The following is a 60,206-nucleotide window of genomic DNA, read 5'->3' as shown; positions in this document are numbered from 1 at the left end:
CCCCCCGATCTCCACCAATCAAAATCAAACACAGCTCTTGTTCTGACAACGAGAGCAGGACAACACCAAAATTTTCAAGGGTGGCAAGGGTGGACAATGTGGTATCCCTGATGAATAGACCCTCAAAGAGACTTAATCTTCACCGGCGTATTCCTCTGTCTGTGACTGGGCTCTATCTTGACAAATTTGTGTGTCGAAATGACTCATAGGAACAAAAACTTTTGGAATCGGTCCAGTAGGTGGCCTTTTTGTGTAACCAGATACAGAAGTCTCGCTCAAGGAGAAGTCAAGCTCTGAAATCTCGCGGATGGTGAGATGTTACCTGATCAGGACGGTGGGAACGTGAGTTACATTTGGAGAGAAGAGAAAGCGTAGGTTAGTATATTTGCTTTATCCTCCTCTGCCTGTTGCCCCTCTCTCTCTCTCTCTCTCTCTCTCTCTCTCCTCATTCTCTCTTCAGTTTCCATGAGCTCTTTGTCCGTGTACTCTGAGTCAAATAAATAGGGACAGCCATCGACTTCAAATGCCTCATCTTCATCGTCAAAATCTGGTAAATATTCAGTCATGGCTTTTGAAATATATTCTTGCTGGCAGTCCTCTACGGAAATCCTCTCTCCACCTGGAGTAACAATCTGAGCCTGTCAGTGGCAAAAACAAGCTCTTTTAGTGGACGTACTTTGATTGGGCGCAATTGCCCCAGGGGATTATGTTGCAGCCATTGCGGCTGTATTGCGGCTAATCCAAAAGTTTTTGTTCCTATGAGTCATTTCGACACCCAAATTTGTAAAAAAAAATAGGGCCCAGGTTTAAAAATATCAAACTTTTCCTTTAACATAAATGAATAGTGTCCATGTAAGTATTGCACCAAACCTGTTGTATTACATCTACAGTTTTGAGGAATAACTTTCATATTTCCTTTATATGGCAGGTATGAGGGCTTTTAGTTCCAAAGTGTGTCTCAATCCTAAACTGGAAGATGCATATTGTTACTATCAAGTGAAATATATCTCAAATTTGGACACAAATACATAACTATGCCACAGGGTAATTCCTCTGACCTGGATAGCTGCCCAAATTCCTTATTTCCCCCACAAACAAACAAGTCTGAGCAGCATAACCTAGAATAGTTTTGGAGACGTAAGGCCAAGCTGCCAGTCACAAATACTCTGAGCAGATGGGGTCTTTGAGTGTCCCCATAACACGTCCTCATATCTCACCTTCCACACGCTCTGAAATGCTGCCTCCTTTGACAGGAAGTCGCCCTCTAGTGGCCTCAGTTGGCTCTAACTGTAAAGCACCAGCTGTGTGTTATCCATTTAAACTTCAGGTTGTTTCCTTCTCGTAAGCAGAGGAAAGTGAATACTTGACAAACTTTGCTCACTGAGGAAGGATGAAATGAGAGCTGATTGGCCTCTAGGCAGAGAGAGTGACGCTGACAGGGAAACTCTGAGTACATCACCTGTGGCTTATTGCTGACAGAGCGGCGTCAATGCAGCCAGTGTCAATCACTGGTCTGTACAGCCGCTGACAGAAGACCTTCTTGAGGTTTATGGCTGTCTGTTGTTGCTGGCTGGCTTTATGAACAGTAGTGGAGCCCAGAGGTGAGCAAACCAATCAGAAACACTCGAGCAATCCTGTGATGGTACAAGGAAGCCAAGTCGCAATGTCTAATAACCTCTCGTTGGTAATAAGTTCCTCATTTAGTTCAGTCACAGGTCGACCATTTTCCTCTGCTCAGGGTTGGAAGCTCAAATACTGGTTTAAAGTTGTACTACCATACTACAGGCTGTAATTCTCTGATAATCCATATTATATCATGGCCAAGTAGTATCTTTGAAAGCAACTGGATAATAAAAATCCAGAGGGGCATCGAGACATATCTCAAGATAAAACACACAATTGATAACTAGGGTTGTCACCTTCCATGCAGAAAAATAAAGTAGCGGGCGCCCCGCTCCTCGTGGCCAGATATGAAATCTAACATAATCAATCAGAAAATCATAGAGGAGATTAAAACATTGTCATTACCGTGTTAGTTAAGAACTTACACCTCTGTTCTATTTCATTGCTCAACACTATTAAAGGGTAACATAAGCTGTCTTAACTTAACATAACTTAGCAAGGAAGTAAATGTCTAGCTAAGGTTATGTTAGCTAGAAATGTATGCCTTTCCTACTTTTGTTGTGGAACAATACCAAAAGGTAACTTAAGCCTACAGCCACTTCCTAGCTAACAATAATGTATGCCAGTAAGTGGCTCAATACTAACGTTAGTTGTTATCTGATAGTGGGTAATGGCTTATTTAATATTTTGTTTGGGCTTGAAATATGGCCAGATATTATTTCATCGTCTTTTTAATTTCTCATCAACCAAGAAGCAGTGTAATGATACTGATTTGTCAGATCCCCCAACTGTCCGGATGAGCTACATCACTTCATTTAAATTACTTCATTCATTTACTGCATTTAAAGTGGTATTACTCAATTTTCATTAATTTATTACCTGTCAAAATGAGCGACCCTCTCTTTCAATATGAGCTACGTTACCTGTCAAAATGACCTACCTTACATTTGATTACATTTGAAGTAATATCACTCAATTTTCATCTATTTTCTACTTGTCAAAATCAGCTACCCTCCTTGTCCATATGATCTACCCTTTCTGTCAGTATAGCTACCTCCATTTAAATACATTTAAAGTGATATTACTCAATTTATTTTCATCTATTTTCTTCCTGTAAAAATGCGCTGGCCTCCTTGTCAATATGAGCTGATGAGCTGGTGGGTCCTGTGGCTAGACCAGTTGAGAACCAACTGCCCGGCAAATTAAAGTCCAATATTCACTCTTTTAGCTCTGTCTGCATCTCCGTTCAACTCAGCTCAACTGAAAAGTTATGTGAATGAAGAAAGAAGCCAAAAGTACACTAACTTCATGAAAGAGCACGTAGCTCAAACTTTGATGCTGTTTAGGGGAAAAAAAAACATTTGTAATTTGAGTACAATAGTAAAAAAACAAATAACCTTCCAGTCAAGTGCATCAGTCAATATAATTAATATAATTAGTTCATGGACATCCTTTCGACAGTTAAGGCACAGATTTGTTCATAATGAAACCAGGTATTTATCATGGACGTACAATCACTTTTATCAATACTTCTAGTCCTCATAATAAATGTCCAATTATACGTCCTTATACTTTGTCATTTAGAGATCAGTTCAGGTCATGATCCACATGCAGACGATTTCCTTTACATATTTTTCTTATCACTGTTTACCTGACTGCTTGTCGGTCTTCAACTTTCCCTTTGCGCAATTTTTCCTCCATTGTTAAGTGACTGACAATGTTGGTTAAATTACTTGATTGAAGAAGGTTTCTGCTGTTTTCTGATGAGGAAAATATTTTGTCTCTCCATTAAATGTTATGATGAGTGTTGCTGGATGGATCAGACTGTGTTTTATTCCTGCGTTGTGTAATGTGATCCTGAGATCCTTGAACTGCGCTCTTTTCCTGGACATCTCGGCTGTTAAATCTGGAAAGATTTTCACTTTCATCCCCCTGAAATTCAGCACCCTCTCTTTCTTTGCAATTTGTAAGATAGTGTCTCTGGCCAAATATCTCTGCATTCTAACGATCATTGGTCTTGAACCATGTTTAGTCACAGGCCCCACTCTGTGTGCAATTTCCACTTCAGGTTTGCATGGAAGGACTTTATCTTTAAAAACATCATCGAAGAAAGACTCCATGAATGCCGTCGGATGTCCCTTTTCCACGTCTTTTTAGAGGCCGAATACTCTTATGTTAAATCTACGGCTGAAATTTTCCAACCTCTCTGTTTTTTCTTTTAGCTCTTTGTTTTCTTTTTGGAGAACCTTACAGATGCCCTAACACGTGTAACATGATGTTGAAATACACGGTAATGCAAGAACAAACATGAAGACATGAGGAAAAGAGAAAGAATTACAAAAGAAAGGATTCTACTGTGGCTCACATACAGTGTTGTAATTATGTTGGTATATATATATTTTTAATATTGTTAGTTTTGGCACCAATTAACTATAATGTAAGAAATGACTTTGAATACTTGGAAATATACCAGACATACTGTGTCAAAGGTTTGCTTCCATCTAGCGGTTGTAGCTGGTATGAGGAATCTAAATATCAGTCGAGGATACAGAAATATATAAGTCCAAAAGGGGTCAAATATGTGGTGAGCCTGAACTTTGCACTTTTTATTTTGGTTGATTCTGTTTCCTGTGTGGGCTGTGTGCTGTCTCCTTCACCTGCTTCCAGAGGCTGCTCCCTTCCCCCCACGGCACTGAGGTTGATTGCGCTCACCTGCTACTGCTCTGCAATCAAGCTGGTTACAAGACTGCTGCAGACACAAGCCTCAGCGCCAGAGTATTGTCACTCCACACTGTGGTACAACGGTCTCTCGAGTTCATGCTCCTTGCTTATCTCCCAGTCATATAAGAACCTGACTTTGACCTGTGCCAGTTTGGCATATGGCAGTGAATGAGGAAGTGATGATGAATCATGATCTCATTGGTTAAAGCATGTGTTATGTGTTCTATAACAGCCAGTGTATTGTCCTCTAAATACAGAGAGACAGGGCATAATCTGGTATTCTCTCATCATATATTGTATACAATATACTGATCTTAAAATCCATCAAATGCTTTGTGTGTTTATTCATGAGTTCTGACTGTTGTCTGCAGATTTCCACCACAGCTCCAGCTTTGGGACTTCAGTGGAGTATTGTGCTGTGAGGACACACGAGAGAAAAAGAGGGAGAGACAGAGGAAAGAAGATGGGTTTTCTTACCTCAGAGACAAGATTGAAGAAGAAAGATGCTGAGCAGAAAAAGATCTGTTTTAATGTCAGCTGACCTGGACAGAGAAGAAAGTAAGAGGTGCAGAGAAGACAAGAGGACTTGCCTGAAGAGAGCCAAAAGATTAACAGAGATGGAGAGAGAGAGAGAGAGAGAGAGAGAGGGAGAGAGGGAGAGAGAGAGAGAGAGAGAGAGTGGGAGTGGAGAGACCGAGATGTATAAAGAAGACGAAACAAAATAACAAATACAGAGAGGGTTGATAAAGAGCAGATAGCCGGTGAGTGTTCAGCAAAGACAGAAAAAGAGGGAGACAGAAACTGAGGGGGTCTAGTGTGAGGTCAGTCTGAGGTGAGATGAGGGGACAGCTCTTGAAGTCACTCTTCCCTCTGTTGCTCACTGTACTGTGTTTGGGGAGCCTGCTGACGACTCTCACCTGGTACATGTTTGACAGCAAGTAAGTGTGGAACTACATACGCACACACATTTACTGTCTCTACATTACAGTTGGGCAAGTTTTAGTGTTATAGCAGATTTATGGATGACAAAAGTTGCAGGAGATGCAGAGTTGATTTAGCACTCCGTTTTCCTTTTTTCTGCTCCAGGTATGAGTGAATATATCTCATAGGGCACCACAATACTAAGCTTGGTTATTGGTAATTTATGGAATTTATGGATTTATGGAAGACAAAAGTTGCAGGAGATCTAGATTTGGGGGTTTTGTCCACTTCTTTCTCGTTGCTAGATGGCCTTGGAAGATGCGTTAGTTTTCCTTTTTTTCTGCTCCAGGTATGTGTAATTATATCTCATAGGGCACCACAATACTAAGCTTTGTTAAAGACTGAAGATACGAGCATAAAAAATAGAAATTTAATTTGGAGAACAACACTTTTTCATTTAAAAAGAAGTTTTTTCAAGTTGTTTTTTAAAAGATTTATGCTCACTTTTATGAGTTAATGTGCCATGATATCGGCATGAGTCATAGTATCACAATGTCTTTTGCAGTCAGTAATAAGGGGGATCTTCACACAGTCATTGAAACTTGTATAAGAAACAGTCTGATACAGCATACACACTGGCAATCAAATAAATGTAATTAGATAGCAAAGGTCTCTGCTGGTGAGTTTGTACACTGGTTGTTTATTCACAGTTTATGAAGCTGAAACTAAGTGCTGTTCTGCCCCCCGTCAGTGACTTCACTGACAGGTGTAATTAAAGAACTGTATGGATGTTTGTGCAATATGGTGGTAGTGCAAATGTTTAACAGTATAGAATTAAGAACAGTGCAATGTAAACATACAGTATGTATTCCAGTGTGCGTTAATGTAGCGCATAAATCTGAATAAAAGACTTAATATGAATGTGATGTTAATTGAGGATGAGAGTCAATGTCATGTCGTGGGGTGGGCCACAATCTTACCTGCATGCCTCAGGGTCCTGGAAGTGTACAGGTCCTAGAGAGATGGCAGATTGCAGCCAATCACCCTCTCCGCAGAGCGGATGATATGCTGCAGCCTGCCCTTTACCTTGGCAGTGACAGCAGCGTACCAGATGGTGATGGAGCAGAACTTCAGGAACATTTGCAGTGAAACAAACAATACAAAACATTTTAAACAGGGCCTATTATAACTTTTACATTCAGGGTCCTAGGACTTGGGGGTTATCTTTGTGTTGACTATCTTTGTGCATCTTTGTGAGGAGGGTTGGTCCACAAAGTTACTATTTATAGTGAATGTCTAAATACAGGGTCACTAATTTTGTGCTGCTGCCCTGATTAGATTATCTGTCCCTTGTCTGGCTTCTGCATTTAACACATCTGTCCTGTTTTTTGTTTGTTACACAGCGATGTGGACCCTCACATACCGGCGCCGCAGAGGAAAAGACCCCCAAAGAAATATGACATCTGCAAAGGCTGCAAGTGAGTGCAAACACTGTCACTGCTTCTCCTTAAGTGACCTTTAGGTTCATGACTTTGTTAGATCAAGGCCTGTCAGCGCTTTACAGAGATTACTCACCTGGCTGTGTGTTTGGATGTGTGTATACTGTATGTGTGTAAAAAAAACAATAGCTAAATTAGCTTGTGCAAATAAAAGGATTGGAACTATTGCTGAACCACCGAACCTCTAACTGGTGTGCACATTTAAACACGGATCCAAGAGCCGGTAAATGGTTAACATTTATTGAGCACTGGCAGAAGGATGGAGGTACAGGTGAATGGTGGACGGACTGACAGATGGATGACTTTCTGTACAATAAATGAAAATAAACCAGCGCATTGCAGTGCATATTCAAATTAATATAACATGAATTGACTTACATTATTATGCATCTATTATAATAAACAAGGAATCTATAGGTGTCTTCAGCATTTACACAAGTTTAAAACAAAAAACAGGAGTGGCAGCTTTATTTGTATAAACGATAAGCTCCTCCTACATTCTCCACCCACTCCTGTCTGGAGGGAGCTATAGCCTTGATATTCTTCACAGCCGCCTCTTCAAATGTGTGAATCTGAAGCTTCTTTAGGTGTCTTTAGGTGACAGGATCTGTAGGTTCAAGGGTTACTAACTCTTCTACTAACTCTTCCATCCTTGCTTGGCATCACTTACACTTTTCCCACAGGCCATAAACCCCTCAGCAGTTGGGGTGTCCTGTGTTCCAGTTAGGGATGTAGGCCCTTGGAGTGCCCAACCAAGCTTAGTTGTCCCCTCTTTGAACCGAATGGGAGACTTGTTCAACAGGTGTGATGAGGTGAGGACTATCAGTGCCGATTAGGATCTGAGGCTGTATATTAGAAATGGCATCCAGAGGCACGTTGGGAAATAGCGACAGTGTTGCTGGAGCCTCTTGATAGTATAGGCCTGCGTTACCAGTGAGAGTTTATTGGATGTAAATGCCCCTTCTATTGGATATGTTCTTTTTGGTTTGATGCTGCAGCAATCTTTAGGGTGACTGACTGACGTTACATGGTCTTTGTCTCTTGCCTTATTGTTTGAAGTGTAAGTTTGTTGCCCGCCCCGTCAAGACCAAGACACTCGTCTGCTGAAGGCAGTAACATGTGCTCTAAGCCATCATCAAGGATTGCATAGGTCTCAAGTGTATAATGCTCACTACTCCGCTTGACTTTGACAACCCTAAGTAAGACTTTGGGAGACTTACTTTGAGGATTCATGTATAATACTGAATTTGCTTAACAGACGTTGCAGATATGATGTGCAAGCACGTTCTGCCGCCCCTTCTGGTCCTAGAGACTGTAACATACCCACCATGTATCTCATTCTAACTGCAAACTTATGGAAATTACCTGCATTACCAGGGGGAACTTTGGGAAAGATGGTTTGTATTTCTGCCAGGGCAAGGTGATGTAGCTGACCATATTGTGTCTCTAAAGCTGCTAGAGCCATTGTATAGGGCCACACCCAGCCCTTATATAACCTATAAGCACCTCTACCCTTCTCCACCAACTCCTGTCTTGAGGAAGCGATAGCCTTGAGATTCTTAACATGCTTTGTGTTACAGGGCGGCCATTGAGAAAGTAATGCAGCGTTACTCTAAAACCTGGGAGAAGCAGGAGGACAATTACTTAAAATTGAGGTAAAAAAATGTTTATTTATTTATAAATCTAGCCGTGATGCATGAAATCCCTGTCTCGACTAAGCGATCGTGCCAACTACATTGACCCTGACTGGCACGGTCAGGTGACCTGGCCCACCTACACTCCTTATAAAGCCGCTTTCCCACTGGTCAAAAAATCCGCTAACACCCGGCTTTTTTGCTTAATGTGAAAGGTTACAATCGGCTCAAATGACTCTGCACTAGACCCGGGTAATTATCGCCTCAGCTCCGATCGGCATTGATGGGAACACAAAACCCGGGTCAACACGCTAATCTCCTACCCTTCTCCGGCGCGATGCTATGCTCTGTCCGTAACTTCTGCGACTCCTCGTCATCTCAGCTACAAATTCTGTCTGTCTCCGTCCAAGAAGCCCTCGAACATCGTTCCAAATTTGTCGGAGCCGAGTTTGATAAATAGACTGAATGAGTAATAGATACAATAAAGACCTGACCACCGTAACATCTTCACTGTTTACTAACCCTGTTTGGGTCAGGAAAAACACACCTCCCTTTTTACCAGTCTTGTATTGCTTCAGCAAGCACAGACCTGGAAAAGGAGCCTGACATGTCCAAGAGGTAGGACCGTTTCAACAAAAAGGGCGCAGACCACAACGCTGCCATGCATATGTCCTCGACACACACTGCTTTAAAAAGGGTCATTGACACTGCTATGTGATGTGAGCATGAACCACTGTGGAGGGGTCTCTTTCACCTGCACATAGACTTGGGAGAAGCACTCACAAAGCCATCCTGCCAGCCGTTTCTTGGAGAGGGTTTTTCTAGCTACACCATCCCAGAAACAGACGAAAAGCTGTGCATCTGATGGGGTCTGAGCTTCCAATATATGAACTGGGCAGAGCCATTGCAATTTCGCCTCCTTGGTCCTTGCATGGGGAGGAGGGTAAAAAGCATCCAGCTGTAGGACCCTTGACTTGAAGGAGCTCCTTAAGTTCTTGGGAAGGAAGGAGGGGTTTGGTCTGAAGGTGGCACCGCTACAGTCACCCCAAAATTAGCAAGAAGCTTAGGTGCACCGAGACAGCTGTTCTCTCTCTTTGCGGCCTCCAGGGGCTATGCAACCCCCCCTCCCACCATCATCTCCATGCACAATGCAACACCCCCTCAACCACCACTACCACCACCATCCCCATGGACAATACAACCCCCTCCCCCATACCATCTCCAAAGACTAGGTGAGCAGAGAGCTGAAGAGACTAGGTCACAGAAAAGCTGCTGGCCCAGACGAGGTGTGTCCAAGGATGCTCAAGGCCTGTTCTGCTGAACTGGGGGAGCCCCTTCAGTGTATGTTCGACCTAAGCTTGCTCTTGGGGAATGTCCCAGTGTCGCATCCCTGTCCCCACAAAGAAACACCCTACTGAGCCAGTTGCATTTACATCACACATGATGGAGATCATGGAACTTCACCCGAAGGAACCATGACTACTCTTGCTCTCTTGGGTATTTTATGCTGTTCTTATATGAAATAAGCTTTTAATTTATAAGCTATACAAACTGCCAATCTAGTTAGCTCTTCTTCTTTTGTCAGTCCTAATGGACACTCCTGACCCTCTTGCTTTAACAAAGTCCCTACGTTTCCAAAGGTCTCAGCTGAGCAGCAAGTGCAATGGTTTTGACAAGGCCATCATTACCCAGGCTAACACTCCAGTGGGACATAAGATTGTGTACGATGGGGAGAAGAGGACCCTTGAGGTGACCCCAGAGATTTTCAGCACATTTGCAAAGGTATGTAGTCCGTCACTCATGAATATTACCTCAACATCTGCTGAGATTTTTTCACTGTTTTGCCATAACATAATGTGTCTGTTCTTACTACCATACTTATTTTTATTTATCAACTGCTGCACCAAGGGAGATGCAATCTTGCTGCATGATTTCCTCATTAACTCCATCTCCTCCATCTCGTCCAACACAACTGTCACGTCAGTTTTTCCTACTGTGCGTAGTTGTAGGAAGGGTTTCTCATTAACAACCCGAATCCAGTGCAAGCAGCCTGTTGCCTTGCTGCAATCCAACTTGGTCCTAGAGGAGATGGTCTAAAACTCAGCAATGGGATTGACCAATCTCTTTTTGCAGCCAAGAGAAACTTCACAAGTCAGTGTTTACATCAGTCAATCCTAAATCGTCCAAAACTGAGTGTAGTGGACCAGATTGACCGCATACTTTCCTCAGCAAAGGATAGTCAGGCAGGGAGGAGACCTGCGTGGTTAGGCTTTGGTTTGCTCAGCATCAGGTTGGACTGGATTTTGACAGCTGCACATTTTGCTACATGCTGGGCTGGCAGTCACTGGCGACCTCAAGATTGCTGAAAATCTCCACTGACACACAGGAATATACATTAGCAAGTTTAGCGTTTCATTTCAGTGTTACCAGCCTGTCAGAAGGATTTACAACTTTCAGAGGCAGCCAGCCGTCATCTCTCAGCAATGCCACTATTGTCCGTACTATGACTGATCTTGGCCATGTTCTCTAACTTGTAGGCTCCAGCATTAGTGTGCTTCCAGCTGACACCACGCTCTCTTGCTGCAGCTTGACCCAGACCAAGTGCTCAGTCATAGGCTCCAGGGTGACAGGCTTTCTTTATTGTCAGTGAAGTCCTCTGTCTCCTCGACCACCTCAGCCATCAAACTCAACAGCTGTTCTTGGGGACCATTTTCAGTGCAAGGTGTGAGGGAGCCAAAGTCCAGCAGACCCCTCTCCATCTTCAGGCGATGGGTCAGATACCTCAGTAGGTTGCTGCCAATGATGAGGTCGTCGCTCTGTCATAACCACACACCTCCACGTCCAGCTGGGCTGCAGGGTTTGTGCCCCTTGTTTTTCGTGGCTACGGTTCTGGGACACTCAACGTGTGATCAGATGCATAGTAGACAAAGCACAGGTGATTTGCCCTGCAGTGGTAATTAATAGTGTGTCCAACATCCCAACATTTTTTCACTGTTTTGCCATAACATAATGTGTCTATTCTTACTACCATACTTATTAATTTTATTTATAACCATGCTCTTTGAAAGGCGCTATGCCAAATAAAATTTTACTATCGAGAAGCCAACAGTTCAGTTGTTCAATGCTAACAGGTGTTGTTGACCATGTTCAACATCTTATTTTAGTGCTTTAGCACGGTATTATTTGCTAATTAGCATAAAACACAGAAAATATTATGAGCTGATGCTGATGTTAGGTGAAAAGTTTAGTGTGTAGTATTTAAATTGTAAAGTTTTTACAATTCATCCTGAACCAAGTCTCATAGCAATCTATCTTCTCAGTAGTTGAGACATTTTGCTCAAAAACATGACTGTCAACTTCCTAGCAGATTTTAACAAGTTGGAATCCTGGTTCAGACGAAGGGGGCCTTTCTGTGTAGAATTTGCATGTTCTCCCCGTGCACGCATGGGTACTCCGGCTTCCTCCCACAGTCCAAAGACGTGCTTGTTGGGTTAACTGGTGACTATAAATTGCCCTGATTGTGATTGTGAGGGTGAAAGGTTGTTCTTCTCTATGTGGCAACCCTGTGATTGACTGGCGATCAGTCCAGGGTGTACCTTGCCAGCTGTGATGGGCTCGAACTACCCAAGACCTTGAACATAATAAACTGTATCAATGATGAGGAGATGGACCTGGGAATGGTGAATAAAGGGACCAAATTTCACAGCACTTGTTTTTTAAAGTAATTTCACTAATTACTTGACAAGTATTCGGTACTAATAACGCCCAACTCTTTCCACAACTTTCTCTTGAAAATTTTGGAAAGTGGAAGTGAGATATTTTATCGAATGTTCACTGTCAAGAAGTGATCATCACGCCACAGTTCAGATCTGAGTATCAAAATTAGTATCAAATTATGAGTTATCCAACTCCTGAAATTTACCAGGGGACATCCAGATTTGAACTTGGGACTTCTTGATCTGCAGTGAAATGCTCTGCCACTGATATGGTTACAACATGGATGCAACACCCGTGTCATGGGATATCTCCTCTAACTAACCAAACAACAGTATAAAAAATATATGCAATTATGGTGCTCCCGGACCTAAAAGTACATTTGGTAAATCATTGAACCGCGGAGCTTCTTCCCTTTTAGTGTATTGACAAAGGTTATCTGTAGTTCACAGGTGCAAAATAGCAGCCAGAAACAGCTGCTACATATTTCTAATAATCAGGCACAGTGATCACTGTGCAAACCATATAACCATAAAGTCGTGCAAAGTTAACATCCTCTCTTTTAAAGGTACACACTACAGGGCTTTGATGTCAAGTGATGCGGAAACATTTGCAAATGAGATCCAGCACTAGATTTCACACAGGGAGGACATTATCATCAGAATAAGTGATTGTTTAGTAATACTTTTTCCATTGGTGGTGATTCCAGGAGCATCCTTTCTCACATAAAACATGGGACACGTGTGCTGTTGTTGGGAATGGAGGGATCCTGACTGACAGCGGCTGTGGAGAGATGATTGATTCAGCTCAGTTTGTCATCAGGTGAGAGAGGTGGTGAACTGAGAGACTGATAAACATGTTAACCAACAGAATTCGATTAATCTCTGGTTTTTACTCATTCAGGTGCAACCTACCCCCTTTGGAAAATGGATACGAGAGGCATGTGGGCGTTAAGACTGACCTTGTAACTGCGAACCCAACAATCCTCATAAAAAAGTGAGTGACAGGATCAATCTGACAGCACTGTCACTTTAAATGTTATTTTGTTGCTGTTGTTGCTTCACATCTGCTGTTTATTTTCAGGTATGGGTCTCTGACGGGGCGTCGCCATCAGTTTGTGGAGAATCTGCGTATTTACGGCAACTCCCTGCTGCTCCTTCCAGCCTTCTCCTTTGGCTTCTGCACTCCTGTTTGCCTGCGGGCCGCTTACACCATGGAGGACTTTGGAAAGCCCATGCAGCCAGTGTTCTTCAACCCTGAGTACCTTAAGAGTCTGGCCGGCTTCTGGCGCGATGAAGGCCTGCGTGCAGTGCGTCTCAGCACCGGTATCATCATGGCTAGCCTGGCACTGGAGCTCTGCAGCAACGTGCATCTATACGGATTCTGGCCCTTCAGTAGTCACCCACACGGACTCTACACCCTTACAAACCACTACTACGATGACATAAAAGCTAAAAAACAATTCCATGCCATGCCGGCTGAGTTCGACCTATTGTTGCGGCTGCACAGTCAGGGAGTGCTAAAGCTTCACCTGGGAGATTGTCGCCCTAGAAAAAAGTAGACCCTGGGACAGCTTACAGAACAGTAGAAAAGTGCCTTTTTTAAAGCCAGTCTCTCATGAAGTCTTTTAATTTTTTTTTATATAAAAAAACTTCATGATTTAATAATATAATAATATATTTTATTTAATGAATGGACCCATATTTTTGGCTGATGACACAGATTACATGTGTCCAAGCAAAACAGATACCAAGACATCTACACTAAAACTAAAATGCAGTAAACCTTCGTCACTATAAGGGCCTGTGTACACTAATGGTGTTTTTTGTACTGGCGACGCCTATTTTGTATATAAAACCAAATCTGCCCACCGTATTCAGCGCTCAGATTCATCAGCGCAAAAATGCCCTCGGCATCATCTGTTTTTTGTCACTGCGTTTACAGCACTCTCATTTCAAAATACACTCCCTTTAGATTGTGTGCCCTGCCCTCATTGTGTTCACTTGTGTTGATTAGTCTCACCTGTCCCTGATTACCCTGTGCATATTTAGTCTCTGTGTTCCTACCCTTCTGTGCCAGTTCATTGAGTCTATGTCCTTCCTCCTGTGAATACGTTCCTCGTGTTTCTAGGTTTCTTTTCTTTTTGTTTGTATTTCACTTGCTCTGCCTTTTTGGATTTTGCCTTTTGTTTTATTTAAGAAATTCATTAAGTCTGCACCTGGGTCCTTTCCCTTTTCTGTTTAACCTCAAATCGTGACAACAGGCAACATTAAAGCAAATCTTGTGGCTGAGCTGGTGTACTGGATTTCATTAGATTTTCCAGGTGTACCTAATGAAGTGGCCGGTGAGCGTAGTTTGACTTTTGAAACACAGCCGTGCTTGTCAATGTCACTTCTCCATCACCGACCAATCAATATCAAGAAGGGGTGGGACTTCAGATATTAACTTTGTCAACAACAATGGCAGAGGAGAAGCTTATCATTTTGTTTTCTTGAGGGTACAATTTCCAGGTCTAGAGCTGCTGCTAACGCCAGGACACGATTCCTTTTCATTGTTTTTATGTTTTCTTTTTAAAATTTCCTGTAATTAAAGCAAATATTAAGCATACAGAGCAATTTAAAACAGACTTAATGGTCACTACCAAGCAGGGAAGCAGAAGTGTCGTCAGACAACTTCGTAACCTAGTAACGCTGGGAAACGGTCTGAAATTGAGGTTGTGGGCGCTGCTAGTGCAAAATTAGCTGTTAGTGGACACAGGCCCTAAAACTAGGTGTATTTACTACCATACGTGTTCCAGCTGGAGTCTGAAAGGACTCATTTTGATTTGAATGGGAAATCCTTTGTGAGGCTTAGGTCTACAATGTAGTGCCTTATATAAATCAGTTACTAACTGACCACAGGAGCTTTTAAAACAAACTGAAAGTATTTTGAAGTTACTCAAATACCTCCTTTACATGAAGACTGTCTTGCTAAAACAGCAGCACGCTGAATGTTGTGGTTGAAAAGCTCATCAAACACTTATCACTTGTTGAGGAGAAATGTTTGGTACTCACATTTTTCAAACATTGTTAAAAAAATCTGGTGCTGGTTGTGAAAGATGATTTCTGCACTCTGACACTGATGTCCCTGGAGCATCACCTACAAACCATCATGGCCGCCCTCTGTGGGCAAAGACGCCACAGAAAGAAACAGGAATAGCAACACTATTAAATAAAGTTAGCTACGGTTATAGTTATGTTATAATGTGCCACCCATCCTCAAGTAACTGGACAGGAAATGGTACCAATTTAATTGACTCTGATCTAAGATGATATGATTGTGAATTGTGCACAAAGAGTGAAAATGATAACTTTTGGGTAACCTTCCTTTGTGTCTGCATCAAGTCTCGGGTGTAATATTTGCAACTGGGAGTATTGCCTTTCATGCTGACATTTGTAAAGTCTTGAAGGGCCGCTTTGCTGATTTTCAACCTCAGTCCTATCATGCTATTATGGTATTAAAAAAATGCAATTTCGCTCTGTGCCTTTGGAGGACGCTATCAGCTTCTCCAATGGACCCTGGAAAACCTCCGCCAGATGTTATTGCTTTTATCGATGACAGAGAACACCAGCTTTGACTGACAGTGGCTTTTTCCAGGGGTGAATTTCTCCTTTAACAGTGATTTTTATTGTCAGAAATTGTGAGCCAACTTTAGAAACATTTTTGTGATTTTACTTCTGTTTTGTAAACAACACAAAGAGGCGAGAGGGAAAATTAAATTGATGTGTGGGAAAAAATATTGATCAGATATGCTTTGTCAGGAATGATTTAGTGTCTTTGAGCCTTAGAGTACCCAAAACCTGCCAAGTTTTGTCCTTAGAATGCAGAATTTCTACTTACAAAAGCCACATTTGGCTAGTTTTGGACACAGTTTGGAGGAGTGCCTTGGGATTGGGACCCAGCTGGTCCCGCAGGACCCAACGCGAATCAAAAACAAACAGCGGGACTTTTGCGGGATGAAAATTGTAGAAATTAGTCCCCTTATGTTTGACAATGAATACAGTCTTGAAATAACCTTGTTTAAGAATAAGTCCTCTTTGCCTACATGACTATACAGGATTCAATGAAAGTCCTCTTATTCTCTGCCTCCTTGCGTTTTAATGCACCTGACTGTCGGTGCCACAGGTAGTTATGTCTGAGGATTATAATAAATTTACCAACGGGAGCGGGCAGTTATGGTCAGAAATCCAACGGGAGCAGGAGCGGGAGCAGGAGCGGGAGCAGGATTGTCCTTCGCAGGGCTCTGGCAGTTTGTACTTGGTGTTAGTTTTTTGAATGGAACAATGTTTGATTCACTGATTTATTAGCAAAGACTTTTTCCAGCCCCTTTATGAGCATTCTTCTATTGATTTGCTACATCTCACAAAACATTGTCGACCTGATGTAAGCCGTGTGCTGGTGTAGTGTATCACATGAATCCAAAGTAATTTTTCTATTCATCATTTGCACTTTTTCCAATACAGTTGGGATACACACAGATCAGCCATAACAATATGACCATGCACCTGCCTAACATTGTGTAGGTCCTTTTGCCAAAACAGCCCTGACCCATCGAGGCATTGACTCCACTAGACCTCTGAAATTGTGCTGAGGTATCTGGCACCAAGACGTTAGCAGCAGATCATGTAAATCCTGTAAGTTGCGAGGTGGTGCCTCCATGGAACAGACTGGTTTATCCAGCACATTCCACAGATGCCCGATTAGATTGAGATCTGAGGAATTTGGAGGACAAGTCAACACCTTGAACTCGTTGTCGTGTTTGTCAAATAATTTCTAAACCATTATTGCAGTGTTGTGGGGCGTTTCCATGAAGGGGTGTACTTGGTCTGCAACAATGTTTATATGTGTTACGTGTCAAAGTAACATCCACATGAATGGCAGGACCAAAGGTTTCCCAGCAGCATGGTTCAAAGCATCACACTTCCTCTACCGGCTTGCCTTCTTCCTATGGTGCACACCTTTCTATCAGAACCATTATTAACTTTTTCAGCAATTTGAGCTACAGTAGCTCTTCTGTTGAAGCGGACCACGCGGTCCAGCCACTGTTCCCCTCGTGCATCAATGAGCCTTGGCCACCCATAACCATGGCTGGTTTTCCTTCCTTGGACCACTTTTGCTAGGTCCTGACCACTGCAGACGGGAACACCCTAAAAGAGCTGCAATTTTGGAGATGCTCTGATCCAGCCATCTAACCATCACAATCTGTTCACTGACAAACTCGCTCATATCCTTGCTTCCCCACTTTTCCTGCTATCAACACATCAACTTTGAGGACAAAACTGTTCGCTTGCTACCTAACATATCACAGCCACTGACAGGTGCCATTGTAATGAGATAATCAATGTTATTCAGTCGACCCGTCTGTGCTCATGTTGTTATGGCTGATCAATGTAAATATCATTTACATTACTTCATCTCTCTTGCGTGTCCTACTGTAGGGCATCAGAGTGCCTGTTATTCACCTGATAGGACTGTAGAGACCCCCCGATCTTCACCAATCAAAATCAAACACAGCTCTTATTCTGACAACGAGAGCAGGACAATACCCACATTTTCAAGGGTGGCAAGGGTGGACAATGTGGTATCCCTGATGAATAGACCCTCAAAGAGACTTAATCTTCACCGGCTTATTCCTCTGTCTGTGACTGATCTCTGTGCTGTATATTAAAGGAGAATTTCTGTATTTTTAAACCTGGGCCCTATCTTGACAAATTTATGTCGAAATGACTCATAGGAACAAAAACTTTTGGAATCGGTCCAGTAGGTGGTCTCCACCCTCGCCACGATACGGCCGCAATGGCTGCAATATAATCCCCTGGGGCAATTGCGCCCGATCAAAGTACGTCCACTAAAAGAGCTTGTTTTTGCCACTGACAGGCTCAGATTGTTACTCCAGGTGTCTGACAACATCACAGAAATGATCCCTACAAAGATTGTCCTTGTTTTAAAGAGTAAGATCCTTTTTATGCAACCAGATACAGAAGTCTCGCTCAAGGAGAAGTCTCGCTCTGAAATCTCGCGGGTGGTGAGATGTTACCTGATCAGGACGGTGGGAACGAGTTAGAGTTGGAGAGAAGACAAAGCGTAGGTTAGTATATTTGTTTTATCCTCCTCTGCCTGTTGCCCCTCTCTCTCTCTCTCTCTCTCTCTCTCTCTCTCTCTCTCCCTCTGAGGGCTTTTAGTTCCAAAGTGTGTCTCAATCCTAAACTGGAAGATGCATATTGTTACTGTTAAGTGAAATATATCTCAAATATTGACACAAATACATAACTATGCCACAGGGTAATTCCTCTGACCTGGATAGCTGCCCGAATTCTTTATTTCCCCCACAAACAAACAAGTCTGAGCAGCATAACCTAGAATAGTTTTGGAGACATAAGGCCAAGCTGCCAGTCACAAATACTCTGAGCAGATGGGGTCTTTGAGTGTCCCCATAGCACGTCCTCATATCTCCCCTTCCACACGCTCTGAAATGCTGCCTCCTTTGACAGGAAGTTGCCCTCTAGTGGCCTCAGTTGGCTCTTACTGTAAAGCAGCACCAGCTGTGTGTTATCCATTTAAACTTCATGTTGTTTCCTCCTCTTAAGCAGAGGAAAGTGAATACTTGACAAACTTTGCTCACTGAGGAAGGATTTAATGAGAGCTGATTGGCCTCTAGGCAGAGAGAGTGACGCTGACAGGGAAACTCTGAGTAAATCACCTGTGGCTTATTGCTGGCAGAGCGGCGTCAGTGCAGCCAGTGTCAATCACTGGTCTGTACAGCAGCTGACAGAAGACCTTCTTGAGGTTTATGGCTGTCTGTTGTTGCTGGCTGGCTTGATGAACAGTAGTGGAGCCCAGAGGTGAGCAAACCAATCAGAAACACTCGAGCAATCCTGTGATGGTACAAAGACAAAGGAAGCCAAGTCGCAATGCCTAATAACCTCTCGTTGGTAATAAGTTCCTCAGTTAGTTCAGTCACAGGTCGGCCATTTTCCTCTGCTCAGGGTTGGAAGCTCAAATACTGGTATAAAGTTGTACTACCATACTACAGGCTGTAAGTCTCTGATAATCCATATTATATCACGGCCAAGTAAGTATCTTTAAAAGCAACTGGATAATAAAAATCCAGAGGGGCATCGAGACATATCTCAAGGTAAAACACACAATTGATAACTAGGGTTGTCACCTTCCATGCAGAAAAATAAAGTAGCGGGCGCCCCGCTCCTCGTGGCCAGATATGAAATCTGTAACGTGCTGGCGGAGGACCCAAATGCAACACACAGACAACCAGGTACAGTTCACAGTGTCCTTTACTGATAGCTTCAGGCACCACTATTGTGATAAAACAATACACACCTCAAACTGGCAGAGAAACAGGAGGACTGAACAAAGTCTCGTAGTCTAACTGTGTTGTGTAACAATACCAAAAGGTAACTTAAGCCTACAGCCACTTCCTAGCTAACAGTAAAATATGCCAGTAAGTGGCTCAATACTAACGTTAGTTGTTATCTGATAGTGGGTAATTGCTTATTTAATATTTTGTATGACCTTGAAATATGGCCAGATATTATTTCATCGTCTTTTTAATTTCTCATCTACCAAGAAGCAGTGTAATGATACTGATTTGTCAGATCCCCCAACTGTCTTTACTTCATTTAAATTACTTCATTCATTTACTGCATTTAAAGTGATATCACTCAATTTTCATCTATTTTCTACTAGTCAAAATCAGCTACCCTCCTTGTCCATATGATCTACCCTTTCTGTCAATATAGCTACCTCACTTTAAATACATTTAAAGTGATATTACTCAATTTATTTTCATCTATTTTCTTCCTGTAAAAATGCGCTGGCCTCCTTGTCAATATGAGCTGATGAGCTGGTGGGTCCTGTGGCTAGACCAGTTGAGAACCAACTGCCCGGCAAATTAAAGTCCAATATTCACTCTTTTAGCTCTGTCTGCATCTCCGTTCAACTCAGCTCAACTGAAAAGTTATGTGAATGAAGAAAGAGGCAAAAGTACACTAACTTCATGAAAGAGCAAGTAGCTACAACTTTGATGCTGTTTAGGGGAAAAAAAGACATTTGTAATTTGAGTACAATAGTAAAAAAACAAATAACCTTCCTTAAAGTAATAAAGTTAATTTGTATGTCACATACCAAAACCAGCTTTACTGAGTGCTTTACACAAACACGTGTAACATGATGTTAAAATACACGGTGATGCAAGAACAAACATGAAGACATGAGGAAAAGAGAAAGAATTACAAAAGAAAGGATTCTACTGTGGCATACATACAGTGTTGTAGATATGTTGGTAAAATGTTTTTTTAAATATTGTTAGTTTTGGCACCAATTAACTATAATGTAAGAAATGACTTGGAATATTGGGAGATATACCAGACATACTGTCAAAGGTTTGCTTCCATCTAGTGGTTGTAGCTGGTATGAGGAATCTAAATATCAGTCGAGGATACAAAAATATTTATGTCCAAAAGGGGTCAAATATGTGGTGAGCCTGAACTTTGCACTTTTTATTTTGGTTGATTCTGTTTCCTGTGTGGGCTGTGTGCTGTCTCCTTCACCTGCTTCCAGAGGCTGCTCCCTTCCCCCCACGGCGCTGAGGTTGATTGCTCTCACCTGCTGCTGCTCTGCAATCAAGCTGGTTACAAGACTGCTGCAGACACAAGCCTCAGCGCCAGAGTATTGTCACTCCACACTGCGGTACAACGGCCTCTTCTAGAGCTCTAGCGATCCAATTGAAAGAATTGAAGATTTTTCTGTTCTTGTGATTTTTTACTTACCCTTGTTCTCTCTCCTTTTTTCCAGTGCCTCACTCCTCGCCTCACACCAGCCCACAAACCCAGCACACTCTCCAGGATTTAACCCTCACTGCCTGTCACACTCCTCTGGATCCTCTCACAGCCCTCGGACCGTGGACTCCCCCCTCCCTTGCACAATTCCTCCAAATAAAACCTGTTAAAAGCTTCTTCAGTCTGGTTTGCATTCTGGGTTCCAATTTATAACAAATCGTCACAAATTATTGGTTAATTAAGATTATTTGTGTCACATTGCTGTCATATATTTAACAGTAATGATATCTTGGTCTTTTTATTAATAAGATCAAATTAATTAAAACACGACTCTTGAACAGTTTCTTTCCCAAAGATTGTGTGTATGTATTTTTAAGCACCGCTTGTAGGGTCACTCGCAATTTGTTGTATTCTGTATATAATGACAATAAATGCTTCTTATCTTATTTTTGAGAGCAGGTTTACAAAAACCAGATTTTTGTCCCATACATACATCACTCTTATTGTTAATAAAGAGCTCTTACATGATTTACACTGAATTACAAAGTACTTCCTGGTTTGAGGTCATTGTATTTCTGCTGCTGGTTTGCGCATTTAACCTTCAAGATAAAAACTTGACGTTTGCAAGTCATGGACACACACATAATCCTGCAAAACTAGTTTCACTTACGACAAAGTTTCTGAGAGAATAAAACCATGAGACGGAGCTGAAGGAAGTTTTATTCTCACCATGATGTTCTTCAGTGTTTCCCTTTTCTTCCCCTCTTTTCTTAAAAATAATGCAAATAATGCAGTTTTTACTGCACTACATATGTTTAATAACTTTAGTCACATTGCAGATCAGATAAATAATTTAAAACAGTCACCGAATATGATATATAAGATAATATAAGATAATTTACTTATTTACAAGCAAAGAGATGTACAAATTGATGCATCAATGATTTTAATCCAATTACACAACATACTGAAAAGGTAATTGATACTCGATACTACTGCCTTAGTTCATGCTCCTTGCTTATCTCCCAATCATATTAGAACCTGACTTTGACCTGTGATAGTTTGGCATATGGCAGTGAATGAGGAAATGATGATGAATCATGATCTCATTGGTTAAAGTATGTGCTATGTGTTCTATAACAGTGTTTATTCATGAGTTCTGACTGTTGTCTGCATATTTCCACCACAGCTCCAGCTTTGGGACTTCAGTGGAGTATTGTGCTGTGAGGACACACGAGAGAAAAAGAGGGAGAGACAGAGGAAAGAAGACGGGTTTTCTTACCTCAAAGACAAGATTGAAGAAGAAAGATGCTGAGCAGAAAAAGATCCGTTTTAATCTCAGCTGACCGGGACACAAACAGGAAGAGAAGAAAGTAAGAGGTGCACAGAAGATAAGAGGACTTGCCTGAATAGGAGGGCAGAAAAAAAGAAGACAGAGTGAGGAGGTTTGCTCAGGGAGAAACTAACAGACAGGAAGAATGAGAGGAGGAAGAGCAGGACTGGGAGGAGGAGGAGGGGGAGGAAAGTAAAAGTTAAGAAAGCACAGAGGCAAAAGATTAACAGTAAGAGAGAGAGAAAGTGTGGGAGTGGAGAGACCGAGACGTGTAGGGGAGAGGAAACAAAACACTAAACAAAAAAAATTAAACAAGAAAACAGAGAGAGGTGACAAAAAGCAAATGGCCGGTGAGTGTTCAGCAAAGACAGACAAAGAGGGAGACAGAAACTGATGGGGTCTCGTGTGAGGTCAGTCTGAGGTGAGATGAGGGGACAGCTCTTGAAGTCACTCTTCCCTCTGTTGCTCACTGTACTGTGTTTGGGGAGCCTGCTGACGACTCTCACCTGGTACATGTTTGACAGCAAGTAAGTGTGGAACTACATACACACACACACACACACACACACACACACGCACACACACACACACACACACACACACACACACATTTACAATCTCTACATTCGAGTTCGGCAATTTTAGTGTTGTGTTTATGGAAGACAAAAGTTGCAGGAGATTTGGGGGTTTTGTCCACTTCTTTCTAATTGTTAAGATGGCCTTGGAAGATGCGTTAGTTTTCCTTTGTTTTCTGCTCCAGGTATGTGTAATTATATCTCATAGGGCACCACAATACCAAGCTTTGTTAAAGACTGAAGATACGAGCATAAGAAAATGGAAATTTAATTTGGAGAAACATCACTTTTTCATTTAAAAAAACGTTTTTTCAAGGTGTTTTTTAAAAGTTTATGTTCACTTTTATGAGTTAATGTGCCATGATATCGGCATGAGTCAAAGTATCACAATGTCTTTTGCAGTCAGTAATAAGGGGGATCTTCACACAGTCATTGAAACTTGTATAAGAAACAGTCTGATACAGCATACACACTGGCAATCAAATAAATGTAATTAGATAGCAAAGGTCTCTGCTGGTGAGTTTGTACACTGGTTGTTTATTCACAGTTTATGAAGCTGAAACTAAGTGCTGTTCTGCCCCCCGTCAGTGTGACTTCACTGACAGGTGTAATTAAACAACTGTACGGATGTTTGTGCAAGATGGTGGTAGTGCAAATGTTTAACAGTATAGAATTAAAAACAGTGCAATGTAAACATACAGTATGTATTCCAGTGTGCGTTAATGTAGCGCATAAATCTGAATTAAAGACTTAACATGAATGTGATGTTAAGTGAGGATGAGAGTCCATGTCATGTCGGGGGATGGGCCACAATCTTACCTGCATGCCTCAGGGTCCTGGAAGTGTACAGGTCCTAGAGAGATGGCAGATTGCAGCCAATCACCCTCTCCGCAGAGCGGATGATATGCTGCAGCCTGCCCTTTACCTTGGCAGCGACAGCAGCGTACCAGACGGTGATGGAGCAGGTGAGGATGGACTCAATGATGGCGGTGTAGATGTGCACCATCATTGTCTTTAGCAAGTTAAACTTCTTCAGCTGCCACAAAAAGTACATCCTCTGCTGTCCCTTTTTGATGAGGGAGCCGATGTTGATGATGGTCCCCAGTAAGTGGAAAGACTCCACAGAGAAAACAGTGGAGTCACTGAGGGTGATGGGGCTGGGGGTGGCTGCGTTCCTCCTAAAGTTGTTCTCACCACACCAGGTCACCAGATGGTCAATCTCCCACCTGTAGGCGGACTCATCCCCACCAGAGATAAGTCCAAAGAGGGTGGTGTCATCTGCAAACTTCAGGAACATTTGCAGTGAAACAAACAATACAAAACATTTTAAACAGGGCCTATTTTAACTTTTACATTCAGGGTCCTAGGACTTGGGGGTTATCTTTGTGTTGACTATCTTTGTGAGGAGGGTCGGTCCACAAAGTTACTATTTATAGTGAATGTCTAAATACAGGGTCACTAATTTTGTGCTGCTGCCCTGATTAGATTATCTGTCCCTTGTCTGGCTTCTGCATTTAACACATCTGTCCTGTTTTTTGTTTGTTACACAGCGATGTGGACCCTCACATACCGGCGCCACTGAGGAAAAGACCCCCAAAGAAATATGACATCTGCAAAGGCTGCAAGTGAGTGCAAACACTGTCACTGCTTCTCCTTAAGTGACCTTTAGGTTCATGACTTTGTTAGATCAAGGCCTGTCAGCGCTATACAGAGATTACTCACCTGGTTGTGTATTTGGATGTGTGTAAAAAAATAAAATAAAAACAATAGCTAAATTAGTTTGTGCAAATAACATAATTGGAACTATTGCTGAACCACCGAACCTCTAACTGGTGTGCACATTTAAACACGGATCCAAGAGCCATTTAACCATTTATTGAGCACTGGCAGAAGGATGGAGGTACAGGTGAATGGTGGACGGACTGACAGATGGATGACTTTCTGTACAATAAATGAAAATAAACCAGGGCATTGCAGTGCATATTCAAATTAATATAACATGAATTGACTTACATTATTATGCATCTATTATAATAACAAGGAATCTATAGGTGTCTTCAGCATTTACACACGTTTAAAACAAAAAACAGGAGTGGCAGCTTTATTTGTATAACCGATAAGCTCCGCCTACATTCTCCACCCACTCCTGTCTGGAGGAAGCTATAGCCTTGATATTCTTCACAGCCGCCTCTTCAAATGTGTGAATCTGAAGCTTCTTTAGGTGTCTTTAGGTGACGGGATCTGTAGGTGCAAGGGTTACTAATCTGGCCACAGGTCTAACATATTGCTTTCCATTGATGGCAACTTCCGCTGTCCGAACTCTTCCATCCTTGCTAGGCATCACTTATTTTTCCCACAGGCCGTAAACCCCTCAGCAGTTGGGGTGTCCTGTGTTCCAGTTAGGGATGTAGGCCCTTTGAGTGCCCAACCAAGCTTAGTTTTTACTGCCACATGTCCCCTATTTGAACCGAATGGGATACTTCAACAGGTGTGATGAGGTGAGGACTATCAGCGCCGATTAGGATCTGAGGCTGTATTTTACAAGTGTTATCCAGAGGCACGTTGGGAGATGGCGACAGTGTTTCCTGAGCCTCTTGATAGTATAGGCCTGCGTTACCAGTGAGAGTTTATTGGATGTAAATGCCCCTTCTATTGGATATGTTCTTTTTGGTTTGATGCTGCAGCAATTTTTAGGGTGACTGACCGACGTTGCATGGTCTTTGTCTCTTGCCTTATTGTTAGACTTACCAATAGAAGGGACATGTGCGTCCAGTGAAGTGTAAGTTTCTTGCCCGCACCGTCAAGACCAAGACACTCGTCTGCTGAAGGCAGTAACATGTGCTCTAAGCCATCATCAAGGATTGCATAGGTCTCAAGTGTATGATGCTCACTACTCCGCTTGACTTTGACAACCCTAAGTAAGACTTTGGGAGACTTACTTTGAGGATTCATGTATAATACTGAATTTGCTTAACAGACCTTGCAGATATGATGTGCAAGCACGTTCTGCCACCCGTTCTTGTCCTAGAGACTGTAACATACCCACCATGTATCTCATTCTAACTGCAAACTTATGGAAATTACCTGCATTACCAGGGGGAACTTTGGGAAAGATGGTTTGTATTTCTGCCAGGGCAAGGTGATGTAGCTGACCATGTTGTGTCTCTAAAGCTGCTAGAGCCATGGTATAGGGCCACACCCAGCCCTTATATAACCTATAAGCACGCACCTCTACCCTTCTCCACCAACTCCTGTCTTGAGGAAGCGATAGCCTTGAGATTCTTAACATGTTTTGTGTTACAGGGCGGCCATTGAGAAAGTAATGCAGCGTTACTCTAAAACCTGGGAGAAGCAGGAGGACAATTACTTAAAATTCAGGTAAAATTATTTTTCTTTTTTTTAACTTTTAAAACAACAAAAAACAAACCACCAAAAATAAGTTTGCAGAATCAAATATAATTGTCTGTCCATTTACAGATGTGCTGTGTCTTCAATGTCAGAGAATATAGCTGCCATATTGTACAGATATGGGCAATTAGTATTAATGCCATTAGTATTATACTTTAAATTAAGCCATGCTCAATAGGGGGTAGGACTTAAGGTCAAAAGTGCTCTCTTTGAAGCCCCGTACACAATAAAATATGACAAGGTGCAGAGTAAGGCGGCCCACTGAGAAGAAACCTTGTTGCAGGGTGCCCTTAAAATTTGTCGACCTCTACATGCCTCTAATAGGTTAAACAGTTCAAAATCTGAATTTAATGATAGAACAATTTTAATCTTAACATGTGTTGGAACTTTCAGGATATTGATGCTCAACAGCATGCAGCTGTTGCCCTTTTATTAGTTTCTGCCCCTGGCCCTCAGACAGCCTGAGTGCACCAGTGTAATTCAACAAATCTTACTTAGTAGTAGCTGGGTCGGTTTGATTTGTGATATAATCCAAAAGGGAGCCCAAGTCTTAACACATTTACATTGTGATTCAGATGAGGAGAATCCAATCTCCTCAACATAATGAGAAGAAATAACTTCTTTAAAAGGAAGCGGGGAGGAAGATTTCTCATTTTCAAAATAACTGTTTAGCATTAATCTTTCTTGATGTGAAGTTTTCGGGAGCGTTCGCAGAAACCCAAAATAGCAAATACACAGTCTATAATAAGCTGTTCCCCAATAACTTCAAATGATTACATATTTCTTTCCTGTACGTTTTAACTTTATACCAAGCTCAGAAAAGATGACTAAGGGTGCCCTTGCCTGATTGTCACAAATAGCTGAAATGAAGGTTATGTATTATAACCCTAGTTCTATAAGCATAGTTGGAGCCCTCTAATGGACTCTATGGGTACTACTCTCCTCCTACCATGCTCACATATTTGCCCACTGAACATTGCATTAATGTTGCTGGCCTATCAGGATGTGCCTACCTGAATACGTGTCTGTATACCCGCACCCTATTCAGTGAGCGGTGCTGGTGCGACAGGGTCCCTTGGTAGAGGGATCCACCTGTGCTTATAGAACTAGGGTTATAATACATAACCTTCGTGGGTACAGTTGGCGGAGCCCTGATGCATGAATTCTCTGTCATGACTAAGCTATTGTGCCAACCACGCTGACCCTGACCGCCGAGGTCAGGTGACCGGCCTCCTCTTAAAAGTTAGCTGTACTGCCGAGGAATATGGGGCCCCAGCTACCCCAGGTAGTATTTACACCTGAACTGGGTAGAGACGTGGCCTTACCTGGCAGGGGTCAAAATGTCTTCAGACCCTCTGCACACCACATTTACCGGATCCTTAAGGAGTACAGAAACATGTGAGTCTATGCTGCCCAAGGGGGGGTCAGGAGTAACACAGCTGACCCACACACCTTCCTTTTTCCAGTCTTTTATTGCTTCGCCAAGCACAGACCTGTCCGAGGAGGCCAACATGTCCAAGAGGTAGGACCGTATGAACAAAAAGGGCGCAGACCACAACGCTGCCATACATATGTCCTTGACGCACACCACTTTGAAAAGGGCCATCGACACTGCTATGCCTGCTATGCACGAACCACTATGGGGGGTGGGGGGGTTATTCCACCTGCACATAGACTTGGGAGATGCACTCATAAAGGCATCCTGCCCAGTGTTTCTTGGAGAGGACTTTTCGAGCCACACCATCCCAGGGACAGACAGACAGACCTCCTTGGTCCTCACATGGGGTGGAGGGTAAAAAGCATCCAGCTGTAGGACCCTCGGCCTGAAGGAGCTCCTTAAGTTCTTGGGAACAAAGGAGGGGTTTGGTCTGAAGCTGGCACTGCTACGGTCACCCCGAAATTAGCAAGCAGCTGCGGTGCACTGAGAGGGCTGTTCACTCACTCTCTTGGCTGACTCCAAGGGCTATGCTACACAGGGGCCTACTCTCATCTGGCGTTGTGAGAATCAAGTTCTTTCATTTTTCTAGTGCCTTTAATACTATCCAGCCCCTACTCCTGAGAGAGACTGACAGAGATGAGGGTGGACCCACATCTTGTGAGATGGATTACAGACTATCTCACAGAGAGGCCATAGTATGTCAGGCTGAAGGGCATCTGAAACTATGGTCAGCAGCACTGAAGCACCACAGGGGACAGTACTCTCCCCTGTCTTGTTTAGTGTGTTCAGTGGCAGACTGCTGTCCCAGTCCTGTTCCACAGACTAAGGAACTCTTTTGTCCCCCTGGCCATAAGATTGTACAACTCCTCTCAGTGATGGCAGGGGGAAACAAACAACAAACAAAGAAACCGAGAAGTGAAATACTCCAGGACCTAAAGCAATCTGACACTTTAAAGCTCACTTATCATGGTAAATAAATCCTTAAGCACATTTGCACCACAAACAACTAAACTCGTCCAGCAGAAGGCCGCCTCTCGACATGAGATGGCTCTCCTGTTCTCCAGACCCAGAAAGTTGAGGGCCCTCAGGGAGCATTGGTGCTCTGAGGCCCATAACCACAGGTTCTCTGTCAAATTCAACAGGGCTTCGGACCTGACTCTGTCCTGTTGGTTGATGTAGGCCACTGCAGTGCAGTTGTTGGTCCTCACTAACACGTGTTTGCCCTTGTATCAGGGTTTCGAAGTGTTGGAGGACCACGGTGTTGATGTGTTGGGCTTCAGACAGTGACCACACACCCCTACTGCTCATCCCAGGCAGGTTCCATCCCAGGCAGGTTCCACCCCATCCTGTCAATGACGCATCTGTGTACACCGTGGTGTAGGAGGTCACACAACCCAGCGGTGTTCCCGTCAACAGGTGTTGGAACAACAGGAACCCCAGTAGAGCAGGTTGGCTCCCACCGACGGGGGGATGGTAACTAAGTGCCGCTTGTGCTTCTTTGCATTTAAGCGAATGCTGGCAAACCACCCCTGCATGCGTCGCATGTGCTCAGTCCCAAATGTACAGCAGCTGCCATGAACCCTAACACCTGCATGCAACCTGCAGACCACCTGCAGCAGAGACATCTGTCTGTGTTCCGACAGAGTGGCTCGGAGGCTGCGTGCGTCCAGCACAACCCACAAATATGCCACCCTTTGGTGTGGTAGGGAATGCTCTTCTACCAGTTGATCACAAACCTCAATTGGGTGAGGTGTGAGATCAACTGGGCTGTGTTGAACATGGCCCATTCTCTGGACCTAGCCATGACAATGAGGTCGTTGAGATAAAAGAAGGCTCTCAGGCCTTGGTCTCGCAGTGGCTGAAGCACTCTGGCCACACGTTTGCTGAAGGTGGAGGGGCCAGGGAGTAGCAAAACAGTAGTCTGTTGTACTTGTAAGCTATGCCCTGGAACACAAAATGCAGAAGTTTGTTGTTTTAGGGCCACCTCGACATGAAAGTACGCATCCTTTAAGTCGATAATACAAGATGGGTCTGAAATCTCCCGACTTCTTGGGAAGTATGCTGAGTAGAACCCTTTCTGTCTGTTGTGAGTGGGAAAGACACACACTGACTGTTTTTGTAACAGGTCTTGGATCTCTTGATCTCTCCCACAAGAACTGGTCCAAAACTGCATATTAAAAAAAGGAAATAAACCTAAGTGTCTGAGTGTCCTGTCCATCCACTCAATTAGCACGCTGCTGCGTTGCCATGCTCTGTAAAACTGGGTCAGAGGGCGAGCCGCTAGCTGCTGGGTGGAAGCTCTGAAGTTGTAATATTCCATCCCTCTCTGCTGCCAGGCCTTCCATAAAAGGGAGCCTGGCGCATGGGGGGCCAGTGAGAAAAGTACAGTGGGTTTCATTAATGTATCATCGTTGGCGGTCCATGAAGAAAACATCCTGTTCCCTGTCATTGGGCTCTATTCCTCTCTTCTCACTCATGGAGAAGTGAAAATATTAAAGTAAAAGTAGAGGGACTTGCTCGCAAATGTTAACCATATGGTCTAAATAGAGCACATCTTAAAGTCATGTGAATTATGGTAAAACAGAGGGACTTAACCTGAACCATGACTAGTCTTTGGTATTTTATGCTGTCTTAAATGAAATGAGAGTTTAATTTAAAAGCTAAACAAACTGCCAATCTAGTTAGCTCTTCATTTTTTGTCAGTCCTTATCAACATTTATGACCCTCTTGTACATGCTTTAACAAAGTCCTTTTGTTTCCAAAGATCTCAGCTGAGCAGCGAGTGCAATGGTTTTGACAAGGCAATCATTACCCAGGCTAACACTCCAGTGGGACATAAGATTGTGTATGATGGGGAGAAGAAGAGGACCCTTGAGGTGACCCCAGAGATTTTCAGCACATTTGCAAAGGTATGTAGTGTGTCACTCATGAATATTACCTCAACATCTGCTGAGATTTTTTCACTGTTTTGCCATAACATAATGTGTCTATTTTTACGACCATACTTATTATTTTTACTATTGAGAAGCCAACTGTTCAGCTGCACCAAGGGAGATGCAAACTCGCTGCATGATTTCCTTATTATCGCCCTCTCCTCCATCTCGTCCAACACAACCATCATAGCAGTATCCTACTGTGTGGGTGGCACACGCGTGCATGGCAGTTGGAAGGGTTTCTCATTAACAACCCGAAACCAGTGCAAGCAGCCTGTTGCCTTGCCGCAATCAAACTTGGTCCTAGAGAAGATGGTCTCAAACTCAGCAATGGGATTGACCAATCTCTTTTTGCAGCCAAGAGAAAATTCACAAGTCAGTGTTTACATCAGTCAATCCTAAATCGTCCAAAACTGAGTGTAGTGGACCAGATTGACCGCATGCTTTCCTCAGCAAAGGATAGTCAGGCAGGGAGGAGACCTGCGTGGTTAGGCTTTGGTTTGCTCAGCATCAGGGGGGACTGGATGTTGACAGCTGCACATTTTGCTACATGCAGGGCTGGCAGTCACTGGCGACCTCAAGATTGCTGAAAATCTCCACTGACACAAAGGAATATACATCAGCAAGTTTAGCGTTTCATTTCAGTGTTACCAGCTTGTCAGAAGGATTTACAACTTTCAGAGGCAGCCAGCCGTCATCTCTCAGCAATGCCACTATTCTCCGTACTATGACTGATCTTGGCCATGTTCTCTAACTTGTAGGCTCCAGCATTAGTGTGCTTCCAGCTGACACCACGCTCACTTGCTGCAGCTTGGCCCAGACCAAGTGCTCAGTCATAGGCTCCAGGGTGACAAGCTTTCTTTATTGTCAGTGAAGTCCTCTGTCTCCTCGACCACCTCAGCCGTCAAACTCAACAGCTGTTCTTGGGGACAATTTTCAGTGCAAGGTGTGAGGGAGCCAAAGTCCAGCAGACCCCTCTCCATCTTCAGGCGATGGGCCAGATACCTCAGTAGGTTGCTGCAAATGATGAGGTTGTCGCTCTGTCCATCAGCCACCAGTGGAGGCACAATCACCTCATAACCACACACCTCCACGTCCAGCTGGGCTGCAGGGTTTGTGCACCTAGTTTTTCGTGGCTACGGTTCTGGGACAGTCAACGTGTGATAAGATGCATAGTAGACAAAGCACAGGTGATTGGCTCTGCAGTGATAATTAGTCATCAGTGTGACAGTTACTTTATGAAAAGAAAACTAAAGCCTCCTACTTCCTGTCGGCACAAACAACCTCATGCCATGCATGTGCTGCGGACGTAACTGTAAACGCTCCGTGAACTATATAAACGGATGGTACATGGAGAGGATGGACGTAGGAGACGCAAGCTTTCGTGCTCAATTAATTTGCAAAGCAATAAAGCATGATCAAACACAGCACAGGTAAATCTCCTCCGTGTTAACAGGCTAACTGTGGTGTTGCACAAATGATGATACCTTCTTCTTCTTTGAGTTTTATTGGCGGTTGTCAAACCAGCTTAAAGGTGCATTACTGCCACCTACTGGACAGGCTGTGTAGTGCAGTTATTTTTACAGTTTCTTCATACGTCACTGACCCGATTTGCATAATCTTCCCGGGACTTTAGGCTGCTGTGGAAATGCAGACAACAATGGGCCACAGGAACCATTTAGTTCCTTGGAGAAAAGTTCCTGGAATTCAAAGTTCCTGGTACTTTTGGTCGAAACGCACCTATAGAGTGGTGAACAGTTAACTTTGTCAAAGTGTCAATTGACAATTTCTGTATATAGTGAAAGTCTACACCCATCTACCTCTTGTATATAACAACCTGATTCAACAATATTTATCTCTGTACCTTTGCACTGTTCATGGCACTATTTTCTCCTGTCTACAAGTTTTTTTTAAAATTATATATATTCATACATATATACATATACACTGAACAAAAATATAAACGCAACACTTCTGTTTTTGCTCCCACTTTTCATGAGCTGAACTCAAAGATCTAAGACTTTTTCTATGTACACAAAAGGCCTATTTCTCTCAAATATTGTTCACAAATTTGTCTAAATCTGTGTTAGTGAGCACTTCTCCTTTGCCGAGATAATCCATCCACCTCACAGGTGTGGCACATCAAGATGCTAATTAGACAGCATGATCATTGCACAGGTGTGCCTTAGGCTGGCCACAATAAAAGGCCACTCTAAATAAATATATATATATATATATATATATATATATATATATATAATAATATATATAATAAATATATATATATACATTTTCATACATATATATATATACATACATATACATACATACTCCTAGATCCTGCTCAAAGATCTGCCTGGTGAAGATCTATCCTATGGCAAACCCAGACAAAGCCATGAAGGTTTACATTATCTTGGACGACCAGAGCAAAAGGTCATTAGCCAGGTCGGAATTCTTCAACCTCTTTCAAATTAAGGGGTCAGACTCCCCATACACTCTTCGCAAGTGTGCATGAGTCACTGAAACATCCGGGAGAAGAGCTACAGGCTTCATGTTAGAGTCATTGGATGGAATAACAACTGTGATACTCCCAACACTCATCGAGTGCAATCACGTGCCTGATGACCGTTCAGAGATTCCAACTCCAGCAGTTGCACTGCACCATGCCCACCTGAAGAACATCACTAACAGGATACCGCACCTAGATCCAGAAGCCGAGATACTTGTCCTCCTGGAATGCGACATCCTCCAGGATCACAAAGTCAGAGAGCAGCATAATGGTCCTCACAGTGCCCCCTATGCCCAGAGACTGGACCTTGGCTTGGTTGTCATAGGTGAGGTCTGTGAGGCTGTGGCTTCCTTCAGGACCAACATGCTTCAAAAAACGCCGTCCATCTCTCTTCACTCCATGCCCCAATCATCTCCATGTCAAGGAGAAGTTTAGCACCAGAAAACAGCTTTGTACCTCTACACATGGGTTTGCATACAACACAGAGGTCCTCAATGACTGCACATTTGGCAGCACAGTCTTTGAGAGAACCAAGGATGACGATAAGGTCGGTCTCTCCATTGAAGACAGGCTTTTTCCGGAATTCATGGACAAAGAGATGTTTCTAGATGACACCAACAGCTGGGTGGCACCCCTTCCATTTTGATCTCCTCGTCCACGGCTTCCAAACAATCGAGAACAGGCCCTCCATCGCCTTAACTCTCTCTGTCGAACCCTGGAAAGAAAGCCAGAGATGAAGACTCACTTCGTGAACTTCATGCAAAAGGTCTTTGATAACAACCAGGCTGAGCAAGCCCCACCGCTACCAGAGGGAGTAGAGCGGTGGTACTTACCCATCTTTGGGGTCTACCACCCTCAAAAGCCAAACAAGATCAGAGTAGTCTTTGACTCCAGTGCACAGCATCAAGGCATCTCTCTCAACGATATTTTACTCACCGGCCCAGATTTGAACAACAGCTTACTAGGGGTCTTGCTGCGCTTCCGAAGAGAACCAGTGTCTGTGATAGCAGATATTGATCAGATGTTTCATAGCTTCACTGTCAGAGAAGACAACAGAGACTTTCTTCGGTTTCTTTGGTTTAAAGATATTGAACCTGGCAAGGAGATCGTTGAGTATCAGATGAAAGTCCATGTATTCGGCAACAGTCTGTCACCGGCTGTAGCCATCTATGGTCTTCGCCACGCAGCACAACATGGAGCAAGTGAGTATGGCATGGATGCCAAACACTTCGTCGAGCGTGACTTTTATGTTGATGATGGCCTGAAGTCACTCCCATCCGCTACTGAAGCTGTTTACTTGCTAAAGAGAGCAAAGGAGATGCTTGCTGCCTCCAACTTACGTCTTCATAGGATAGCCCTCTTCCTGATGAAAAGGAAGCAGAGTGGAGGATGTGGAAAGACTCCCTCCAAGATCTCAGTGAGCTCAAGATACCAAGAGCTTACACTCCTTCCACCCTTTCTACCGCTCAAAAGAAAGAGCTACACATCTTCTCAGATGCCTCAGTGAGGGCTATCGCCGCTGTGGCACTACATCTGCACTGCTCAGAATCCGGCTGATCATGCCACCCGATTTGTACCTGCAGCTGAGCTAGCCAGCACAACATGGCTCACAGGACCCTCATTCCTGTCCCTTCCTAAAGGAGCGTGCTCCACAGAAGAGGATTCGTATGAACTCCTTGACTCAGATCACGACACTGAGGTGCATTCTCACGCTACACTCTCAGTTGCCTCATCTAATCTGGGGACGATTTGAGCGTTTCTCTTCCTGGAAGTCCCTGTTGCGAGCCATTACAGTCCTGACGCACATAGCTCAGTCCAACAGAGGTGCAGCAACAACCAAGCCAGAGATCTGTACAGGCTGGCATCAATGCGAAAAACCCCACACAGCTGGAGAACTGTTGGAAGCAGGAAATCTCATCATCAGATGTGTGCAAAAGGAGACTTACGGCAAAGAGTTCACCTGCCTGTCTGCAAACAAAGACATCTCCAAGGACAGTCCCCTAAGAAAGCTGAACCCCTATGTGAATGAAGAGGGCCTTCTAAGAATCTGTGGTAGGCTCAACAACTCGGAACTAGACACAGGGGAGAAGTTCCCTCTCATCATCCCGGGCTGCAGCCACATTGCAACACTGCTCGTTAGACATTACCACGAAAGGGTTCATCACCAAGGTCGCATCTTCACAGAAGGGTCCCTACGGACTGCAGGATTCTGGATTGTTGGGGCAAAGAGATGCATCAACAGCATCCTCCACAAATGTGTTGTCTGTAAAAAACTTCGTGGGAGGGCCACTGAACAGAAGATGGCAGATCTTCCCTCTGATCGACTGAGCGCAGAGCCACCCTTTACATAAGTGGGACTTGACGTGTTTGGCCCTTGGGCTGTCACCATGCGACGAACTCGTGGAGGCCAGGCTAACAGCAAAAGATGGGCTGTCTTGTTCACCTGCCTGAGCATGCGTGCATATAGAACTAATCGAGACAATGGACACTTCAAGTTTCATCAATGCCTTGCGGCGATTCTTTGCCTTACGAGGACGTGCAAAGCAAATCCGTTCTTATTGTGGAACGAACTTCACAGGTGCCTGCAAGGAGCTGCATATGGTACTCACTAAATCTTAAAGAGCCTTATGTTAGGAAGTACTTGGGTGAAGAAGGCTGCTCCTGGATATTCAATCCTCCTCATTCTTCCCACATGGGAGGAGCTTGGGAGTGAATGATCGGAATCTCCAGACGCATACTCAACTCCATGCTCTAGCAGAACAGCCCCTCACCCATGAGGTGTTGTCAACACTGATGGCAGAGGTGACGGCAATTATTAATGCTAGGCCACTCGCACCTAGCTCTTCTGACCCAGAGTCGCCCTTTCTTTTGACTCCTGCTTCACTCCTGACACAAAAGGTGTGCACAAACCTTCCCCCTTCAGGAACATTTGACAGCGAAGATCTCCACCGCCAGCAGTGGAGACAAGTTCAACATCTGGCTAACACCTTTTGGAACAGATGGAGACGTGAGTATCTTCCAACACTTCAAAGTCGCAGCAAGTGGCAGGATGTACAACCTAACATCAAGAAAGGTGACCTGGTCCTTCTGAAGGAGAACCAGGTGAAGCGGAATGAGTGGCCCATGGCTGTGGTTACAAGGACATTCCCTGATCAGGATTGAAAGGTCAGGAAGATTGAACTGAAGGTCTCAAGATCTGGAACAGCGAAGACCTTCTTAAGGCCGGTCTCGGAGACAATACTTCTCAAAAGTGCTGAGCAAATGGACTGATTTAGTTCTCCCTATTGTTCAGACATGTTATAGTTATTGAAACGGTGGTATTTTAATAATACCAGACGGGGAGTGTCATGTTATGCATACTTTGGATCTCTGTTTAGTTCATGTTTCCCCCTGCTGGTCATTTGGAGGTATTTCATGTAATCCTAATTTCCCGCCATTTGTTCTTATTGGTCGATACAGTCATGAGACACAGTCAGGTGGCAGCTTAGACTTGAATCAGGAAATGCTTAGTTATTGCCATGCGGTCAGCCTGCAGTTCCAGTCACCTTTTTCTTTCTTCCCTTTGTTTGTTTGTTTGTTTGTTTGGGAAAGCTTCGCTTGTAAGTTTAGCTGCTCTCGCGGCATATTATATCAGTTCATAAGTGTTGTTAATTGAATTCTGTCTTGTGAATTTAAAATGGCCATATTTACAAGTGAACATTGCTAATGTTAAAATAGCCATGAGTGGCACTCATGTTTTCTATTGTAGTTGTTTATTGATAGCTTCATTGCTACATTTGTACCAATACTGTTTAAATTAATATATTATGATGGTCAAATTTATGTACAATATTTACAGAATATTTACACGTTTTATTCAGCTATTCTTGTGTTATATTTTTGTAGCTGCTGTTTGCTTTGTTTAATGTATATGCACATGTAATGTTATTTTACTAGCATCCAGTAATTGGTGCTTTCCTTTTGTATCATTTCAGTTTTACAAACAAAAGAGTATCTTCGTGAGAATGACGACAACAGTAAAGAGAATCTAACTTTACTCCAGCCTCTGACTTTCTCTTGAAGTCTGTTAGCTAACTGTCGATTCATGTACAGCACACACGTTGAGGACACAATATACATATGTATGTATGTATGTATGTATATATATATATATATATATATATGTATGTATGTGTATGTGTGTATGTTTATATATATGTGTGTGTGTGTGTGTGTGTGTGTGTGTGTGTGTTTATATATATCTATATATGTGTGTATTCAAATTCCTTCTATGTGCCCACATACTTGGCCACTAAAACGTTTTCTGGTTTGAACCAGGGAGCTACTTCTGTGTATTGACAAAGGTTATCTGTAGTTCACAGCAGTAGGTGACTTGTTCATTTTTAACAAGGGGGATGGTCCAATGGGAGAACCTCCCTGCCAGCACACGTAAAATGTACAACTCCCAAACGACATTGTTGCAGGCGGCCTTTTTTTATTTCATTTAGTTATCTTCCTTTCTCTTTTTACCCGTGTATGAAAGTAATAAGTAAATACTCCATTAAAGCCATGTGGGGGGTTGTAGATTTTATGGCCATAATTAAATTGTTTATCTTATCAGAAATAACACAACTCTCTTGCTCAGCCTCATACTCACATACACACAATACAGCACACTGTCAGTTACCAGTTAAGTTTGATTGGTTCTTTTTGTCCCATAAATATACAGAAAGTCCTTACAGTGGTGTGCAAATGTACTGCAAAATGAATCAATCACCACAAGTTAGCCACACTCAAGCAGGAGGAAATGTGGAAAGTTTATGCATGTCCCTTTTGAGCAGTCTTTGCAAGATTCGGATTGAAAATCCATCAATGAACCTCGCCGTCGTGTCTTCCACTCGTCTGGATCTTCATCCATGGTGGGATGGTGGTGGGATCTTTCTTGTGGTGGCTGAACTAGAATAAAATAGAGGAACAAAGTTCGAGGTCACGAGATGCCAGTGAGTTATAAAATATCTAAATCAACAGGTAGGCAAAGAATTTAAGTTGAAATTACAATGTCCAAACACAAACAATCTTAAGCCGTAGTTACAGCATACATTTCAGCTATAGTAGCTGTGGGGCATGTTTTGTTGGGAGACATCTGTTTTAGTAATGAAATTAAATGAAATGTATTAGTCCAGCAGCCCTGGTAGTAGTAGTGATTTAGCCTAGTTGTAGTTGAATCAATGGTCGTTGTGGTATCATTAGTATACACAGATGATGATGGTATTAGGTATTGCTGCCAATATGCAAGACCTTCACATGATCGCAAGAGATATTTAAGACTTACTATGACCTAAAATTAAGTTATAATAGTAGAAGTGAAAATAGCAGTCAAAGCACTTTACTTTTTAGGTTGCAGAAATAGTATAAGTAACTGTAGAATTAGAAAAAAAATAAAATTAAAGTTGTAAAGCGATTAAAAGTTTTATAAAAGTTGTTAACCGTGAAAATCAATCAGTATTCATTTTGCTGGGGCTTCATGGACTGCATTAGATTAAAAATGTTGTTTGTTGGTTAAGAAGGTTGCGGCCTAGTGCTGGACTACTGACCAAGATAATTCAGGTGTGTACAATTAATGTACAAAACATATATGAGATTTATGAACAAAATGTGCTGGCTATGCTAATGGGCTTTTTTTGAAGGGAACACAAGCAATAAATGAACAAACATTGTGTTGAAAATGAGCTAGGAGACATTGCAAAGAAACATTTAAAAAATAACTTACCTAGTTTAAAGTCCTTTTAAATTCAGTGAGTTGTTGGAGGACGGTGGAGATCTGAGAGCGGATTCCTGCTACTTTTACCTTAAACTTTTCTCTTGCTGCTTGTAGTGAGTTTGGCTGTGCATTTGTTACCTCCACCCTGGTTGATCCTCCTGAAAAAAAATTTCAACAGAAAAAGATGCACATGAATTTAAAATTAAAGTACAGTACAGTACAGCTATTAGACATATGGTTCATTTATTAGTTTAAATCCATAAATGGTTTGTTGTATAAGAACTTGCCTCCATGTCATCTCCATGTGGTGGATGCTGACTCCTGTAAGTCCAGACTGAAGACTTGAGATTAACTAATATATGGTGCATTCCATTTAAGTCGGAATTTCCGAGTTCCCAGTCGGAAATTTCAACTGGAACACCCCCTGAAGACTCAAAGTCGGAGGAACCTCACCAACCACAACCTCATATCTCCGTGCATCAACAGTAAATGAAAGCTGTAGTGTCACTTCTGTCTTATTTGTGTCTCAATTAAATCAGCCGTACTCACATGTCCAACTTCTATCTGTGGACATGTTGTTATGGTGTTTGTATACGCAAAATACCGCATAATGCGCTGTTATCAACTGGTATTGCTAACAATGGCTAAAGCTAGAGCGCAACTCGGGTGTGACGTCATTCCCAGTTCCGAGTTCCGACTTCTGAGGTAAATGGAACGCACCAAAAGCAAACGGGGCCGCTGGCATGGTCATTCAGTTGCTCAAGCTGGAGTATAGAAAACAACAACAATTTAGATACTTTTCTTTTATTTCTTTTACAACATGATCGAAAATATCTTCGCAAGTATGATTATCCTTGATGTTGTGGATAAAGTCATCCGCATCTCAACATCTGGAAGATACAATCAGAAAACAAGAAAATCTCTCTTAAATATTCCTCCTAACCAGTTGATCACCACATTCCTCCTCTACATGATCAGTTGGAGTTATTACAGCTTATTTCTTTGCAGCAAATTTAGAGCTTTTGGCTATCTGTTAGTGTTTCTCTGACATACGTGTGGCAAAGATTGTACACTGAAGTATTTGTGGCAGTCATCATAGGGACATACAACTTTATTGCCATCTCTTCAATGTGAATTCTCAAATAAGTGCATCAAATTTAATGTGTGTTGTTATACATGGAAGTCAGCAAAATACATTAGCCCCTAAGCCCTACAGACCTTAAAGTACAGAAATCATGGTAACATAATTGCCTGCACTAAGCCACCAGAGGGAAATTCAACGCTACAAATCATGCTGAAAAATTCAATGATAACACCTTAGCTAAAGTTCATATTAACCCAACTCAAACTATAACACCAGTAAAGCCTTTCATGTTTTCCAACGTTTGCCAAAGTCCTACAACATAACTAAAGTCAGAGACTTTCTTCAGGGTATTAAAAATATACTGCAGTTGGTAATAAATACTGTAAAGGTACTTTAGCAGGCTAAGCGGCACTAGCAAACTCAAAGCTGTAATAACAGTTTACTTTAGCTGACTCACTACATTTCCAGACTCTCAATATTGGTTTCAAATACCTTTGAATAACTATGTATTTTTACCGGTTTTCTCTTGTGAAGAGTCAAAGCTATGTTAGCAGTTGGCACTCAGCGGCAGACTGAACTGCATCAGTATTCTGGAGGGAAACAGACAATGGAGCAACCATTAAAATTTGAACATACAAAAAAAATACATGACGTTTGCCGTTAAAAAAATCTAAAAAAAGAGAACCAATAGACGCGACCTAGCTTTGCTGACGTAGCTTATGCTCTTTCGAAAAACTTACACAAAGCTTGACAAACCCTAGGAACATATGGACGCCAAAGTCAATTTCAGATCACGTTAAGTGTTAGCTAGGTTAGCTTGTGTAACAAGGTTGTAAGATAACTTTAACGTTACTTAACGAGGCCTCTGCTTTTGGGGCATGTAACGTTGACGTTATAAGACAGTGCAGGTTGACAAGTTTGACTATGGGCAATGAAGGGGGTTATAAAGGATGTCGGAATTTACATAAAGGGAACGCGAATGGCGTTGCTTACCTGTTTAACTTCACACAGAAGACAACAAATGTGAGCAGTCCTCCGTCTCTAAACTGGTCATTAAATTAGTCAAACAATTAAACATGTCGAAAAGTGCATAACTAATCCACATGCCGATTTCTAACTTCACGGTTCAACGTTATCCGAAGATGAAATATTCTACAGTTAAGTTACTGCTAGTGATTAGCTCCTGTGCGTCACTTCTGGTTGTTTCTTAAAAGTAAAAGCCAAGCAGCCATAGCAGAGGCAGACATTTATTATGAAAATCAGGAATAGTGTATCTAACTTTCCTTGTTCCTCAGCAGCTAACGGGCGTCTTTTCAGTTACTTAATCGAAAAAAGCCGTGGAAAACAGGAAGACACAATAATCAGTAATAATAAACACGCATGTTATGATTTATGGAGACACAAAAATACTCACTTACCTGGAACAACTGGAATAAATTGCTGGTTTGGCTTCGGATTTTGGTTCATTATCTCGCACAGCACTGATTACGTTAAGAAAAATATACAAAATATATAATAATAATAATTTATAAAATATATATTTATAACATTTAATAAAATAAAATTATGATTATAAAATATACATAATAATAAATAAATATCAGATGGTGTTATGCTTTACCCACAATGCTTTGCAAATTACAGTAACTAACTATGAATGTATTTTGGGGTAGGTTTACCGTGCAATTTGTGGTATTTAATTGTAAAAATTACAGCAAAGTCTAAGATTTGGGCTTTGCTTTCCTTTAAATTGATATGTTCTTCATTTGATGAAACTATGACACTTATTTAATGTTAAAGCTTGACAAGATTTATTGCAAATGCAACAAGCCCCTCATGACATGAACTCAAGGCTGTATTACTACTGTAGGGTATTCATAGTATTCGATTGCAGACATCTAGGTGGCAAATCAAATATCGGGTGATTATCATTACATGACAACTATGGGCATAGCCCAAAGAGCTGTGGTCATGTGCCAGATTGTAGGGCAAACACACAATGAGAATACCACAAACGAGCCAAAACAGACAGAAACAACATTAGTTGGCAACAGCAGGTTCAGTACTCAGATTTCCCGACTTCCACGAATGCATCAGTAATGATCGATCCGACCTCCGTTCAACAAACCAGCATTTTAAAAGTATTTTTTTTTCTCCTCTTGAGGCCAGACCTGAAAAGCTTGCATTTTTACTTTCTACAAACCTGCATCATTATATTTGAATTTCGACAAAGGTAAGCCCGTTAATTAAAGTAAATCACGAGAATACGGGTTATTTTTCTGTAAACAATGCAGCACGTGGAAAAGTCTTGATTGGAAGTCTTTCATGATAACCGCGGGCTACACGCCTGGCATGTTCTGTAACCAGAGGCTATATCGTCATCAGACTATAGCCGATGGGATCCAATATTGTGCAACACTGAATACAACGGCTGACATGACAACGGCGACATATGCGTCCCACAATTGAAACTACAACTAAAGTTCCATTCCATTACAGTACATTAAAATCAACTACGGACAAAAAGCCGATGAAGCAAACACTTGATTAAAAGCTCTGTTGTCGCCGTCTACATCTCTTTTTAGAGCGTGCCAAGTGAAATTACTTTTTTTTTCGCTCACCTAGAGTTATTTCTCCGGCTGTGTGTGTAGATTCAAGTAGCAACCGGGTAACGTGCAACGAAATGCTGCAGATTTGATTGGCTGAGTAGCATCACGTGAGACTGATTTCAACGCATACATTGACCTGTGAGTTTTCTAGGTCAGTACCGGGGCTAGAAATGTTAACATTTGAATTCTTAGACAATATTTGATCACTCTTTACGATTGGATTGCCCCGGATGGCAGGTTAACAAAGAGGATGCTTTTTGGTCAACAAGGGGGATGGCATCCCCCCTCATCCCACTACAAATTGCCTACTGGTGCTACATAAATTCTAATAATCAGGCACAGTGATCACTGTGCAGACCATAACCATTAACTCTAACAAAGATAACATCCTCTCTTTTGGCAGTACATACTAGATTTCACACTGATGACACTGCCCTGCTGTCACTTGTCCAGGGCTCAGAATCGGGTCATAGCAGTGTCTGATCAGCCTTTGGTCAATGGTACGATGACTACTATCTTGACCTTAATGTGAGAAAAACAGAAAACATCCTCTATTTTGGAGGTAGATACTGCAGGGATTTCCAAGAGTGAGTCAAGTGATGCGGAAACATTTGCAAATGAGATCCAGCACTAGATTTCAAACAGAGAGTACATTGTCATCGGTATAAGTGATTGTTTAGTAATACTTTTTCCATTGGTGGTGATTCCAGAAGCATCCTTTCTCACATAAAACATGGGACACGTGTGCTGTTGTTGGGAACGGAGGGATCCTGACTGACAGCGGCTGTGGAGAGACGATTGATTCAGCTCAGTTTGTCATCAGGTGAGAGAGGTGGTTTACTGAGAGACTGATGAACATGTTAACCAACAGAAATCAATTAATGTGTAGTGAATCTTTTGTTTCTTCAGGTGCAACCTACCCCCTTTGGAAAATGGTTATGAGAAGCATGTGGGTGTTAAGACCGACCTTGTGACAGCAAACCCAAGCATCCTCGTAAAAAAGTGAGTGACAGGTTTAATCTTGCCGCACTGTCACTTTTAATGTTATTTTGTTGCTGTTGTTGCTTCACATCTGCTGTTTATTTACAGGTACGGGTCTCTGATGGGGCGTCGCCGTCAGTTTGTGGAGGATCTGCGTATTTACGGCAACTCCCTGATGCTCCTTCCAGCCTTCACCTATGGCCACAACACTCCTGTGTGCCTGCGGGCCGCTTACACCATGGAGGACTTTGGAAGCCCAATGCGAACGGTCTTCTTCAACCCTGAGTACCTTGACAACCTGGATGTCTTCTGGCGTGACCAAGGCCTGCAAGCATTGCGCCTCAGCACCGGCATCATGATGGCTAGTCTGGCGCTGGAGTTCTGCAGCAACGTGCATCTATACGGATTCTGGCCCTTCAGTAATCACCCCCATGAACTCTACACCCTTACAAACCACTACTACGATGATGTAAAAGTTAAACCAAAATCCCACGCCATGCCGGTTGAGTTCGACCTATTGTTGCGGCTGCACAGTCAGGGAGTGCTAAAGCTTCACTTGGGAGATTGTCGCCCTAGAAAAAACTAGACCCTGGGACAGCTGACAGAACAGAAGAAAAGTGCCTTTTTTAAGCCAGTCTCATGAAGTGTTTTCTATATTCCAATTTTTTTTTTGTACTGAATCTAAAATGCAGCAAACCTCAGACTCTATAAAACTGTGCCTTAGATAGATTAACTTCCTGAGGAGGCTCAGGTCCTATAATCATCAGCATTTTGCTGCAAACATTTTAATTTTATGAGCCTACTGTTGCAAGCACAATCTTCTTAGCTGTTGGGTGCTGGGGTGCAGGCATCACAGGAAAGGACACAAACAGACTGAATAAACTGAATTAATCAAGCAATTACAATCAGTTAGTTATAAATTATTTACTAATGATAGGTTATATAACTGACCACAGAAGCTTTTAAAACAAACTGAATGTATTTCGAAGTTACTCAAATACCTCCTTTACATGAAGACTGTCTTGCTAAAACAGCAGCACGCTGAATGTTGTGGTTGAAAAGCTCATCAAACACTTACCACTTGTTGACGGGAAATGTTTGGTGCATTTTTTCACACATTGTTAAAAAAAAAAGAACGCTGGTGCTGATTGTGAAAGATGATTTCTGCACTCTTGTTCTGACTCTATGTCACTGATACTGCTGGATTTGCAGGGGTCGTGTCCCAGGACCATCACCTACAAACCATCATGGCCGCCCTCTGTGGGCAAAGACAAGTAAATGTAAATACTAAATCAATGCCAATTTAACTGACTCTGATTTAAAGAAGCAATCTCATTTAAATAAATGTCTTTTAAGTCACTATGTATTACCAAATGAGTTAACACAGTGGTGATTGTGCATATGGCCAACTGATGAAAGCCTTGCATTCGCAGTAGATGGTATTTTTATGGACTATCACAGCCACTGACAGGTGCCATTGTAACGAGATAATCAATGTTATTCAGTCGACCTGTCTGTGCTGTGTTGCTGTGTTGTTCAGGCTGATCAATGTTAGTGTCATTTACATTACTGCACCTTCAACTTCACACAAGTCTCTACTGTTATCCACTGTACCAAGCATGCAAACATCTGGATGATTCTTTCAAGTTAAAACTAACCAGAGAAATCTTTGAATTAAAGCCACAGTTGTGTCCTTCTCCTCTTTCCCCGTCCCCAAAGTCCTAATAGTAGCATGTGTAAACTGTCTCTAGCATTATATTGTTGTTTAGGCACATCTGGCTAATCAGCCCATAAATAGGCTGAATTGTTTGTTTCTTTTTAGAGAAAATAGCCCGCTGCCACAAGTTGCCATCCCAGAAATTGCTCATGGAAATGCTCACTCATATCAGCGGTGACCCCTTCGCACATCCAGCTGCAGCACTCTGCTCATTCCCACTGGCTAGTCTCTCCAGGGAAAGTGTTTTATTCAGAGGATCACCGAAACACTCTCCATTTCCATCCTTGATGTTTCTTCTCCTGTGAACTCGCAAATGACAACAGACACAAAAAGGAAAAAAAGAGAGTGAGGACACAATCCTTACAGGCACTGAATGATCTCTCAATATTTCTGTTTGTTCAGTGTGATTGAACAAGTATTATCAAGGACAATTTAATTCAGAGGCTAATTGGAACAAACATTTAGCTCGTCATGCATTAATGTCATTGAAAGCCTCACAGACTCGTTTGTTCTGTCATCACGAGCTGAAGTTCAACTGTCACTGAATGAACCGCCAAAGTGACAAACAAACGGCTGACGTGAGCTGAGGTGGCATCTCGTCGGTTTCCTGTGACACAACATCAGCCCGTGTGACTGTAATTCTCCTGATAGGACTGTAGAGACCCCCCCCCCCCCTCCCCCTGATCTCCACCAATCAAAATCAAACACAGCTCTTATTCTGGCAATGAGAGCAGGACGATAACCACATTTTCAAGAGTGGGAAGTCTTTTATTTCCTGACAGGTTTTTTTTTCTGCTATGGAGCCAAATCAAAAGAAGCAGAGACTTTGTTCAGTATGCATTTCTGATTTATTTTTGTAGGAAAATAGGTCTTTTCACATGCAAATCAAATGTATTCATCAAAGAATATGAAAAAAATCTTTGCCAGGGGACACAAGAATGGCACTCAAAGACATGTACATTTTACAAAAGGCATAGAAAAACACACAAATGCATGTATGAATCAGAGTTTGTACTGGTAATACAACTGGTTTTATTGTTAAATCCCACACAGGAGACTATTAAAAACATGTAGGGAAACAACAGGGCCTCAATACAGTCCTTCTGCACAAAGACATTTTACAAAGATAGACAGATGCCGACTGTGGTATCCCTGATGAATAGACCCACAAAGAGACTTCATCTTCACCAGTTGATTTCTCTGTCTGTGTTAATATACAGCACAGAGATAAATCACAAAGGAATATCTGGCAGGTATGAGGGCTTTTAGTTCCAAAGTGTGTCTCAATCCTAAACTGCAAGAAGATGCATATTGTTACTGTCAAGTGAAATATATCTAAAGTTTAGGTGGTTAGCACACACTACTTAAATAATCAACAGAATTTGGTGCACTAGCAAAGTGTGCTCAATTATTTAAGTATTTAATCGTCATTTATTACGATCTCCTATACATTGTCTCTCAAAACACACATGCCACATAAGTACAGAACTTAAACAGGTAAGCTTTACCCTCAGTATGACCTTTTTTTGCTTTTAGTGTTTTTTATTTGACATTTTAGAATCATAAACTTTGCACAGGACAGCAACAATATGCAGAGAATAATAAAAGTAGACATAAAAGCCCACAGAGCACACTTTCTTCTGACTTTACTCTCTTTCTTTCTAAGCCATTCAATTAAAACATGAGAACTGGCCGGCACAAATACATAACTATGCCACAGGGTAATTCCTCTGACCTGGATAGCTGCCCGAATTCCTTCCTTTACCCACAAACAAACAAGTCTGAGCAGCATAACCTAGAATAGTTTTGGAGACGTAAGGCCAAGCTGCCAGTCACAAATACTCTGAGCAGATGGGGTCTTTGAGTGTCCCCATAGCACGTCCTCATATCTCCCCTTCCACACGCTCTGAAATGCTGCCTCCTTTGACAGGAAGTCGCCCTCTAGTGGCCTCAGTTGGCTCTAACTGTAAAGCAGCACCAGCTGTGTGTTATCTATTTAAACTTCAGGTTGTTTCCTTCTCTTAAGCAGAGGAAAGTGAATACTTGACAAACTTTGCTCACTGAGGAAGGATTTAATGAGAGCTGATTGGCCTCTAGGCAGAGAGAGTGACACTGACAGGGGAACTCTGAGTAAATCACCTGTGGCTTATTGCTGACAGAGCGGCGTCAGTGCAGCCAGTGTCAATCACTGGTCTGTACAGCAGCTGACAGAAGACCTTCTCGAAGTTTATGGCTGTCTGTTGTTGCTGGCTGGCTTGATGAACAGTTGGTGATCAAACCAATCAGAAACACTCGAGCAATCCTGTGATGGTACAAAGACAAAGGAAGCCAAGTCGCAATGTCTAGTAACCTCTCGTGGGTAATAATTTCCTCAGTTAGTTCAGTCACAGGTCGGCCATTTTCCTCTGCTCAGGGTTGGAAGGTCAAATACTGGTATAAAGTTGTACTGCTAGACTACAGGCTGTAGGTCTTGTAAGTGTAGGTATTTCTGATCATCCTTATTATTTCATGGTCATTTTTGGTCAATTAAGTATCATAAAAAGCAATTGGATACTTAAAATCCGGAGGGACATCGAGACATATTTCAAGGTAAAACAGCTCAATTGATAACCCACTAGCTACTTTTAGACAACAGGCAATCCAAGCACTTAACCACTTTCTAGCTAACATAACCTTAGCAAGGAAGCAAATGCCCTGGCATTACTTTAGCTAGGAATTTACACCTCTCCTTTTTTATCGTTCAACATTGTCAAAGGGTAACATAAGCTGTCAGCCGCCTTTTAGCTAACATAACTTAGCAAGTAAGTGAATGCCTAGCTAACGTTATGTTAGCTAGGAATTTATGCCTCTCCTATTGTTTTGTGTTACGCTACCAAACAGTATTTTAAGCCTACAGCCACTTTCTAGCTAACAGTAATATTAGCTAGTAAGTGGCTGAAAGCTAACGTTAGCTATTATTTTGTAGTAGATAATGGGTTAGTTGTTTTACCTATACCTACCTATAAAAATGTCCAGCTATTATTTATCGTCTTTTCAATTTTGCTTTAATAAGGGAGAAGTGAAATTATAATGATTTGTCATACACCTCCATGACTTACAACCTGGAACTCAGCAATATTCACATAATAGCAATTCAATGCTACCCACTCCTTGTGACGTCAGAGGAAAATTGCCGCTATGTAAATATGGTAAATTTCTGGCAAAGGTTCAGTTCATTCAGATGAGATTTATTACATAAGGAGCACAATTTGCCAGCTGTCCAGCTTCCCACCTATTAATTTAATGTCATTAAATGAGTAAACATGCCTAGCTAAGGTTATGTTAGCTAGGAATTTATGCCTCTCCTATTGTGTTGTGTTACACTACCAAACAGTATTTTAAGCCTACAGCCACGTTCCAGCTAACAGTAATATTAGCTAGTAAGTGGCTGAAAGCTAACATTAGCTATTATTTTATAGTAGATAATGGGTGTGTTGTTTTACCTTATAAAAATGTCCAGCTATTATTTAATTGTCTTTTCAATTTTGCTTTAATAAGGAAGAAGTAAAATTATAATGATTTGTCATATACCTCCATGACTTACAACCTGGAAGTCAGCAATATTCACATAATAACAATTCAATGCTACCCACTCCTTGTGACGTCAGAGGAAAATTGCCGCTATGTAAATATGGTACATTTCTAGGAAAGGTTCAGTTCATTCAGATTTAATGTAATTAAATGAGTAAACAATAAGGACTGCTGCTTGTTTGGAAAGCTACTGTGGGAAGCTAGGAATGGTTTAAGTACTATGGCACATCTTGTCCCCAACTGATTCCTTCAGCCAATTTTTCTCCACACACAGCTTTTCAGCAGTTCTTTTAACAATGTTCAGAAAGGAATAACAATGTTTATCAAAACACAGTCCAGAGGGTTGCTACGTACGTTAAATACTGATACTGTAACATACAAGGAAAGTCTGGCTTTTTTTTTTATTTAAGACACGGTAGCCGACATATTATAAAAATATACTATGTCATATTTCACATTTTTTACAATTGGAAGGCAATTTAAAACACAATGACCATAAATATTGATACAGCTAATTTATTTCTAAAAAGAAGTGGTTTTCTTTTTCTTTTTTCTTTTTTGAAAAAAATGTATTTTAAAAAAAGAGTGCTTTCATATAAAAACACTGACTTGAACAAATGTACTCAATTTTCAAGTGTGGTATTTTAAATCCACTTAAAAAAAACAAATACACATATTTTAATACAAAAAAAAAAATGAGTGGCTTTTACAAAAGGGTTGGTCTCTTGTAGGCATTTTTTTTTCCAAAACTGGAGTAGCATGGCCACAGTATTCCAAAGCTACAAACAAGCAGGCTTCATAGCAGCCTAGCATAAAATCTTGGCACTGACACTTGCATCACACAAACAGTGTTTGGTCTCAATATATTGTAGTAATGGCTTTAAACCTTTCCCATTACAACATGGTGATATTGCAGCCTTGTGCAACACTGAATGTGTAGCGCTGGGAAGACTTAACCTACACAAGGCTGGTCAGTAGAAAAGGAACACTACAGCTGGTAAAGATAGCCTTTGCAACTGGTATCTACTCCCAAAAAGAAAGCCCTGTAGAAGACACCACCAGGGGGCAGTCAACTACAAAGCATATGGGAGAGAAGTGGGATGCTGAGCCGCCATAGACAAGAGCCACGAGCTGGAAAGAGAAACTGAGAGGTTGAAGAGTAAGGTATAAAAATTTGATCTGCTTTTGCACCTTGTTAAAAAAAATCCTCAGGATATTTCATATGTGGACTGAATAAAAAGCCACCTGCTGTACTCATTGATTTCTGAGTAGTGTTTGTACGTACATATAAAAAACACAGACAACACCTACAAAGAAACTGTCAAATGCAAAATCCCAACAACATAACACTATGAACAAGCAGACAAAACATGACAGGACACAGCCTTCAGGAAGTTGACATTATCTCTGCATTGTAAAGTCACTGCTTTAGGCCCTGCCACTGAATTATGTTTCATTGTATTGCATTTATGTTGTTATGATGTTCCTTTATAGCGTTATTACAGTACAAAGTCGTATCTTTAGCTTGCCAGGGCAAAGTGATGGCATAACATCCCTTTGCCTTTGTATTACGATGATACCTCATCTTAATGTCGTTGTACTTTGATGTCCCAAGAATTAGCCAATGTATTAATGGAGACAGTGTCTTTGCAGAAGAGCAGCTAGAAAATGAGCTAAGCCAAATCTGGGATCAATCTGATTTGCAACTGAACTCATTATCATTCGGTAATTTAAAGTTCAAATCCCTAAGAAAGGATCAACGAGAAGACAACAGAGGTCAATAATCTACTCTAGGACTCAAGGAGAACGAGACATGTAAACGGACAGACTGTAGCCTATTACAGTTTGTGTTGGTGTGATGTTTCAAATTAGACAGTGATAGCCCAGACAAAACAAATTGTCAGCTGCGACATCATGTTGTTTTTTTTACACAACACTAACACATATCTTCTCCAGCTTGCAGGATTTCTTTAAGGCACAGGGGTGTTTAAATATCCAAGGAGGATTGCAACGTCTCGTCATCCAATCTTCAATATCTACATGGCTTCAATACATGTCATTGTTTCTGGGTTAAATCCACACAGAGGGTTTTCCCTCTCCTGATTTGCTGCTGCTGCTGTTGCTGCTGCTGCCTCCTCCACTGCTGCCTCCTTTCCCATGTTTAAATCTATGCTTGCGCTCTTTCTGAGGCTGCGGCTGTGGCTGAGGTTGGGCCTGGATGATGTTGCTTTGCGGCTTGTCATCTTGGTTGTCCCCTAGCTGCTCCTCCGCCCTGTGCTGCTGGCTGTAGGCCTGGATGGCTGCCTCCAGTTGCTCATGAGCTTGCTGGATCATGTCTTTGTTTAAAGCCACACGGGCCTCCCCTCCAGTGGGAAAGTTATCCTCATTGCTACCAAACTGCTGCTGTTCCTCTTGGGCAATGTTTGCTCGGTTCTGCTTACATGCCATCTTAGCATTGCTAAGGTCCGTGTAGGGCATTTGCTCCGGCTTTACCACAATGTTATAACCAGGTGGCGCTGACGGGGTATTCCACGAGAAGGGGTAGCCTACGTAATCAGCAGCTCCATCTCCACCCACCCCTCCCTCAGAACCTGCCTCAGGTCCTGTCCCCCCTACTGAGCCCTCCACGCCCCCGTTGGTGCCCAACAAGCCCAACTGGTACTCATCCTCCTGAGGTGGGCAGCGCCGACGACGAAGAATGTCACAGATGGACCCAATCCCCAAATGGAGCATCTCCCAAACATTAAGTGTGAGACAAAGGACAGTGACACCATACATGATGCGCAGGAAGATGGTTTTCTCCGTGGGCCGGGACACAAAGCAATCAACACTGTGAGGACAAGGTTTCCCCGAGCACACAAACACGGGTTTCACACGGAACCCGTACAGCAAATACTGGCCAGCAAGGAAGCCTGCTTCAAGCACTGTACGAGTCACCAGCTGCAAGACATAGACCCGCATCAGACCCTCATCTTGGATACGCTTGCGCCCATCATGCCGGACTTTGGGCCTGGGTGTGGGTTGCAGTGGATCCCGCGGTCTCTTGGGGGGCTCGATCTCTGGAACCTCATAGATCATGGGATCATCCTCCTGGTCCTCCTCAGTCTCCTCGATTCCCCTGTGCTGTCGAGCTCCAAAGCAGATTTTCCTGGGCTTCCTGTGCGTGTAGCCCCCTCCTCCTGCTGTTCTAACTGCAGCAGCACCAGCTCCACCTTTGGCTTCATCTAATCTTGCAATCTTTTGGACTGCATAGCCCATGTACATGAGGGAAGGCATTGCCACCAAGATAATCTGGAAGACCCAGAATCGGACGTGAGATAGAGGGGCGAAGGCGTCGTAGCAGACATTCTCGCAGCCTGGCTGACCCGAGTTGCAGACAAACTTGCTCTGTTCGTCGTAGTAGATGGACTCTCCCCCGACAGCGGTGAGAACGATGCGGAAGACGATGAGCACGGTGAGCCACAGCTTCCCCACGAAGGTGGAGTGGTTGTGGATCTCCTCCAGCAGCCGCGTGAGGAAGCTCCAGCTCATGGTGTCGCTGGACAGTGGGGCAGACAGTGTCCCTCTCTCACCTGCTCACAGACTCTGGAGAAAGTAGAGAAGGAAGAGGACAAGAGGGAGAAAAAAAAAGACAATTAATTCTAATTTGAAAATGTGTAAAAAAAATGAGTTCTCCAAGTTCAGCAACTAAATTTAAAAAGGGGTGACATGATAATTGCCTTAAATAGAGTAAGCGTTCCTCTCTGAGCTCAGGCAATCAATCTACCCCTAATGTGATCTGTTGCTTCTTGCAGCACAAATACACAAAAGCTGAATTTGGAGCTGAGTGCTTAAGTGAGGTTGCTGTCAAGTTTGGGCTTTTTATGGAATTAGAAGACCAAACAGGGTGGAAAGAGGATATCGGTATTAAAAAATACCATCAAGCAGCACTGAGAAGGAGGCGAAGTAATCCAAATGGGAAATTTGCTATCATCAAATGCACACACACTTTATTTAACAGCCTATCTCTTTTTGAAGAAATAAATCCTCTTAGTGAGCCTTCTTCTGTGAGAGGTGCAGTTTTCAGGATTGTATTAACTTGACGGGTTTGTTCTGGTTGGGAGGTGAATGGCATTGTGCTGTCCTGTGCTTATGTGTGTGTGTGTGTGTGTGTGTGTGTGTGTGTGTGTGTGTGTGTGTGTGTGAATTTGAGCACAGTTTAGGAAGTGGGATATGTTGCTAATGTAGGTTAGGTCTGAGCTCCAGGCAGTCCATCCAAACCAGCAGAATCAGCAGGTGGCCGGGCACAAGCCATTGGAGCGGGGAGTCAGACAGCAGACCCACATTATCTCAGGCAGTGGAGCTGAACCCAAACACTGCTGTCCCTCAGGGCGGCTTTGGGGGATGAGTATGACACCTCCACAGAACTTTACCCCCCTTACCAAAAGCATGGCTTATTGTGAGCTAGACTGAGAGGAAAATCCAACCATGAATGCTAGCTTAGTTTGGGGTTTAAAGGGCTTCCGGGACAACATCCTTACCAAGCAGGTTGGGGGCTTAGTTGGAGCAAGCTGGAGCTGCGGCGAGAGGAAAAAATTCAGCTGGAGGAGGCGTGCAGGAGCTCCCAGCCCTCTGCTTTGTGTCTCCAGAAGGAGCCGAGAGGGTGGGAATGTTTTGAAGGAGGCTTGCCATAAAACATGTGTCATATTGATTTCTCTGACCATATAAGGGCATGCCTGGGACACAGGAGGTAGATGTCAGGAATCCTGTGTGTGTGTGTGCATTACAGACATACAGTAAGCGACATAAACTGCGTGAAATCCAGCAATCACACTCAGCAGTGGAGTCCTCGTGAGAGTGCAAACTGTGAGCGTCTGTGACCGACATGTATGAGTAAGCAGCAAATGTCCAGAGCGGAGCGAAAGGTTGCCACAAGCAAACAGAGTCATAGCCGTGTCCTTCCATGGTCGAGCTCTGTCTGACTTTTCCTGCATTACATCAGTTCATTCCTTTTACATAACACTAACTGTGCAGGAGAGTTGTCCTTTAGATAATAATATCCAGATTCACTCACAGACAAACAGCCGGCTGCAAAGGTTAAACAGCTTTGTGTAATGTAATGCTAAGGCTTTTTTTGCTTTGCAATATTTTGGGTCAAGAGATGTACAATAACAGTATTTTTTTGTATTCTATTATCTACTGTTTATTTACTACTACTGTTTTCTATTGTCTGCAGTGTTTTTTAATTGGGTGGTTCATGGGACTTGATGTAGTTCATTCAATTCAGTAGTTGTGCATATAGTTAATGTATGCAGTTATTCACACTGTTTTTTAAGTTTGTACCAAATGTTAAGTGCAATTCTTATTTGTTTAATCTAGAAGCAAGTTCATTATTAATGTTGCAGATCAAAACTGCTTCACTTACAAGTGTTTGCATAAATGTTCTGCTCTGACACATTTCCCTCATGAAAGATTTCTCTTTTGAATTGGCTGCTTAGTTTGTGAATTATTTGTTTGATAGCTGTATTCTTTTGATCCTGCATCCTTAAAGGTGTTTTGCACTGTACTCATTTATATATGTTGAGTGGCTGCACCACTGGTTGAAAAGAAATATTTCTGATGTCTTGTGCTTGGTTTTACAGACATGTTTTTTGACATTTGACCGTTATTATTTAGAGGCACTGTGGGTTTAAGAATATCTTATGACTGACACACTGGTGGGTCAAAGGTGTTGTTAATTTTAGGGATGCATGATATCGGATTTTTTGCCGATATCCGATATGCCGATATTTTCCAACCCTTTTTACAGATTGCTGATTTTGATCCCGATATATCATGCACATGTTTTTTTCCACCTAATTGCAAAGAACATCAAGTCTCCCCTGTAGTGGAATTGATATCATGCCTACTCTTATTGTAGTGGCCAAAAACTGCCACACAGACATCTTGCACCCTTCTTCACGCTCGACGGAAGAGGCGTTGTACAAAAGGTCACGTGGCTGATCAATCACGTTTCTGAGCGCACCTGAATGCAGCATCCCCCCGAAACACGGCAGTGAGGGAGACATGCCCAGACTTGTTTACTGCACCACTGAGGTCTAGGTTAAACTCTGTTTGCGTTGGCTTTGGCCACGAGAGTATTGAAAAAAGTAAAATGAAGAGAATGTGAGCTAACTGTTAGCCAGATAAGAGTTGTTAAAGTTGTTAAACTTCTGATCATTGGCTTGAGTTTCTGTGACTTTTAAGTCTTTATTTGTATATTGTTGATAAGTTAATGTCGTAGCATTATGTCAAGCTTTTTTTAGGGAATCATCGAGCATTTAGGCAGAATCAAAGTGTTGTTTTATCATAATTTTCAAGCCATAATCTGCAGATACCAATGACATGACGATAATAACGTGCATCAGTAGTTAATTTCATAATGTTGCTTGAGTAAAACCTGCCAAATAGTGTTCAAAATATTTAGGTGTGATTTAACAGGGACTTTTGCAGCAAAGGGCACATGGGCTTAATACTCCTCCTACCTCAGCCACATATAACCTGGCATTCTGCTTTCTTATCCAATTTGTGTCTGCGGGAGCTAGTGGGGCAGTTAGGGGTAAGAAGCTGACTCCGTGCATTAAGTTACTGGGGTGAGTCACCCTTACGAATAGCAGCGCACAGACACAGTAGGGAAGCTTTCTGCTACTGTCTGTTGCAGAGGATGGTCTACAAATTGGTGGAAATCATGTCAACACAAAAACATCAAAGAAAGCAGACCTGACTTTGCTTCTAAAATCAAAAAAGGAAACAAATGAAAGGAAAACTCTTTAATCGTGATTTTATCTAATACGTCACTCTAATTAGCTCTGAAAGGGAATAACTTTCAGGATCAATAGCTCTATGGCCACCAGCTAAACAGGGTCATAACTTTGAAATCATGGGTCATCAAACATTCAGACTCTGTGATACATCTGAGCCCTTGGTCTTGCTCATAGCCCCACCAGAGCAGTGAAGGGTCAAAGGTCAACGATGAGTTCCTGAGGGGTGAGCGCTTCACATCGCAACCACAAATATTGATTCAAACAGAAAGTCATGATTACAGTTAGCGTCACCGGAGGGATGCCCTCAGTCACTGGCTTTAATCCCTCTGGATCCACATGGACTTGCAGACAGACAGACAAACAAACGCACCATGACTGTGAGGAGCGCTGCATTGGGGTGAGCTGAGTTGCTCTTTAATCACAGTAGTGACTCATTATGTGGACTCAGCGCTCCAGCTGGAGGACCCTCAGGCACGGGAGGACCACCAGGGGACTGAGCCCACCATGGGACTGGCCCTGACTCGAACAGGGGGACCGCTGCAGATGAACGTCGCTTGTAATTGTGTGGTGAGGAGATGTGCTGGAACTGCATGCATCATCGAGGAGAATTTCTGCACAGCAACAGCTTAAGGTGCATATAGGTCAGGGTGTTTTATTACTTACTTTCTATGTTTAATTTGCAATGATATGCATGGGGGCATTCTCCAGGGGCTGTTTAAGAGGCTAGTGTGCAATAAAGAATATCAATTAGAGTAGGATACACAGAAATGATTTCAAAACAATACAAGTTCAAATATACAGAAATGATGATTAAAAAAATGAGTATATTTTTGTTGCATAGGTGGGCCGGCCAATTTTTGAAATTTTGCACATGATCAAGTGCAAATATGGAAATGTGCAGGGCAATGTGCTAAACTGTTTGTCGACATATTACATGTTCTTGCTTAGCTTTGTTATATGCAGATCCATGCACACGCACACACACACACACAGAAACACAAACAAACTCACACACATATACTCACACATGCACACAAAGCGGCATTAATATTAATAAACAGAGGCCAAGGGCAGCTTGGATAATGAACATAATGTAAATATGGGAAGAAGCTCTAATGAATGTAAAACTAATGGATTTATTAGCCTCTGGATGAACTTGAATCAAGCGGAGCACATTAATAAGTACATTTATAGGCAAATTAAATGCATTAAACTACTATAATATAATATCATTGCATGTATTTTGTAGCAGACAATATTAAGTTATTGCATCATCCTTCAATTATTTTCAATGTTATTTTGTCTCTGCTAACCCCCCGCAGTATCACTCACAGGCAAAGATCCGTACGGATGCTGCAGCCGCTCTCCATCAGTCAGCTCGCAGCACGGATGTACTTTCCCCCCTGCAGAGCACAAACGTCAGTACAAGCTCGGGGTAAACACTCCCTCAGCCTTCTTCTTCATCACTGTAGCTAATTATCAATCAGATCTCTCGGAGTGTTTTTAAAGTGATTGCAAATATTTTAAAGCAAAAAGCGCTTTCCACCGCCATGATTGATTGAGTCCACATCCTGCTGCCTTTAAAACGCCCATGATTTAAATTGTACTTTTTAATGTGATTATGATGCATCCTTGCTTCTGTACAGTGCTGCTTTATGAGGTTTGTTTGATCATTTTAATGACCTGAATGATTTCCCTGCTGTCGCTCTATTAAAAAAGGATTGTTTTCCAACATCATCATGACATACATGACCGATACATTTTATATTAAGCCTGTTAGAATCCAGGGATAAAAGTCAGGCAATAACAGCACCGTGATATTATCCAAAGGGAGTGCTTTGAGTAATAAACAGATTCCTGTTGCACGTGTTCTTATTAAATTTCCAGTTGGATGAATTTTCAAAGTGAATTATGTTCAAATTCTGGGTACTTAATGTGCACATGTTTATTCCTGCAACAAGTGATCTAAAGCTGTTTGTTGCCAACACTAACAGGAATTTCTAAAGAAGGAAAAAAAAGTGTTTGGTCATTACGCTATCATAAGAGAGGCTTTAAAATATAAAAAAAGAGTTAAAGCCGTCCTTGACGCTGACAATTAAGTGTGTGCAGACATTTAAAATGCTGTCTTTGTTAAGCTTAATCACTTAGAAAAAGAAAGACCTTTATTATGAAAAATAGGCGGCTTAGCTAATAATTAATTGGGATGAGACGAAAATTCTGGTACAATGTGGTCGTTTGTTTTGTTAGCTCAATATGTTGTGAGGCGCCTTCAAACCTGAGCCAAATGAGATTAACACGGATGATTTCGGTGTCTAATTTTGTCTAATTTAGGTTAATTCCACAATGGAGTAATCACCGGTAACAGAAATGCTTTTTTTTAAACAAAAAAAGAAAGCATCAGAGATTTCTGAGCGTGCTCCGCAAGGGCCGACGTTCCTCTGACTGTCCTTACTCCAGGGTCAGACTTTCCTGCACAGATCAAACTAATCTGCTCTCACATGTCGCTGCCCAGACATCTGCCTATACGACAGCCCCCTGGATCATCAAATACGGGTTAAATCGTGGCTGTTTTGCTAACAGACCTCCTGCTAAACCGTTACATTTCTGTCATAAAAAGGTCACAAGCTGCTGTCTGGGAATTTACGATATGAATGGAGATAACGGCGCTGTGCGGAAGAGCGACCGCTGGCACATGCTCGACTTAAAAGCACAGGGGGTTTCTCATATTGTGGCTCCCCTTCTCCTTCTATAAAGGCGCGGGATAAGCTCCTTTGTTAGGCACTCACAGATATTCAAAACTGAAAAAAAAAGCGAAGCTAAAAATGGACTTCTTATCAACACTTTCTGGTGGGTTTTTTTCTGAGCAGCAACTTTGTTCAGAAGAGTCCTTGAAGTGATTAAAAACACGCATGCCAACAGTGAGTTTGCACAGACACAGAAGGTTATCAGAGCTGCTGATCGCATCCATTTCATAGACTAATCTCTACCAGATTGTATGGTGCATGTGTTTACACAGACACACACATACACACGCACAGACACTTGCAATGTAATCAATGCATGCAGTAATGAAACACAAATAAACTAGAAATTCCAAAGGATTGAGCAGACACTGCACCCCCAAAATTTGTGCCTCTGCCTCATAATACTTGAAGCATAAAGGAGTACGAATCAGAAAACAACACGAGTAAGAGATAAGAATAGAAATTGATGACTTTGAACTTTGGCGTGGGAGAGGCCGAAGTCTTTGGCGCGATGGATGAATGAGCTATTCTTCTTCATTCTGCAGAGGGGAGGTGGGTTTGTGGAGAAGCATTTCCCTCGCCGTGTTCGTGGGAAACTAAAAATTCCCTCATTAACGGTGTCCGAAGGGAAGAAACGCAACGGTAAACTGGTTCCATATGTTACAGGATGAATCTCTGGGGCGGGAGCAGCCTCTATGTGTGCAACTGTGCCTTTTACTCAGGGGAAGAATACATATGAATGATCTTGTTAGCAGCATTAAGCACGGACAAATTCAGGAAGGACATTGGAATTTCACTATCTGGTCAATTGGTCTGCGTTTGAGTCCCTGATATTCCTGATCAACCTTTCAAATGTAAGATTACTTCCTGTGTCATCCCTCAAAGTCAATTTTAAAGAATAAATACAAAAACAGTCGACAAACAAGCAAAGCAAAGTGATGAAGCGGCATACTCACTCTACTCCTCCTCTCTTGGATGCCAGGTACTGTGTCCTTTGTCCCTCAACCTGAGGCCCCTCATCTCTGTCTCCCGTCTCACTTAGCCTCCTTTACATACCCCTTAACCTCCTCTGACATCAAACAGCCCTGACCCAAAATCAACATCGGCATCCCGACAACAACAAAAAAAAAAACTCAAAACAAAAACCCACGTCTCCGCCGCCGCTCTCTCATGAAGAGCCTCAGTGTGTGTGCTTAACCAAGTGTGAGCGCTTCCTGAAAGGGAGAGAGGAATGAGGGAGGCAGAGCATCTTGCCTCTTTCCCCGTGGTACTCACAATGGTCCTCACTTACCCCCTTATCCCCTCCAAACTGGGTCATGGTTGGGGGTGGGGGTGGATGTGGGTCTGTATGTGTGGTGATGAGGATGAGGAGGAGGAGGTGGTGGTGTTTTAATACCCCCTCTGAGGGCAGAGGGGAGGGGGGAGTCTGGGGCTGACAGACAGTGATAGGCTGGGAAGGGGAGTATGATAGACAGGGGCTTCAGGTGAGGGTAAAGGTGGCAACTAAAAATCTGGCTGTTAAAGTGCACCTTAGAGAAAGCATCTAAAAGGTCAGTTTTGGTATACATATCCGCAAGTTATTAATGTGTGATAAAGAAAAAAAGAAGTGCCAAAGATACTATGTGTGCAAAAGAAAAAAATGTGATGTCATATAGTTTGCACTTACAAATGTAATTTTTTTGTCGTACAATTGTGTACAGACATTCATGGTCCCCAGAAGATGACCCTCTTTGACTTCGGTCATCCTCTGGCTTTTCCTCTGGTGCCATAATTAGGCTGAGATATGTGGTTTTAAGTAAAATGCCTCACCAACTAATGGATGGATTATTAGGACTTA

The 60,206-nt window shown here is 42.4% G+C and overlaps 3 protein-coding genes across 4 annotated transcripts; 2 read left to right on the top strand and 1 right to left on the bottom strand.

Moving 5' to 3' along the window:
- The first annotated feature begins 5,181 nt into the window (after window positions 1-5,181).
- LOC138604291 (alpha-2,8-sialyltransferase 8F-like) lies at window positions 5,182-13,673 on the top strand. The gene is made up of 7 exons (XM_069676187.1): window positions 5,182-5,282; window positions 6,669-6,743; window positions 8,345-8,419; window positions 10,039-10,180; window positions 12,822-12,934; window positions 13,016-13,108; window positions 13,196-13,673. Exons 1-7 carry the CDS (start codon window positions 5,182-5,184, stop codon window positions 13,671-13,673), a joined length of 1,077 nt encoding a protein of 358 aa, XP_069532288.1.
- Window positions 13,674-22,705: 9,032 nt separating this feature from the next.
- LOC138604273 (alpha-2,8-sialyltransferase 8F-like) lies at window positions 22,706-44,142 on the top strand. The gene is made up of 7 exons (XM_069676165.1): window positions 22,706-22,806; window positions 24,405-24,479; window positions 26,158-26,232; window positions 30,465-30,609; window positions 43,286-43,398; window positions 43,485-43,577; window positions 43,665-44,142. The coding sequence occupies exons 1-7, from the start codon at window positions 22,706-22,708 to the stop codon at window positions 44,140-44,142; spliced, it is 1,080 nt and encodes a 359-aa protein (XP_069532266.1).
- Window positions 44,143-50,913: 6,771 nt separating this feature from the next.
- On the bottom strand, window positions 50,914-52,374 carry gjc1 (gap junction protein gamma 1). 2 transcript variants are annotated; one of them, XM_069675894.1, is made up of 4 exons: window positions 52,036-52,374; window positions 51,495-51,996; window positions 51,115-51,389; window positions 50,914-51,033 (listed from the first exon to the last, which is right to left on the bottom strand). In XM_069675894.1, exons 1-4 carry the CDS (start codon window positions 52,372-52,374, stop codon window positions 50,914-50,916), a joined length of 1,236 nt encoding a protein of 411 aa, XP_069531995.1. The 2 variants fall into 2 exon arrangements, with proteins under 2 accessions (XP_069531995.1, XP_069531994.1); XM_069675893.1 differs by having other exon boundaries at window positions 50,914-52,374.
- Window positions 52,375-60,206: the final 7,832 nt, after the last annotated feature.

This window comes from Semicossyphus pulcher, unplaced genomic scaffold, assembly GCF_022749685.1.
Source record: "Semicossyphus pulcher isolate SPU_LCO1_2020_fin unplaced genomic scaffold, fSemPul1.0.p SCAF_25, whole genome shotgun sequence".
Lineage (NCBI taxonomy): Eukaryota > Metazoa > Chordata > Actinopteri > Labriformes > Labridae > Semicossyphus > Semicossyphus pulcher.
This window is presented reverse-complemented; position numbering and strand designations above follow the sequence as displayed.

Coding starts and splice junctions, on each gene's coding strand:
- LOC138604291 (XM_069676187.1), top strand. CDS start 5,182: ATGAGGGGACAGCTCTTGAAGTCACTCTTCCCTCTGTTGCTCACTGTA. Junction 5,283..6,668: donor TGGTACATGTTTGACAGCAA/GTAAGTGTGGAA, acceptor TTTGTTACACAG/CGATGTGGACCCTCACATAC. Junction 12,935..13,015: donor TCAGCTCAGTTTGTCATCAG/GTGAGAGAGGTG, acceptor TTACTCATTCAG/GTGCAACCTACCCCCTTTGG.
- gjc1 (XM_069675893.1), bottom strand. CDS start 52,374: ATGAGCTGGAGCTTCCTCACGCGGCTGCTGGAGGAGATCCACAACCAC.
- LOC138604273 (XM_069676165.1), top strand. CDS start 22,706: ATGAGGGGACAGCTCTTGAAGTCACTCTTCCCTCTGTTGCTCACTGTA. Junction 22,807..24,404: donor TGGTACATGTTTGACAGCAA/GTAAGTGTGGAA, acceptor TTTGTTACACAG/CGATGTGGACCCTCACATAC. Junction 43,578..43,664: donor CCAAGCATCCTCGTAAAAAA/GTGAGTGACAGG, acceptor GTTTATTTACAG/GTACGGGTCTCTGATGGGGC.